Below are 61,872 nucleotides of genomic sequence, written 5' to 3' on the forward strand. Positions count from 1 at the left end.
AAAGACAGCATGCATACAAATTGTATGCCCAGAGTTGATTATCTAAGCCAATTGGTGAACTTAGAGTACATAGAATTTTCCAGAATAAAACTGTAATTTTTAAAACACATGGTCTTGTTTTTTAAAAAGACACTGGGCTTGTGTGTTCTGTTGTCATCCCTTCTATAAAATCTCAGCCTCGACCTTGCTCCCGTTAATTTATCAACCTCTTTCATGAAGCCTACCTTGTATAAGCTCTTTGTCTCTCCACAATACCTGTCTAGACTGGTTCTTCTGCTGGAATGCTCTTTCCCTTCACAAATGACTAATTCTGAAGCTTTCTTAATGCCTTGGCTTAATTGCCCCCTCCTTAGAGGGGTTTTCTAAGACCACCATGCCTAACATAAATACCTCCCCACAACCTTGTTATTTCTCTCTAAGGCAGGGACCAAATATATATCATTAACAATGTAGAATGTACTGCTTGGAAAAGAGTATGGTACTTAGTAAATGTAAAAAAGATTGTTTCACAGGCTGGGCACGGTGGCTCACACCTGTAATCTCAGCACTTTGGGAGGCTGAGGCGGGCGGATCATGAGGTCGGGAGTTTGAGACCAGCCTGGCTAACATAGTGAAACCCCGGCTCTACTAAAACTACAGAAATTAGCCGGGCATGGTGGTCAGCGTGCCTGTAGTCCCAGCTACTTGGGAGGCTGAGGCAGGAGAGTTTCTTGAACCTGGGAGGCAGAGGTTGTGCTGAGCTGAGATCGTGCCACTGCACTCCAACCTGGGCAACAGAACAAAACTCCGTCTAAAAAACACTGACAAATCCATGTTGTTTGGTATAGGAAGCTATAATAACACGCACATGGTTTTAATATTTCTTTTTCTTTCTTCTTTTCTTTTTTTTTTTTTTTTTTTTTTTTTTTTTGTTTTTTCTTTTGAGACAGAGTCTTGCTCTTGCTCTTTGCTCTGTTGCCCAGGGATCTCAGCTCACTGCAAGCTCCGCCTCCCTGGTTCATGCCATTCTCCTGCCTCAGCCTCCTGAGTAGCTGGGACTACAGACGCTCGACACCACGCCTGGCTAATTTTTTTGTGTTTTTAGTAGAGACGAGGTTTCACCATGTTAGCCAGGATGGTCTCGATCTCCTGACCTCGTGATCCGCCCACCTCGGCCTCCCAAAGTGCTGGGATTATAGGCGTGAGCCACCGTGCCCAGCCGGTTTTAATATTTCAATTGATGTCGAATTCTTACAAAACTATTTGGGTACCCAAAGAAATGTTTGAATTTTTTATTTCTGAACAAATGTTTATAGTCTAGTAAGAATTATTAGCCTATTGCGAACACAGAGTAAAAAGAATATTCTGAAAATCGTAATTCAATTTCTGACTCCATGGAGAAGCCTTCATAAGACAGACACATATTTATAGACATTTTTCACATACTTTAGGTTAAAAAAACTTAACAACTAAAAATTTATATTAAATACCATCTTGTGTGTTTTCTTACTAGCTTCTTATTTTACATCTTAATTCACTGGAACATTATAACATTTTTACAAGAAGACATTATGTTCATATATTTTGAAGATTCGAAGACAAGGAGGAGTATGACAAATGCATGTTGCTTTAGGCATTATATATGTGTTACAAACATTTTCCATTAGAAATCTTAAATTTAAAAAGTCTTAATAATTCCAGGATTTTAGAAGGGATAAAATTGATATTATTTAATATTTTTCTTTAAATTATTTGAATAAATATTTAGGACTTACACTCCCAGATAGCAGAAAACACACACACACAAAATCAGATATTAACAAACAATACTTAAGGATTCAGCCAAGAACCAATATGTTGTTTGTTTAGTCTCTTAATGGCTGCCTTCATTTCCTGATTCCTCAGAGTATAAATAATTGGATTAAGGAATGGGGTGATTATGGAATAAAACACAGAAAGAAACTTATCTACAGAAAAACTATTGAATGGAAAAGCATAGATGAAGATAGCTGGACCAAAAAACAGAGTTACTACAGTGATGTGAGCAGACAGTGTGGACACAGCCTTGGAGGATGCACTGGAGGAGTGCTGCCAGATGGTGACCAACATGATGATGTAGGAAATGAGCAGCAGAATAAAGCAGAACACGGACAGCAACCCACTGTCTGCAATCACCAAGAGCTCCAGAGTATAGGTCTCAGTGCAGGCAAGCTTGATGACCAGGGGGAGGTCACAGAAAATGCTGTCCACAACATTGGGACCACAGAAAGGTAAACCCACAGTAAAAGCCATTTGGCTTGTGGTATGTATGAAGCCAATTGTCCATGAGAATAACAGAAACACAGTGAGCACTCTGCGGTTCATGATGGTCTTGTAGTGCAAGGGTTTGCATATGGCAACATACCTGTCGATGGCCATAGCTATCAGGAGAGACATTTCTCCACCCCCAAAGAAGTGCATAAAAAACATTTGGGTCATGCAACCCCACAAGGAGATGGCCTTATGTTTTCTAAGGAAGTCTGCAATCACTTTGGGAGTCACCACAGAGGAAAAACATAAGTCAAAAAATGATAAATTTGCCAGAAGGAAATACATGGGGGAGTGAAGATGGCTATCAAATATCACAGTGATCACAATGAGGAGGTTTCCCACTACGATGGCTACATACATATGAAGGAATATTGCAAAGAAGAGTATTTGGATTTCTTGAGAACTAGAAAGCCCCAGCAGGATGAACTCAGAAACACTTGAGCTGTTATTGAGGGTATCCATTTATTCATTTGCACAAGTTTGTCACAGTTGTCTAAAAGAAAGGAAAACATAAAATCACAGAGACTAACCAGACAGTGAACCTAATCATTTTATGCATTTTATTGTTATTTACTCAGAGAGTCAATCCTTTTGGCAATGTGACTGTTTCATATACATTCCTTGATATTTTGTAGTTTGAGATACTTCACAGGGCCACAAAGCCAGTGGAAATTGTGGTGGATATGGAGCTGATCAGATCAAATTTCTCTCAGTTAATGTAAGGCAAGGTCAGCAGGAGATTTGTGTAAACTTGGTGCCCCTTCACTTTCTGCTCCAGATTAGACTATGAATGAACACAGTTTGTTAGAGTTATGAGAAAGACTTTTGAAAGGCATCATGGGAGTAGAATTTTATCTTATTGTAGCTCTCAGGAAACACGAAGACACACTTGTCACCTTCTCAGTATGCATTAAAAAGTCTGAGTACTATGTCACATTAAAAAATATTGCTTGTATAACAAAATGTACATTATGCTTCCCTTAAGGAAATTACAAAACACTAGTTAATTACCATGTCCATATTGTTGATATAAACTCGAATGTTGAGACAGTTATATGGTTAATTGAGATTAAACTCAAATGTCAAGGGCAAATGAAGCTTCTAGACTTGTACAACCCAGATTGTCTCTCAAAACTATACAGGATCATTCTGCATATTGCCTAATTCTTCATTTTAAGTAGCTGACAAGATAAGTATATTCCATCTGTCTGTTCTTATGTAATTGTCACAAAATTGAACCAAAAGACCATTTACATCTGATATTCCTGTTTCATATACATATTTTCACATGCAATGGGTACATAGAAATTCCAAGATCACTGTCATTAAGGGTAGGATGTAGTGAAGTTGACCCCTTTAGTCTTGTTCAGCTTTACTCCCTCAAAGAGGAGTAAAGAGTGAGGGGAATCCTTAACATCTGTTAAAGCAAACGACACCAACAAGAAAATATAGACATATTACTTGAACAGTATATTTAGAAAGTAACTATTCTCTTTGGATCTTTGTTTCCTACCAGTGATTTTTTCTAAGGTTCATTTAACCTTCACTTTTTTCAGGATGGATATAAGCCATAGATATAGAGTCACTGACTGAGGTTGACTCCGCTAAGCTAATTGAATTTAAAAAAAATAAATACTTACATTTAAACAGGTCAGCATATAATCTATGTTAACCCATTTAGTTTAGAGCTTCCCTTTAGGCTTGCTGTAGCTGTATTATCCAATTCTTTTGGATAATTTTTCTCGTCGACAGAGTGCTATATGCAGACCTTATGAAGGAATAAAATTAGATACATGTGGTTATTTAAAATATATTTTAACCTTTAAATCACATAGCTAAAATTTTAAAAAATACAGTGTATCCAACTAACCATAATGAAGTTCTTGATTTGTTCATCATCATGCTTGTAGTCTGAAAACAATCATGTTCAGCTGCGGCCTCTAAATCTCTTCTGTTTCTTCAGAGTATTCAAATCTGTAGATTTGCAGGAGCACATGGACCTGCAAAGACAGTCTCAAACTACTCAATTTCTCCATGAATTTTTAGCTAATGAGTGCTTAAATATATGGCTATTTTTAGACTGTCTTCCTAGGAATATTAAATTTCCTCAGATGTTCCTCCTCAAAAGTTTAACAAGTCTAATTATAGCATCAATATAACATGAATGGTAACATCCTATGATCTTCTATCATAGATGGAATGAAACTAAGGATGAGGCGTTTTATCCTTGCAGTCCTGTTATTTATCCCTCTTTAAAAATATTTCCACCCCTAAGCAACTATGTGAATTTCTTTGTATTATGCAATAATTGAAAGAATAAAATTCAATATGATCAGTGAAGCCAAAAAATTTAATCATACTAAGACCCTCGTTCTCTAAGAATGTCTTATTTGGCCTGGATTGCTAGATTATTTTCTTAACTCCAAAAACAAAATTACAAGTTTTCCTTTTTATAAACTGCAATAAAATATAATTCTTTCCAGTTAAATTTTCCCTTTTTAGCCCTTTCTTTAGTTATGATTTTGGGATTTGTGTTTTATTACTTATGGTCCTATATAATACTGTAAATGCAAATAGTGTTATAGGCATATTATGTATGTAGAGTAATCAATATATCAAGATTATGTAACCCACCAGTTTACACTTGCATTTAAGAAGTAACACCATTATGAAATCCTGGATACTTAATCTTCACCATCTAGTGATTTTATTTTCTGCTCTGGGTTTGAAAGACGGAGTATTTAAATGTACTCTTTGCAAAAAGGCATAAAGGAGAAAACTAATTTGATTGGTATTACATTCCTCAGAGACTGGCAGTACACAATCAATGGGGATTATTAAAACATCCCTTATGCCATTATGGAAAATGTAACACTATATTTTACCTCTCAAATTGGTGACATTTTAAAGGCAACCATCAGTACTCAGGAGGGTATAGAAAGAGAATTAGAGATGAATTATGAGATTTTTGTGTGATGGTCATGCATACTATTGCTGAAATTATTTTCCACAATAAACATTGATAACTATTCTATTCATGCAAAATATTAATATGTATTCTGGATTAGTAATCTTATTTTATATCAACAAATAAAATATATGCATTTATTATGTGCATATATTTTGATGTGTGTATACACTGTGGAATGGCTAAATCAAGCTAATCAACATATTTATTACCTCATATAATTATCATGTTTGGGGTGTGGTGAGAACACATAAAATTTACTCACTCATAAATTTTCAAGAATACAATATATTGTTGTTAACTATAGTCACCATAATGTACAGTGGAGCTCTTGAACTTATTCCTTCTATGTAACTGAAACTTTGTGCTCTTTGACCAAAATCTCCCAAATGATCCCACAACCCAGTCTCTGGTAACCACCATTCTACTTTCTGTTTCTATGAGTTAAAATTTTAAATTCCACATATAAATGAGATCATGTGATATTTGTCTTTCTGTGCCTGGCTTGTTTCACTTAACTTAATGTCTTTCAGGGTCATAGATGTTGTTACAAATTACAGGATTTCCTTCTTTTCTAAGCCTGAATATTGTTTTGCTGTGCATATATACCACATTTTCTTTATCCATTCATCACTTGATAGACATTTAGGTTGTTTCTGTATCTCTGATGCTGCAAATAATTCTGCAATAAACATGGGAGTGCATACATGTCTTTGACATACTTATTTCATATCCTTTGGATGTATGCCCAGTAATAAGATTGCTGGATCATATGGTAGTTCTAGTTTTAACATTTGTGGAACCTCCATAGTGTTTTCCATATGACTGAAACAACTTAAATCCCCAACAGCATATAAGGGTTCCCTTTTCTTCACAACCTGGCTAATACTTGTTAACTTTCATCTTTTTGATAATAGGCATTCCATCAAGCATGAGGTGGTATCTTGTGATTTTAATTTGAATTTCCTGGATGATTGATGAGTTATGTGGAGCATTTTTCATATTCCTTTTGACCATTTATATGTGTTCTTTTGAAAAATGCTTATTCAAGACCTCTGCTAATTTTTTAAACAATTATGTGTTTTCTTGCTATTGAGCTATGTGAGATTCTTACATATTTTGGATGTTAAATCCTTATTAGGTGTATACTTTGCAAATATTTTCTCCCATTTTGTAGGTTGTCTTTTTATTGTGTTACTTGTTTCCTTGGCTGTGTGGAAGCTTCTTATTTTGATGCAATCCATTTATGTATTTTTGCTTTTGTTGCATGTGTGTTTAGGGTCATATCCAAGAAATTGTTGCCCAGATCAATATCATGAAGATTTTCTCCTGCATTTTCTTCTAGATATTTTATAACTTCAGCTCTTATGTTTAAGTTTTTAAATTGAGTTGATTTTTGCATACAGTATGAAATGAGTGTAGAATTTCATTTTTTCTGCATTTGGATGTCCTGTCATTCCAGCACCATTTACTGAAGAGGTTTTCCTTCCCCTGTTGTGTGTTCTTGAAACCTTTGTCAAAAATCAATTTACCAGAAATGTGTGGATTTATTTCTGGCTCTTTATTCTATTCCATTTGTCTATGTGTTTGTTTTCATGCCAGTACCATGCTGTTTTGATAACTATAGCTTTGTAATATATTTTAAAATCAAGTATGCTAATACTTCCAGTGTTGTTCCATTTGTTCAAGATTGCTTTGGCTATTCAGGTTCTTTTGGGATTCATATAAATTTTATAGTGTTTTTTCTATTTCTGTGAAAAGTGTTTATTTCAAATTTGATAGTGATTACATTGAATCTATACATCCCTTTGGATTGTAAAATGTTCTAACATATTAATTTTTCCAATCCTTTAACACAAGATATCTTTTCATTTATCTGTCTTCTTCAATTTCTTTTATCAATGTTTAAAATGTTCACTGTGCAGATATATTACCTCTGATTAAATTCATTCCTAAGTATTTTTGTAGCTATTGTAAATAGAACTATTCTCTTGATATATTTTTACATTATTAGTGTATTACATTATTAGTGTATAGAAAAGCCACTGATTCTTGTGTGTCAATTTTGTATCCTGCAAGATTAATGAATTTGTTTATTAGCTCTAACAGTTTTGTCATTGAATCTTTACAGTTATATATGAGAAACACACACACACACAACACATACAGATGTCTATCTATCTATCTATCTATCTATCTATCTATCTATCTATCTATCTATCTATCTATCTTATTGCTCCCTTTAGGGCACATATAAGATTATGTCATCTACAAACAGAGACAATTTAACTTGTTTTTCTGATTAAGATACCTTTTATATTTTTTTTCCTTGCCAGTTGCTCAGGCTCAGATTTTCAGTCCTAAATGGCTAGAATGGGCATCCTTGTCTTGTTCCCAATCTTAGAGGAAAAATTTTCAACTTTCATCATTGATTATAATGTTAGCTGTGAGCTTGTCACATATGGCCTCTATTATGTTAATATACATTCCTTTTTTATTTAATTCGTGGAGAGATTTTAAACATGTTATAAATTATTGATAGTTGACAACCAATAAATGTGTATATTTATGGGGCGGGGGTATTTTAATGCATGTTTACAATGTAAATTGATTAAATCAGGATAATTACCAAATCTGTCGCCTCGTATACTTATTTTTTGTGATGAAAACATTTAAAATGTACTCTTAGCAATTTTGAAACATACAATGCAGTGTTATTATAGTTGGAAAGATGTTGAGAGAATTTTTTAGCATACAAAGACGATACATTTTGTCAAATACCTTTTCTGCATCTATTAAGATGATCATATGGTTTTTGTCCTTCATTCTTAATGTGGGGTACCATATTTATTTATTTATTTGCATATGTTGAATCATCCTTGCATCACTGGGATATATTCCATGTGATCATGGTGAATGATCTTTTTAATATGTTATTGAATTTGATTTGCAAATATTTTATTAAGAATGTGTGCATCAATGTTTATCAGGAATATTGGCCTGTATTTTACTTTTCGTATTTTTCAATTTTTATTTAGATTCATGAGGTACAGATTTGTTACAAACGTGCAGGTTTGTTACGTGAGTATATTATGTAATGTTGAGATTTGGGGTACAATTGATCCCGTCACCCAGGTAGTGAGTATGATACCTCACAGTTTTTCAATTCTTATCTTCCTTTCTCTCTCCTTTCCACCTCTAGTAGTCTGCATTGTCTATTGGCCCCATCTTTATGTCAATGAGTAACCAAAGGTTAACTCTCACTTACAAGTGAAAACATATGGTGTTTAGTTTTCTGTTCCTGAATTGCTTTGCTTAGGATAATGGCCTTCACCTACATTCATGTTGTTGCAAATTACATAATTTCATTCTTTTTATGGCTGTCTTTTATAGTATTTTTATAGTATTCCATGATGTATATGTACCACATTTTCTTTGTTCAGTCCACCATTAATGGGTGCCTAGGTTGGTTCCATGTCTTTGCTATTGTGAATGGTGCTGCAATGAACGTGCACGTGTGTGTCTTCTTAGCAGAATGATTTATTTTCTTTTAGATATATACCCAGTAATGAGATTAGATATATACCCAGTAATGAGATACCCAGTAATGAGTCAAATGGTAGTTCTGCTTTAAGTTCTTTGAGAAATCTCCAAACTGGTTTTCACAGTGGTTGCACTAATTTACATTCTCACCAACAGCTTATAAGCTTTCTCTTTTCTCTGCAGCCTCACCAGCATCTTTTATTTTGTGACTTTTTAATGTAAGAGTCATTCTGGCTGGTGTGAGATGGCATCTCATTGCAGTTTTGATTTACATTTCTCTGATGATTACCGCTGTTGAACACTGTTTCATTTGTTTCTTGGCCACTTTATGTCTTCTTTTGAGAAGTGTCTATTCGTGTTTTTTGTTTACTTTTTAATGGAATTATTTGTTTTTTGTTTGTTGCATTAAGTTTCTTACAGATTCTTGATATTACACTTTTTGGATGCATAGTTTGAAATTATTTTCTCCCATTCTGTAGGTTGTCTGTTTACATTGATAGTTTCTTTTGCTGTGCAGGGCTGTTTACTTCAATGAAGTTCTACTTGCCAATTTTTGTGTTTGTTGCAACTGATTTTGAGGACTTAGCCATAAATTCTTTTCCAAGGCCAATGTACAGAATGCTGTTTCCCAGGTTTTCTTCTATGATTCTTAAAGTTTGAGGTCTTATTTTACATCTTTTTGAGTTACATTTTGTATATAGTGAAAGATAGGGGTTCAGTTTCATTCTTCTGCATATGCCCAGCCAGTAATCCAAGCACCGTTTTTTGAATAGGGAATTCTTACATCATGGCTTATTTTTGTTGACTTTGTCAAAGATCAGATGGTTGTAGGTGTGCAACTTTATTTCTGGGTTCTCTATTCTGTTTCATTGGTCTATGTGTCTGTTTATGTACCATTATCATGATGTCCTTGTTACTGTAGCCTTATAGTGTAGTTTGAATTCAGGTAATGTGATGCCTAGGATTTTATTCCTTTTACTGATGATTGGTTTGGCTACTTGGCCTCTATTAAAATCTCTTATGGATTTTAAAATAATTTTTTTCTAATTCTGTGAAAAACGACATTGCTAGTTTGATAGGAATAGTTTTAAATCTGTAGATTTCTTTGCGCAGTATGGCAATATTAACGATATTGATCCTTCCAAGGAATATTAGCCTATAATTTTATTTCAGTATCCCTATCTAGCTTTGGTGTCAGAGTAATGGTGGCCTTATAAAATGAGTTTGGGGGCTGGGGCACGTGGCTGACACCTGTAATCTCAGCACTTCTTGAGGCTGAGGCAGGCGGATCATGAGGTCAAGAGATCGAGACCATCCTGGCCAATATAGTGAAACCCTATCTCTACTAAAAATACAAAAATTAGCTGGGCATGGTGGCACGGCCTGTAGTTCCAGCTACTCAGGAGGCTGAGGCAGGAGAATCTCTTGAACTGGGGAGGCGGAGGTTGCAGTGAGCCGAGATCACACCATTGCACTCCAGCCTGGGCAACAAGAGCGAAACTGTCTCAAAAAAAAAAAAAAAAAAAAAAAAAGGAATTTGGGACCGTGCACAGTGGCTCACGCCTGTAATCCCAGCACTTTGGGAAGCTAAGGTGGGCAGATCACCTGAAGTCAGGAGTTCAAGTTCAGCCTGGCCAGTATGGTGAAACCCCGTCTCTACTAAAAACACAAAAATTACCTGGGCGTGGTGGCAGGCGCCTGTAATCCCAGCTACTCGGGAGGCTGAGGCGGAAGAATCTCTTGAACCCGGGAGGCCGAGGTTGCAGTGAGCCGAGATTGCGCGTTTGCACTCCAGTCAGCCTGGGCAACAAGAGCGAAACTCTGTCTAAACAAGCAAACAAACAGAAAAATAGTTTGGAAGTATTCCTTTTTCTTCAATTTTTGGATGTGTTTGAAAGGGATTGATACTAGTTCTGTAAGTATTTGATAAAACTTAGCAATTAAACAATCAAGTTCTGGACTTTTCTCTGATCAGAAACTTTTTATTACTGACTCAATCCCCTTATTCTTTACTGATTTTTTCATGTTTTCTGTTTTTTCATGATTCAATGTTGATAGGTGGTGTGCATCTTGGAATTTATCTATTTTTCTGGGTTTTCCAATTCGATGGCAAGTAATTGTCCGTAATGGACTCATAATCTTTTGTACTTCCGTGGTATCAGAGGTGATGTTCATTCTCCTTTTTATTTATTTGACTCTGTCCTTCATTGTTCTCATTTAGCTAAGTGAAAAGATTTGCCAGATTTGTTTGTATTTTCAAAAAAAAACCCGCTTTTCATTCTGTTGAACTTTTCTATTGTTTTCTAGTCTCTGGTTTATTTATAGCTAGTCTGTTATTTATTATTTCCTTCCTTCCAGTAAATTTTGGCTTAGTTTGTTGTTCTTACTCTAGTTCCTCAAGATGTAACATTACGTTGTTTATTTGTGATCTTTCTTCTTTTTTGATGTGTTTATTGCTACATTCTTCTCTCTTAGAACTGCTTTTCCTATACATTTTATATTTTTCAATTTTTATTTGTTTCAAGATTTCTTTAAAATTTCCATTTTATTACTTCTTTGACCTTTTGTCTGTTTATAAGCTTGTGGTTTATATTCCATATATTTGTGAATTTTCTGAAATTCATCCTATTATTGATTTCTAGATTTACAATATTGTGTTAGAAAAAGATACTTAATATGATTTCAAAATTTAAAGATTTTTTTCAGACTTATTTTGTGGGCTAACATATCATCTATCTTGGATAATGTTCTGGGCATGCTTGAGAAAATGTATATTCTGTTGCTGTATATTCTGTTGTTGCTATATACCCTTGCAACTTTGGCAGCAGCCCGATGTAGTCTACTTACCAGCCGGTCAAGGTCACTCGCCCTATTGTCACTTGTGTAACAGTGGGCAGCGGCCTCCATTTAGGGTATGACTGAGCACATGCTGGGCATTTCTGACGAGTCTCTGAGACACATAGACTATTCTGTATTTTCTTTAAGGTATAGCTCAACCCTAATGTTTTCTTATTGATTTTCTGTCTGAATGATTTAGCCATTGTTCAAAGTGGGGTACTAAATTTCCCTGTTATTATTGCATTGCACTCTAGCCTGGGTAACAGAGTGAAACTCTGTCCAAAAAAAGAAAAAGAATAGAAATATGACTGCTTTTTCTACTAGGAGAGCAGGAGCCATGAACTTGGCAATGTGCTGGGTGCAGTGAGAGGTTGAGGGGTGAAGTAGGCGTCTGTATCCCTTCCTATTAATTTACCAATGACTCTCCATTAATCTACCTATCACTTCTATTTGTGACTATCAGGAATATAGGTGACATAGAAACTTGGAAATGCATTCTTAATAGCCCTCTGTATAACACAGAGCAAAGCTAAAAAAATGAAAACAATGCATTGGAAGAAAAATGAGCTCACGATGGTATACATCCTTTTAGTTTTTCTTTATGTCTAGAATGTAAATGTAACATGTAGAGCTTCTACAGATAGTTTGTGACATTGAGGTCAGAATATTAATCTAAAGCAAAAAATAAACAGGAAGGTTTGTGCTTCCTGATTTTGTGAAGCTGCCATACCAAGAGCGAAGTAATGTTCTATCAATTGGTTTCACAAGGAAAACAAACCTTCGTCTAATTTATTTGTAACACTATAGTCTAGTTGATCACCATCAGACTGACAGAAACAAATATAATTCTGACCAGACATCTGCGAGGTAGAGTTACCCAAAGAGCATGCAAGTGAAACTTTCAATATTCCTAAGACGGAACATTAGAAAAATATTTTCTCTTCGAACATTTGTTCACCGTGAAGATCAAGTGTGAGGACAAATCCTCATTATTTAAGAAGGTAATTCTAATATTTCAGTGAAGATTTTAGGGTTTTTATTTGTTATGGTCATGAAAAAAGAGCACCTTAAAAGTAAAGGACAAATATTGCACCTTGTACTTTAATCACCAAACTTTTAAGGAGATTGCATATTGTCTGGTGATCCTATTTCAGTTTTGGAGGCACTATATTCCAACACTTACAGGATTCTTTTTTTATTATTATTATACTTTAAGTTCTAGGGTACACTTGGGGTGACTGCTTTGACTCATTTTTTATTGACATACAGACTTCTAGTTTTTGGTGGAGTCCAGCATAAGAAAGGAATATTAGCACATCTAGTATACAGTGTGTATACTACATCTAGTATCAAGTAGTCATACTACTTGAACCACATATCCAGGTAAAGTCTATGGCAGTACAATTGTCTGTGCTGGAAAAATACAGCATTTGTAGGTTTTGGCAAACCATAATAGAAGGATAACAATATAGATTCCTAAGGTCATGTAGCTTGAACCATAGCATCTGTAGCATAACTGGAAATACATGAATTTTAAATCAGTTCCTAGATTTCACTCTGTTCTGATAAGGATGAAACATCTGATTATGGAACTTATGTTGACTATAGAAACACAGCTATCTACAAAAAAAACTTGATTATTTGATATTATATATTCACTAGAGAGCATCAAAAAAGGCATGAAATAAGATGACATAATGGCTCATCCAGTTGATTTAAACTACTCACTAATATTGAAGTAGTCATAATAGTAGAAAAGGAGGTTGTGTATGGACCCACTGCCTGGCTTCTTAGTCACCAAGGTGACGCTTGCTATGGTGCAATAAATGTCATCAACAAAACCAACCTGAACCCTCTAATCTAGTACCATCTTGTAAACAGAATAACCAGGCACTGGGACAAGTTGATGATATTACCCATTTTTTTCTAGATGAGACAATGACTTGTCTTCATGGGAAGATATATACAGTGGGCATAGGCTTGCATTCTACATTTACAGGGTGCTATCTGAAGGTATATGCAGGTGCTATCTGAAGGTACTAGCTGAAGGTATAATATATCTGAATCCAAGTTGTAAGTGTTGACCAATAATCATGGCTCTATTGGACCTATCATTTACAGGTTATTTTAAACAGATAACTTTGATCACATTAAAAAAAACTGTATGTGCTAATTCTTCTTCCTTCCATATTAAAAATTTTTGATGTCAAAATTTACACCTTTATACATTGCATATCCCTAACAGATTATTGCAGTTATTATTATTTCTATTTTTCTAATCTAATATACTTGTAATTAGAGAAAAATATCTGTATATTTTTATTTTTTTTCAACTTTTATTTTAGGCTCAGTGGGTACATGTGCAGATTTGTAACATAGGTGAATTGCTTGTCACTGGGATTTGGTGTACAAATGATTTCATCACGCAGGTAGTGAGTGGAGTATCCAATAGGTGGTTTTTTGACCCTCATTCTCTTCCCACCTTACACTATCAAGTAGGCTCCAGTATTTATAGTTTCCCTCTTTATGTCCATGTGTACTCAGTGTTTATCTTCCACTTATAAATGAGAATGTGCAGTATTTGGTTTTCTCTTTCTGTATTAGTTCATTTAGGTAATGGCCTCCAGCTACATCCATGTTGCTGCAAAGGAAAAGATTTCATTCTTTTTATGGCTGCATTGTATTCCATAGTGTATATGTACCACTTTTTCTTTCTTAATTCAGTCCACTGCTAATGGGCATCTAGGTTGATTCCATGTCTTTGCTATTGTGAACAGTGCTTCAATGAATATACAAACTGGAGTGTCTTTTGGTAGAATTCTCTATATTCATTTGGATGGTATACCCTAGTAATGAGATTGCTGGGTCAAATGGTACTTTTGTTTTAAGTTCTTTGAGAAATCTTTAAAGTGCATTCCACAGTGGCTGAAATAATTTATATTCTCACCAGCAGTGTATAAGAGTTCCCTTTTCTCTGCAACCTCACCAATATCTGCTATTTTAATTTTTTTTTTGTAATAGCCATTCTGACTTTTGTGAGATATGGTATTTCATTGTGGTTTTGATTTGTATTTCTCTAATGACTAGTGATGTGGAACATTTTTTCATGTTTGTTGGTCACATATGTGTCTTCTTTTGAGAAGTATCTGTTCTTGTCTTTTGGTCACTTTTTAATAAGGTTGTTTGTTTTTTTCTTGTTTACTTGTTTAAGTTCATTATGGATTCTGGATATTAGAATTTTTTGAGATGCATACTTTACAAATATTTTCTCCCATTCTGTAGGATGTCTGTTTATGCCGTCAATTGTTTCTTTTGCTGTCCGGAAGTAATTAGGTCTGATTTGTTTTTGTTACCATTAATTTCAGAGATCTAGTCATAAAATTTTTGCTAATGCCTAAGTCCTGAATGGTATGTCCTATGTTTGTTTCTAGGGTTTTTATAATTTTAGGTCTTACATTTAAGTCTTTAATCCACATTGAGTTGATTTTTGTATAAGATGAAAGGAAGAGATCCAGTTTCATTCTACTGCATATGGCTAGACAATTATTGCAACACCATTTATTGAATACGTAGTCTTTTTTCCATTGCATGTTATTGTCAACTTTGTCGATGATCAGATGGTTGTAAGAGTATGGCTTTATTTTTGGGGTCTCTGTTATCTTTCATTGACCTATGTGTCTGTTTTTGTAAAAGTACCATGCTGTTTTGTTTACTGTAGCCTCATATATAGCTTGTAGTTGGGTAGTGTGATGCTTCTTGCTTTGTTCTTTTTTATCAGAATTGATTTAGCTATTTGGGCTTCTTTTGGGGTTTCATTTGAATTGTAGAATACTTTTTTTCTAATTCTGTGAAACATAAAATTGATAGTTTGATAGAAATAATATTTAATCTGTAAATTGCTTTGGGCAGCTATTTAATGGCTATTTTAATGATATTGATTCTTCTAATCTATGAGCATAGAATTTCTTTCCATTTGTTTGTGTCATCTCTGATATATTTCAGCAATATTTTGTAATTCTCATTGCAGAGATCTTTCACCTCCCTGGTTTGCCATATTTCTAGGTATTTTATTATTTTTGTGGCTGCTGTGAATGAAACTGCATTCTTGATTTGGGTCTCAGCTTGGACATTACTAATGTGTAGAAATACTAATAATTTTTGTACGTTGATTTTGTATCCTGAAACTTTGCTGAAGCTGATTTTGAGATATAGAAGTCTTTAGGCAGAGACTCTGCAGGTTTGCTAGGTATAGAATCATATTATTTATGAGGAGAAATAATTTGACTTTCTCTTTTGCTATATTTATTTCTCTCTCTCTCTTGCCTGATTACTCTGGCTAGGACTTCCAGTACTGTGTTGAATATAAGTGGTGAGAGTGAGCATTCTTATCTTGTTCCATTTCTCAGAAGGAATGCTTCCAGCTTTTTCCCATTAAATATGATGTTGGCTGTCAGTTTGCATATATGGCTCTTATTATTTTGAGGTATGTTTCTTTGATGGCTTGTTTGTTGCATATTTTTTTTTAGCATTAAAGGGTGTTGAATTTTATCAAAATCTTTTTCCGTGTCTGTTGATATGATCATGTGGGTTTTGTTTTTAGTTCTATTTATGTGATGAATCACATTTATTGATCTGCATATGTTGAGCCAGCCTTGCATTGCAGAAATAAAACCTACTTGATTGTGGTGTATTAGCTTTTAGATATTCCACTAGATTTGATTTCCTCATATTTTGTTGACGATTTGTGTATCTATGTTCATCAAGGATATTGGCCTGAAATTTTCTTTCTTTCTTGTGTCTCTGCCAGGTTTTGGAATAATGCTGTCCTCATAGATTAAGTTAGGGAGGAGTCTCTTCTTTGTGATATTTTGGAATAATTTCAGTAGGACTGGCACTAGCTCTTCTTTTTAAAACTGCTAGAATTTGGCTGCGAAACCATCTGTTCCAGGGCTTTTTCTGATTGGTAGATTTTTTTATTACCAATTCAATTTTAGAACTTGTGAATTACTTTTTTGTAAGACAAGGTCTTATTCTGTTGTCCAGGATGGAGTGCAGTGGCATAATGATAGCTCGCCAAAGCCTCAAAATCCTGAGTTCAAGCAACCCTTGTATTCAGCCTCCTGAGAGTTCTATTTTTTAATGGTCATGCTAATATATAGGTAGTTTATACAGCTTGATTATTCAAATATATTGAGTTTGACTGTATATTTATTTTTATCAGTGAGTTTTATACCTTCGAGTTTTTTATACTACTTAGTATAAGTAGTATACTTTGAAGAGTTCCTTTTAGCATTTGTAAGATAGGTCTGGTAGTAATAAACTCTCTCAGCTTTCATTTGTCTGGGAAAATCTTTATGTATCCTTCAACACTCAAGTGTTGCTTTGCTGGTTACAGAATTCTTGGCTGCTAGACTTTTTTCTTTACTATTTAAATATGTCATCCTAACTCTTCCTTGCCTATAAGACTTTTTTTGTTTTTGTTTTGAGAAGCCTGCTGCCAGGCATATTGGAACTCTCTTGTATGTTATTTGTTTCTTTTCTCTTGTTTCTTTCAGGATCCCCTCTTTGTCTTTCATCTTATACAGTTTAATTATACTATATCTTTTGATACTATTATTGGGATTGCATCTGACTTCGTGTCTTTTGTGCCTGAGTATTTATATCTTTCTCTAGGTTTGGTAAGTTTTCTGTTATTTTTTAAATAAATTTTCTAACTCTTTGTCTTTTTCTCCTCCCTTCTAAAACCCAATAACCCATATATCAGCTCTTTTAATGTTGTCCCATAAATCCTACAAACTTTCTTTGTTCCTTTTAATTCTGTTTTGCTTTTTCTTCTCAGATTGTATATTTTAAAATAGCCTGTCTTCCTAACTCACTGATTCTTTTTTCTGCTTGACCAATTTTTGCTACTGATGCTTTCAATTGCATTTTTTATTTCATTCCATGTATTTCTCAGCTCCAAAGTTACTGTTTGATTTTTTATCATTTTAATATCTATGCTAAATTTCTCTAAAAAATTTAAAATCTGTCTCTGAATTTTCTTTAAGTTAACTGAGTTTCCTTAAAAACAGGTTGTTTGAGTTATTTGTCACGCAGATCATAGATCTCCATCTCTTTAGGGTCAGCAGTTTGCATCTTATTTTATGCCAGTGATGTCAGTTTCTCTGGTTGTTCTTTGTCCTTGTGGTCATGTTTCAATGTCTGTGCATTGGATGACATAGGAATGTATTGCAGTCTTTGCAGTCTTGCTTTTCTGTGATTGCCCTTCTACAGTAGGCATGTTCAGGAATATTGAGAAGACTGCTGTGGTTCCTATGCCTGTGACTGTTGAAGTCATTGTCAGCACTGCAATGACTTCAGCTGTTTGAGGCTTAGAAACCACAAGGTCATAGTGGCTGGTGTTGCCCAGGCTGGAATCCCATGAAGAGTCAGAGCTAAGGTGAGGATTTGCTTCTGGATTCTCACACAGGAGGCCTGTTATCTGGAATGCTGGCAGGTTTGGCCTTCTCCAAGTTTCTAAGAGGCCTTTCACTACCTTATTTGATGAGTCTCTGGGTTGGCCGTACTACTCAGAACCATGGCTACAATGAGCTAGAAATAAACACAGGATTTTTTCAAGCCTAGAGTTGAGACTGAGATTTTTAGACCTGTCTTTGTAGTCACAGACAGCCATGTCTCCCAGGGAGTTACAGGATGAGCAGGTCTGCTCTCAGACTGCAGTTAAGAAGAAATGAAATCAATTTATAGGGCTCTTTGAAGATTCACAATGTGATCAAAATCAGGGCATAAAACTGCAAAACACTATTGAACTTTCCTCTCTCCGAGTCTTCAGGCAGGCAGAGGTGTTGTTCATCTATAGACAAGAGGATCTTAACCAGGGCTAAGATCTAGGGATGTTTGAGGACCCATGGAAGGAAGAGGCTGGCAAGCTCAGGGTCTCAGCTTAGTGTATCTCTTGGCAGGACCTTGACTGAGTAGAACTTCTCACAGACCACAGCTGGGAGGGGTTAAAACTAACCTTCAGGGTAATTAAGAATCTGCTGTGAGACTGTTGTTGGCAAACCCAATCCAGTAACAACAATGAGCAAGATTCTCAGAAGTGCCCTATGTGGGCAGTATTGCTTGCATAGTACAGTTGAGAAGGGCTGGAACTGGCATTCATGGTTCTTTCTGAAACTTCTGTGGCATGGAGGCTGGCAAACCTGCCCAGGTATGTCTCCCACGAGTTATCTGCACAAGCAGAATAATTCTGGTGCTGCAGCAGAGAAGGGCTGAGGCCAAGAAAAGGCCCCTTCAGGATCTTCTGTGGGTGGGAAGCCAGTAAACCTGTCCAAATGGCTGAGATAGGTGTGTCTCCCAGTAATTCCCTGCATGGGTAGGATAGTTCTCTGACTATGGCAAAAAAAAAAAAAAAAAAAAAGTGAAGCTGGGACAGGGCCCCTTCACGATCTGTTGTGGGTTAAAGGCTGGCAAGGCTGTACCAATGGCTCAGATGACTGTGTCACAGGTGGGCCACAGAGAAAGGCTGAAGACAAGCCAAGGCTCCTGCAGAATCCACCGTTGGACAGAGGCAAGTAAACCCACCCTGGTAGTTCATAGTGTATGTCTGTGGGAGGGTATTCCCAGGCTGTAGCAGAGAGGTACCGGAACCCTACATCCCTTTTAGTGTGTTTGCTGTGGGACAGAAGCCAGCAAGCTTGTCTATCCCAGTGGTTCAATAGGGTGTGCCTCCCTCTGGGTCTTTATGTGAGTTGCACTATGCTAGGACCAGCACTAATGGGGCTGGAACTGAGTTACAGGTTAACCTTCAGGTCTACTGCTGACACTGATTTCAGTGATAAGAGCCTATCCACTGAGGCACATTAGTGCTTGTGATTCCTCCTGGCCCCTTTGGCAGATAGTTTTGGTTGCGGGCTCAAAGCCATTTGGGGCTGTAGCCAATCCCTTCGGAAAATGTGGCCATTTCCAGGTTTAAACCCAGGAAAATGATTAGCAGGTCTGCCACCTGGATGTGGGTCTGCTCCCTCAAAATGGCCATCCTAGGTTTTGGGATCTATTGGTGTTACACAACCTTCTGCCTGAATCCAAAAGTTTCTTCTAAGAGACTTTTTTTCTGTAAATGGGTTCAGAATTCTTATTATGGGAGGATATGAGTGGGTTGCCATTCTGTTATCTGGCTAAGGTCACTCCAAGTTAGATTCTTGAGTTATGTGACTGAGGCTCAAAGATCAATCTCTATGAAGGTACTTTATTTTCGTGAGGATTTGTCTTTACTTCTGCCATACCCTTCTTAGAAAAGCATTTACTTTAATCTTCATGAATCAAGGTTGAGACAGACTTTTTTTCTTGAAGTCTGCTTTTGGTAGGGTGGCTTTCTTACACTTTTTTTTCAGAGTCTGAGCCCTCAGCATTGCCTCCAATCTATTTCCCTCCCTGTTCAGTCCCAAAGTCCAATGCACAGTGCTTTCCCAATTTCAAACTTCTATTTGTAGAAGCTCTAGGCAATGGATCTGTAGATGTCCTCAGAGAAGGCAATGGTTCAGTGCTGCTTTACCTTCCTGGAATGAAATTCAAGCTTTATACTGGGCCTCAGGTGTGATTTACTTTAATTTTTTTCAATAGCTTTAAGTGATTTAAAAGACATTTTAAATAATTTTAGCAAACATATATGTTTTGTAACTAAAAAGTTTTAGGATCCTGAGCGTGCTATATTGACAGATACAAAAATCTTACGCAGTATTTTATCAACTAGAATATAATCTTATCTACCAGTGGATGCATATTTTACCTTTTAAATTATTGAAATCTCCTTAATATGGGGTGCTCTATAATGTATGACTGTGAAGTTTCTTGTTGTTGCTTTTACTATGTAACAAAGAGTCCAGTATAATTTGTAATAGCAAGTATTCTAAATTGCAGTATTTCTTCTCCCACTTGCTTTAAATTTGTTATGTATTTACTCTTTGGATTTAGTTACAGAGCTCTAATCCCTGTAGTTCCATTATTGAAGTATACGAGCACCATTGCCTTGTGTACTTCTAATCTTTTTAACACATCACATCTCACAGTAAGAATACATGTTCTCCATAGTAGTAGGTTAAATTGAATACTATTATTCTAGAATATGGTTATTTCATCTTTTCTTTATTCAATATGTATGAACTACTATGTATTAATATCTGTGCTAGATACTAGAGATCTAAAGAATTCATAGGCTAAGACAAAGCAGATATTAATGTATAATTACACAAGCAATTATTACCATAATATATGAGAAGGTTGGAAATTGTAGCATACCATAAATGAATAAAATAAATCTAAATTGGCCAAGAACATGCAGGAAAAGTAATCTAAAATATAATATTTCATCTAGGTCTTCTGAGAAGTTGTTACCTCTCAGATGGTAAGAGGAGGTGAAGTAAGTAAGGTGAAGAGGAGATGAAAGATTCTTTTAGGCAAAGGGAAGAGTTTAGAAAAAGTCAGTTAACAAGATGTCTGGTGTTTTGGAGAACTTGAAAGAAGGCCAATGTAACTCTACTATTATGGAAAAGAATAGATTGGAGCAAAATTCCAGAGGCAAGCCATATTATGAAGGCCAGTGGAGAATTTGAATCTAAGTCTTCATGCCGTAAAAGAGTTTTAATCCAGAAAATGACATTGAGAATTGCATTTTTATGACCTAACTCTGGCTGCTTGTAGAGAATGCATTGAATAGAAGAAAGGATTTATGTAACTGATTTAGGATTAATTACAAAGTTCTATCACCTAGCACAAGCAAGAAATGATGGTATCTTTAATTAAGAGAAAATATGTAAGCTTAACTATCAATGCATACTATTTCAAATTTTGAATGCACTTCTCACTTCCCTCTCCAACATGCACAAACATCAGATTTAGCTTATAATTACAATAAGGGTTAGAATCCTACCAGAGGAAAATTTAGCTGTAATTTTATGTAAAGCCCTTATAAAGGTAAAGCTACGTGGTATATTACACAAAATTAAAAGGATTTTTGTTTTTGTTTTTATTTATTGAAGTTTGAAAGTCAGCTATGTTTACTTATATTCCTCAGAGCATTTGGTTTCAAGGGCTCTTCTTTGTAGTTCTACTGAAATTGTTCTTCCATTGGCTTTTTTCTCTGGCATCTTATAGTCACTGTGCTGTTGAATTTGTGGACTCATTCTTACTTTTTGCTTCCATTGATTCAAGAAATTAGAATTCTGTTTTTCCCATTACATTATTTAATTCATGACTTGTTCATGATACCTCATTTGATAATAGTATAAATTTATGAATAACATTAATTATCAATATATATTAAAATAATCTCTAATAATATTCATATATTCATTTACAGTTGTTTATTAATGAATATATTGAATGTATATGATAAAAATCCTCAATAACCTTTTTAGGTCTATTTATGTCTATTTTTATGTCTAGTTTCCTGCAGATCTCTAATTATCCTTATGTTTATAAAAGTCTTAAATGTAAAATTTAAAGTAATTTAGTATTGTTTTTATGCATGAATTATTATTATAACATAAGAAAAGTGAAATGATGCATTATATATAATCTATTCAAACTATCTTATCATAGTATTTAAAAGTTAGTTATATAGTGCTAACATCTAGAAATTCTATGCAGAACTAACATATTGGAACCGCAATTTTCTCATGGCCTCTTGCATTTTCTTATTTCTCAGGGTGTAAATAATCGGATTCAGTAAGGGTGTGATAACTGTATAAAATACAGCTAGAGTTTTATTGCTTGCCAAACTACTGAATGGCCAAGCATAGATAAAAATACAAGGTCCAAAGAACAGAGTGACCACAATGATGTGGGCAGACAATGTGGACAGTGCCTTGGAGAGCCCAACTGATGATTTTTTTGGTACACTGACCAGGATGACAATGTAAGAAACAAGCAAGAGGATGAAACAAGTAAAAGAGAGCAGCCCACTGTCAGCAATGACAAATAATTCCAGGGTATATGTTTCAATGCAAGCAAGCTTGATCACAAGGGGAAGATCACAAAATATGTTGTTTATGACATTGTGACCACAGAAAGGCAAGTTCACTGTTAAAACTATCTGGCTCATGGTATGCATGAAACCAGTTATCCATGAAAGTGTCACAAACCCATGTAGCAGCCTGTGGCTCATGAGTGTCCTATAGTGCAGGGGTTTACATATGGCTACATACCTGTCAAAGGCCATGATTATCAGAAGAGTCATCTCAGCACCCCCAAAGAAGTGCATAAAGAACATTTGGGTCATGCAGCCCCACACAGAGATGGTCTTGTGTTCAGTGAGCAAATCTATGATCATCTTGGGTGTCGTGGCAGTGGAAAGACACATGTCCAAAAAAGAGAGATTTCCAAGGAGAAAGTACATGGGAGAATGAAGGGTCGAACTACATGTCACTGTGACCATAATGAGAATGTTTCCCGCCACAGTAGCACCGTAGATTAAGGAAAATGTCACAAAGAAGAAAATTTGTAGTTCCCATTGTCCAGAAAATCCTTGTAAAATAAACTCGGTCACCAGAGATCCATTTTTAAGATCCATTTACTCAACTCAGAAAGGTTCCAGAAGTTCTTTATATACAAAGAGAATTAAAAAATAAGTCACAGTTAACACCAATATTTTTCTGTTTCTATTAGTTGGTGATAATAGTTGATGATATGAGATCATATAATTTTAAATATATCAACACAGCAATGTTTATACTTTGAGATTAGATTATATATCACTTTGAAACAATATTCTTATAGATATGCAGTAATTACAAATCATTTGAAGAATTAGAAGTTCCATTACTATTGTTTATTCCATAAAATGATACTCTTATCAATGGATCTTGGCTTTCTTACTCATTTGTTCACATATAAAGATTAGATACTAGTCAATTCCTTTTTATTTTGCCTTTTATTATTATAGTATTTGGTACCTGCACGTATTGAGATTATGTTATCCCAGTATATAAGGAATACAAGATTTAGAAAATGAAGAATTACATTGTTCTGCATCTGTGAAGTAATTTGTGAAGGTTTTTCTATGGTTCTAAACTAAATAAGCAAACAAACAAAAAAGCACACACACAAATCAGGAGCTAATTATACATGGAAGAAAGTATATAAATTTATTAAAAATAAGTTTTCTTTTTAATATACAGGTATACTTCTTTTACTGTGTTTCACTTTATTGTACTTTGCAGTTATTTAATGTTTTATAAACTGAGGGTTTGTGACAACCCTGGGTCCAGCAAGTCTATTGGCACCGTTTTTCCAACAACTTGTGCTCACTTTATGTCTCTGTGTCACATTTTGCTAATTCCCAAAATATTTATTTCAAACTGTATTATTATTATTATATATGTTATTTGATCTGTGACCAGTAATCTTTTATGTTACTATTTTAATTATTTTGGGGCACCACAAGCCGTGCCCATGTAGAATGGCAGACAATTGATAAATGTTGTTTCTAACTTCTCCACCAACCTATTCTTCCCTCATCTCTCTCCTTGTCTTCAGGCCTGGCTAGTCTTTGAGGCACAGCAATATTGGATTTAGGCCAATTAGTAGCCTTGCAATAGCCTCTAAGTGTTCAAGTAAAAGGAAGAGTTGCGTGTCTTTTACTTGAAATAAACTAAGAAAAAAAACTGGAGACAGTAAAAGGATCAGTGGTTTCTAGGGGTTAGAATGAAAAAGGGAGAAATGAAGAAATAGGAGAAGTACAGAGGATTTGTAGGATAGTGAAACAATTCTGTATCTACTATACTTGGAAATACGTAACACATTTGTCAAAACCCATAGCATGTATAACATCAAGAGTAAATCCTAACGTAAACTGCAAATATGGGGAGATAATGATGTGCAATGTAGGTTCACCAGTGGTAAAGAATTTACCACTCTGGTTCAGGTTGTTAATGGTGGGGGAGACTGTATGTGGCATCAGAGGGAATATGGGAACTCTTGTACTTCCTGCTCAATTTTGCTATGAACTTAAAACTGCTCCAAACAACAAAGTCTGTAAAACAGTTTTTTAAGCCAGAAGTGATTAAGCTTTGTGAGGAAAGTATGTCTAAAGCTGAGACGGGTTGAAAGCTAGGCCTCTTGCACCAAACAATTAGTCAATTGTAAATGCAAAGAAAAAGTTCTGAAAGGAAATTAAAAGTGCTACTCCAGTGACCTCATGAATAATAACAAAGTGAACCATCTTTATTGCTGATATGGAGAAAGTTTTAGTGATCTGGATAAAAGTTCAGATCAACTACAACATTCCCTTAAGCCAAAGCCTAATCCAGAGCAAGATCTTAAACACTCTTCAATTCTATGACATCTGGGAGAGTAGAGGAAGTTGCAGAATAAAAGTTTGAAGCTAGCAGAGGTTAGTTCATGAGGTTTAAAGAAAGAACCCATTCTTATTACATACAACTACAAGGTGAAGCAGCAAGTGCTGATATAGAAGCTGCAGAAAGTTATCCAGAATATCTGACTAAGATCATTGATAAAGATGGCTATGTTAAACAACAGATTTTCAATATAGATGAAACGGCTTTCTATTGGAAGAAGACGCTGTCTAGGGTTTTCATAGCTAGAGAGGAGAAACCAATGCCTGATTTCAAAACTTCAAAAAACAGGCTGATTCTTCTGTTAAAAGCTAATGTAGCTGGTGATTTTAAGTTGAGGCTAATGCTCATTTACCATTCCAAAAATCCAAGGCCTTTGTGAATTATGATAAATCTACCCTGCCTGTGCTCTGTAAATGGAACAGCAAAGCCTGAATGATAGCACATTTGTCTACAGCATGGTTTACTTGATATTTGAAGAGCACTGCTGAGAACTGCTCAGAAAAAAAAGATTCCTTTGAAAAGATTACTGCTCATTGACAGTGCACCTAGTTATTCAAGAGCTCTGCTGGAGATGTGCAGCAGATTAATGTTGTTTTTGTGCCTGCTGATTTAACATCCATTCTGCAGCCCATGGAGCAAGGAGTAATTTTCATTTTCAATCTTATTATTTAAGAAATTTTGTAAGGCTATAGCTGCCATAGACAATGACTTCTCTGACGGATTTGGGCAAAGTAAACTTAAAACTTTCAGGAAATAATTCGCCATTTTAGATGCTGTTAAGAACATTTATGATTCATGGAAGGAGATCAAAATATCAACATTAACAGGAGCTTGGAAGAAGCTGATTCCGATCCTCATGAATTACTTTGAAGAGTTCAAGACTTCCATGGAGAAGACTTTCCATGAAGAAGACTTTCCACAGAGAAAGTAATTGCAAATGTAGTAGAAGTAGCAAGAGATCTAGAGTTAGAAGAGAGTCCTGAAGATGTGACTGAATTGCTGCAATATCATGACAAAACTTTAAAACATAAGAAGTTGCTTCTTGTGAATGGGCAAATAGTGTTTTTTTGCGGGGGAGATGGGGGGAATGGAACCTACTCCTGGTGAAGATGCTGTGAACATTGTTAAAATGACAACAAAAAATTCAGAATATTCCATAAATGTCGGTGATAAAGTAGCAGTAAGGTTTAAGAGGATTGATCCATTTTGAAATAAGTTCTAATTTGGGTTAAATGCTATCAAATAGCATCATATACTACAAATAAATAGTTTGTGAAATGAAGAGTCAATTGATGTGGCAAATTTTATTATTGTCTTATTTTAAGAAATTGACACATCCATTGCAACTGTCGGCAATTAATTCCCTGATCAGTCAGCACTCATCAACATTGAGGCAAGACTGTCCACTGGCAAAAAGATTACTTCTTATTAAAGGCTCAGATAATCATTAACACTTTTAAAAACTAGAGTATATATGTTTAGCCATAATGCTATTACATACTTAATAGACCACAGTAAAGTGTAAACATAACTTTTATATGTACTAGGAAACCGAAAAAATTGTGACTCACTTTATTGTGAAATTCACTTTATTGTAGTGGTCTGGAACCAAACCAGCAATATCTCTCAGGTATCCCTGTACTGAGAATAACAGGAAACATGGACTCAGCTTCAAATCTTTTTGAGCTTGTTTTTTCAAATCCTGTGTTACCGTTGTTCACGGTGAGGAGCTTGTGCATTGTGTATATGTGTACAGATGTGGTGGTTTAGAAGTAAATACTAAAGTGATTTAGTCCTAATGTATTGCTTCTATTTGGGTGTAAAGTTTAACACTAAATCATCGTTACTCAGTTTTTTAGACAGTGTTCATAGGATCTAGAGTGATCGAAAGTGGTCTACCACAATTAAGTGATTAGTATGTGCCAGGCTCCATCCTAATTGTTTCATATACGTTAATTTGTTTAATGCTCATAACAATACCATGATGTAAGTACTATTTTTGTCTTCATGCTGCATGTAAGGAAACTGTGGCATTCAAATAGTTAATGACTTATTCATGGTCACACAGCTAACATGGATGAGAGCTAGTATTCAAGCTGAGCTAGTTTGACACCAGAATCTGGGCTTATACCAAAACACCATATTGTCTCAAAAATTAAATTGCTGTACATTACAGCCAAAGTTTTAATTATTGATTGAATATGTATGTTCCATATGAGTGGGTTTGGGGATATGATTCAACAAGTATTTTGGGATCCATCTGTTCTACAATTAACTGTATTATTTTCTCATACAGAATGAATCAATCCCCCATATCTAGAGATTTTACAATCTAGAGAGACATGATTATCAAACAAAAAATAGCAAATGAGCCCTGTGAGAAAACATGTAATTTGGTACAAGGTATATGCAAAATGTCATAAGAGGTTTAGAAAAGTGGAGATCAATTTCAAGTGACACTTTTAGGTATGACTTCAGGCTTGGTCGTATTATCTTCAAAACACTTTTAAAAACCAATTTTTTATGGTAAGTAAACAAAAAAGGATGAGGAGTAGAAAATGTGTGAGCATCTATAAAATGAAAAGATTGAAGAGCAGTGCAAAGAAAGAGTGATATACTTAGAAAGGAGACTGGATTAAGATATTTAGATGAATAGGAAATGCCTGGTTTCTTTTCTCCAATGACCTGTAATTCTCTCCTTGTTTGCATTCTTCCTCAGTTTTCTGCCAAAATATTGTATTATCATCATCCAAGTGTAACTACCTCTATTGTTTTCCTATCTTAGAGATTTTTAAGAAATGGATAATGGTTACAAATTAGAGAAAATAAAGATGAAGATGATGTAATGTAGTTCCTGTAGGTCAACCTGTAGGAACACACTGAATGGGTACTCAATGACAGGCTGTGGCCCTGGAGGACACTGCATCGGTGGCCACATCTTCGTTACAGGGTTGTGTTGAATGCTTGTCATGTAAAGGAGCAATAATTTTGCTTTTGAGACTCCTGTAACAGCAGTAACAATAACTAGATACATTTGGGAAAGCAGCAAGAGTTGACAATTGCTAGACAGAATGAAGATACCAGCTGTAATCTGAGGGTAAATAGCTTTGCTACCTGGGATTTTATGCCCTGAGATACAGTGACAACAGAAAAACTTAGGTAAGAAATCAATACAATTTAGCATAAGTTGATTAAGAAAGCTTTATTTTGCCTTTTATTTCAGAGGAAAAGCTGGCATTTATTTATGTTGATGGCTTTCGCAGCATTTGCTTCTCTTTTTACTCTTCTCCCTTTCTAAGCAAGCTTTCTAAAACTATTTCTCTAGTCTACACTTAATACAGTATGCCTATTCTTATAATTGAGTGTACAAAAGCTACATAGATTAATGAAAATAAATTATCATAAAGCTTACATAATTCTATTAATGAGAACAATTTGCTTTCCATTGATAATCAATTATACAGTTTATAATAATTACTTTTACTAAATAATTTATTATATTCTCTGAAGGAAATTGAAAGTAGGACAATATATTAGGGTTAAGAGAGAAGTTTGTAATGTATTATTCTACACATCTTGTTTAGTAAATGAAAAATCAAGATCCACATAATTAAATAAATCTTCCCAGGTCATAGAGGCAGAACCACCCCCCAAGATGTCATGAGTATTAGGTGAGATGATGTGGGTATAAGCTCCTGGCAAGGCAGAGGATGGGCACTGAGGGGGTATGTGTTTAATCTATGTCATTTGTGTAAATCCAAGATTACAATCCTGGGAATTTTTCGTATAAATCCCTCTTATGAAAGGAATTGACCGAGACTCATTTTATTAAGTAGTTGAATATAAACATTTCTCCTCTTGTCCATGCATATATAATACATATTACTTAATATTAAAATAATTTGTTAAACTAAATATTTGCTTTTCTTTTTCTTTTAGCCATTTGAAGAAAATAATTTCAATTTTGACTGATTTTATGATTTTCAAAAAAAGGTATACCTAATTAGGCTAAAACAGAGATGAATCTCAAAAACATTATGCTTAGTAAAATAAGTCTGACACAAAAGACCACAGGCTATATAATTCTACTTACAGAAAATGTCCAATAAAGGCAACTCTATAGAGACAGAAAGGATATTAGTGCTTGCTTTTGGCCAAAGCTTGCTGTAAATGGGCGTGATGTTTCTTTTTGTGGTAATGAAAATGGATTGATAAGATTGTAGTGATGGTTGCACAACTATGCAAATATAATAATAATAATTGAAATGTGTACTTAAAATGAGTGAATTTTTAGTATATGAATTACATGCAATAAAATTTCAACTGTTTTACATTTTTTTGTTTTCTCTCTACAGTTAAAATTATCTTAAATAATTTAATTTAGTATTTTTAAATAGTTTTCTATTACTATCCAGCTTCTTGAACTCAAATATATTTCACTCTGAAATAATCAAGGACATACAGCAAATCCAATTTAATCTAGTTTTAAAATTTCTTAAACTCCTGTATTTGAATTTGTATTTTTAGCTGCCATCTGGATTTGGAAACTTGCTATTCTGCTTTCTCTACTATTTAGAATACTCATATTGAGATTTCTAAATTATTTACATTTTCTTTATTCCCTTGACTATGGACATCTTCTAAGGACTTCTTCCTCATTATTTCTGTAAGATCTCCTTTGTATTTATTGTTTAATGGTAAGTTTTACTTGGAGATTTTCCAAATATCTAATTATGGTCACTAATTCTATCTCTCTCCAGTTCCTTCTTCAACTGTCAAGATGGTATGTTTATTTACATGTTCTGTCAACACCTGAAAGTTTACGAAAAGAAATAATATTCCCTATTTGCCAAAAAGAGTTGCTAGCTTTTCTATTATTTTCAATGATAGTACGAGTTTTTCATAATGATCAGAATTTACCCTTTTTTTTGTTTATTCATCATACTTAATCACTTACCATCTACGAGCGAATTTTACTCTCCAATATAATTTTGATGGCATATTTTCTTTCAATTTTCATATAAATTGTTGATTTCAGCTTTGTGAGATACTATTACGTGATCTCCCAATTAAAGAGGATCTAATACCTTATATGCCAAAGGCTTTTCCTTCCAGCCAAAACAAATTAAAATATCATCCTCAGTATATTGAAGTTCTAATAAGTCAGCTTGCTACAATATTTTTACTTACCTGTTCTAAAGGCACAGTATGAGTTGAACAAGTTGTTCAAGAGGTTATTCAAAATTAAAAATCTTTTTATTCTCTATGATGCCCCATATATGATTCTGCATTCTGCTTTCTGTCTTTTTAGAAAAGATGTGAACCACTTTGGGGGCAGATTTGCTGGAGTTCTGGGAATCCAAATTTCAGTGGGACTTGTGAAACCACTGAGGCTTCTGCCCTAGTATGACCAGGAGAGATGTTTACGTCTAATTTCTGGCCCTGTAATATGCTGTGGCTCTCTCTGAATGGTAGCTTGACTAAAATAGCCATAGGAGTGTTGGTTGATTGGCTGTGATACAGTAAGTGTAGAGTAGATAGCTTTGATTTAATGGAGCTTCCTTTCCCTCACATTACTCTCAAGCTCTCCTCTTATCTTCCCTCTAGCAACTTTGTGAGTAATTCTCAAGAAGAATAATCTTCAAACTTTTCTGCATGTAGTTCTTCCATATAAATAGTTTACATGTATATGTTATAAATGTACTATTAAAAGTGAACAATATGTATAAAGAAAACACACTAAAGAAGTAGAAATTTTTTAAGTCAGTTGTGTTGAATAATTTAAAGTTTGACATTAGAAATGATACAATCGTTTTGTGTTCACTATAATATAAACAGTTATTTTTTGATTTAGGTACCTTGCTTTGAGATATTCAGAGAATATCTATAGCAAAAAAGAGTTTCATAATTATTGCCATTTTACTATAAAACATGACAATAAATATTTATTTTACAAGGTATTGCTTTTACAAAATTAATCGTATTGATGATTCTGGTATTCCATAAATCTCAGGCTTCATAGTTTATTTGAATGACTTGCTAACAAAGGATGTTGTGAATAAATTCAAATTAATTGACATTTGTCACTATTTTGAAGTCTTTGCTTAGTCCCTATTAAATTCACCACTTAACCCATAGCTTAATCTAGATTTTTCTCATAGACTTTTATTGAAGGAGTCATAACAGTTGATTAAATTTTTTTTTATTATGAATGTTGGAATCATCCATACTTTTTTTTTTTTTTTTTTTTTTTGAGATGGAGTTTTGCTCTTATCACCCACACTGGGGTGCAGTTGCATGATCTCAGCTCAAAGCAACCTCTGCCTCCCGGGTTCAAGCAATTCTCCTGCTTCAGCCTCCCAAGTAGCTGGGATTACAGGCACATGCCACCACACCTGGCTAATTTTTATTTTTAGTAGAGATGGGGTTTCACCACGTTGGCCAGGCTGGTCTCGAACTTGTGACCTCGGGTGATCCACCTACCTTGGCCTCCTAAAGTGCTGGGATTACAGGTGTGAGCCACCGCACCCGGCCACCCATACTTTTACTGTGTTTGATAGCATTTGCTAACAAGGAGTGCATTTATTTATATCATGTTGCTCATTATAACCATTTATACCATGGCAGAGAGTGTAAGTATTTTCTCAGTGAAATATTACTTTGGTTATTTTGCTATTTGGTAAGAAAAATTTAAACACTGTTTATTACAAATAGCTAAAAATGTAAAGCCCTCCATAACTAGAGATATTACAAAGAAAATTATATAAATTTATTTTGTTGTACATATTTACTTTTTAAATGTTTTGTTGGTCATGATGACTTCACTAGATAATAAATCAAGGCACAGTACAGATTGTCAAGTTCAATATTAACAACAAAAGTAAATCCATATTGTAAGATAATATTTCTTAATAACTTAGAATGTTTTAGCTTGCTTACTATCAGTTCAGATAGTTAATTGTTCTTTTACTTTGTAATGTAGCTGACAGAGTGAATTCCTACTATATGTAGAATTCTTACGGCCATTTTATAATTGTTCATGTGAGTTTTAATAATTAGAATCATCTTCAATCCAAAGTTAAAGTGGAAAAATATTTTATAAGCCCCTTATAAATTTTGGAGAACAAAATGGAGCTAAAATAATATAATGACATCTTTAATCTCTCTCTTCCCCTTAATTGGGCACACCAAAGTTGAAAGACATAACAATATGTTCAAAGCAAATGATTAAGAAGCAAACTGCTTTCAACTGCTCTTTTGGTTAACTCACACTTTCCTCAGAAAACTTTAAACATCATGTATAACATATGACCAGATAACATACAGATTCAACTAGGGCACCAAAAATTATCTGTCTATTAAATATTAATAAAGCTTTCTAAAAATTTATCTCTTCAAATTGAAATAGAGATAACAACAGATGTTGTTATTTTTCTTTTGTTACCTGCTTGTCTGCAGCTGGCTTTAAAGTATTCACTGTGCCTTGGGAAAAAAAATGGGTTTAAGTAACTGGCTAACTCAACCTTCATTTTTGGATCAAATATGGATTCTGACCCAATTAAATATTCCTCCAGTTTCTGTACTTCCCAGACTAATAGTTTTCTTTTCTTTTTTTTTTTTTATTGGTTGATTAAATCTTTATCCTAACTTATTGGCTAGAATAAAACTCTGAGATTCTTAAATTATTCCTTCCCCGTCTCAAGTACTTAATATTTTAAATTTATATTCCCTTTATCATATATTCAGTGGTAGCAGGGATTGTATCTATCAAACATCTCTACCCCTAGTTTAATGTCTTACTTTTGGTAGATTTAATAAATTTGCTTCTTCTTCCCTGATGTCCTTCAACTCTCTGATGTTGTATATATTCTCTTTTGATTTTCTTTGAACATTTTACTGGGTGACAAATTAAGCTGTTCTAACTTCAAATTTGTTTTCTGGCAGCATATATACTTATAGTGTAGCTCTTGTTCCAAGAAATAAGGAAATTATCCACAAGTAGTTCACAAGGGACTAAAATAAGGCCTTGAAGTTAAGTACTGAACTCAGCAAAACTGAAAGCTTTATTGAGCCTAAACTGGATGTCAGGAACTTGTCCTCAGGAAGCTTTATCATTGGAGACTGACCCCAAATGATAAAATGCTGAGAGTAATAATATAGATATGGCATGAGTCAAACTGTTTTGTGGAGTTTGCAAATTTTCTCATAAAAGAGATCACCTCTTTCAAAAGAAACAGTTGTGCCTTTAATAAGTAGAGACTTTAAAGGCAATAGAAACTGCTAAGAGAAACCCTACTGGAATCACAGATAATCCTGGGAATAAGAGACACTGTGGATATGTACCAGCTACATCCACTTAGAAGAAAATCAGAGAAAGGTATGTGGCAGAAATGAAAACATTCTTCAAGCCACACACAGTTCCACTGACAAAGGGTTGAAGCCTTACTGGCACAAGAAGCTTAAGCAAAACCTCTAAGCAAACGCTAGCTAAAAAACAAACAACACTGAACCAAGAGCAACTTCTTAGGAAATCGGGCTTACAAATACAATTACACAAATTCCTGGCAGCCTGGAGGACTGAGTGAATGTCCACATGTGTGTGCTTTTCAGGAGTGATTGGAGGGGGAACATTCTAGTCCCTAAACAAATGTGGGGCAAAAGCGTAAACTTCCTGAATTGTGATAGAAGCCTCCTAGCCACACCCACATCTAGTGATAAAGGATAAAAATCTAATTTGTCAAGAAGGATACTTAAGCAAAATCTTTGTTCCATAAGTTGCTTGTGCTGTCTTTGAGATAATCCACAAATAGCAGGCTAGGAGAATTTTAAAAAGGGATGTATTTGGAGTAAAGACATCAGACAGTACACACTGCAGGGGAAATCGACTTCACAGGATTAAGCCAAGTCATTAAATAAACAATTAAACAAGCAATAACAAGAAAATCATCAGTGGATGGGAGTGGTGGTCAGTAATCAGTTACTACAATAAAATGTCCAATGTTCAAGTGAAAAATGATGAGAAATGCAAAGAAACACAAAAGTGTGATGTATACATGAAAAAAGGCAATAGAAACTGCTTTTATGGGAACCAAGATATTACACTTAGTAGAGAACAACTTCAAAACAGTTATTATAAATATATCTTGAGAACTAAAGAAAACCATGTCTAAAGAATTAAAGGAATGTATAAAGTCCATGTCTTAGCAAATAAAAAATATCAATAAAGATATAGAAATTATAAAAAAGGACCAAATGGAAATTCAGAAGTTGAAAAATATAATAACTCAAATGAAGAAATCAATAGAGGAGCTCACCAGTAGATCTGAGCTGGCACCAGTGGACCTGGAAACATATCTATAGCAATTATGCCATCTCAACAGAGAGGGATAAAAATAAGGAAAAATAAATAGAGCCTCAGAGAATGTGGAGCACTAGTGAGAGCACCCATCTATGTGTTACGAAATGTCAGCTTTGGCTTCTGGATTGGACATTAGCCTGATAATGATCATATTACTTCAAATAGGGAGTACAGAAAAAATAACAGTCTTTGGAAGTTAGGTAATTTAATTTTTTTTGCATTTCGGCCTACAGATACCTTCAAGATAGCTGGGGAAGAGTAAGTAGGAAGTCGAAAATAAAAATGTGTGAGTAGCTCAGAAATGAGGAACAAAAAAGGTTAGATGATATTATCAACATTTAGGTACCTGCAGAAAGCAACTACCACTCTAAAGGCTAGATTAGAAAAAAAAGAGGAAGCAATATTATACAGAGCCCACAATTCCTGATGGCAGAGTGCTATCATTGCTGCTGTTGGAACCTCTATCCTGTATTAAAAATTAAGAGCTCACATACTTAAGGAAGCTTCAAGAGCCTTCAATCTTGCTGATGCTGCTGGTCCCAGCAAGACTTCTACAGCCCACAGTTGCCTGCTACTGCTACTGAGAAAGACAGAAGAAAGATCGAAGGCTTCTCCATTTTTTCCTTTTTTTTTTTTTTTTTCACCTTTTATTGTCATGAATGTCTTCCACTGGCAGAAACTCACAGGAATACATTTACAAGAGAGTCTAGGAAATGCAATTCTCAGGCTTGTAACTCCCTACTGTAGAGAGAAGACTATAGGGCTGACATGGGGCTGAAAGTCAACAGACAAACATTCAGAATGCTCCACTTTGGTTACTCAGTATCAATACACATCATTCTACATTTATTTAAACTTCCAAAGAATGACAATAGCTTCAGTCTAAAGATGCATCTATCCTGCAAACAAATTAAGACACTCTGGCCTCCTTTCTCTAACTGAAAACCAAAAATCTTCATTGGTTACTATATCCATTTCTGTATGGTGATGCCATCTTTTCAAATTCAGTCATAATCCCACATTAATATTCTGTAAACCAGAGACTAAATTGTAAATTAGTCTCCTTGATAAGGAAAAATTAAAAGGAAAAAAGGAATCAGGAATTTATGAACAAATGCAATTTATATATAAAAAATATTGTAGCTTCTAGAATCATCATTTTACTAACAAGTTGTGAGACAATATTCATGGCTGCCTTCTTTTATTGCCTATTTTATTCCTCTTTGTATGCATTCAGATCTCCAATGACGGTGATTCTTTACATGGTGGAATGAATAAAAATTTTATTTTTCCTAGGCGATGTAATTTTCACTTATTTTTATTACTTGATATGCAAATAATATGAAGTACCACAGCAAATCACTTGGGTTTCAGACATGGTCTTCCCTACCCCACCATACAACAGCAATTCTAGTATGCATTGATAATTGGAGTGAATCAACTTAGCTGGTTTAATAAGCTCTTCTCATTTTAATTAGAGATGAAAGATGACTGAAACGTCTGAGATGGGTGTGGTGAGTCACGCCTGTAATCCCAGCACTTTGGGATGCCAAAGCGAGATCGATTGCTTGAGCTCAGGAGTTCAGGACCGGCCTGGGCAGCATGGTGAAACCTCATCTCTACAAGAAATACAAAAATTAGCTGGGCATTGGTGGCTTGTGCCTGTAGTCCCAGCTACTTGGGAGGCTGAAGCTGGAGAAGTGCTTAAACCTGGGAGGCAGAGGCTGCAGTGAGCTGATATAGGGGCACTGCACTCTAGCCTGGGTGACAGAGCGAGACCCTGCCTCAAAACAAATTACCAAACACACACAAACAAAGAGAAAAAAAACGTGGAGGGGAAGAAGATTCAAATGTCTTGGTCTTGGTGACAGTTTTTACTTTCAGGTTAATAAAATACTACTTATTTTCTTTTTGCAAAGACTTATTTATTGAGGACTATGATCTGTAAAGAAGGGTACGGAACACAAAAAATTTATGTTATTAAAATGTAGATAGGAAAATATTTTTAGTTAGAAAAACATATATTTTGTAGTTAGGTATAGAATCTGATACTGGATCTAGTACTTACATTTCTGTGGCAAGTTCATTACATTTTATAATGCTCAGTTTTGTTACCTATTGACAATATGTAAATAATATTCTCTATTTTCCTTGTTGTGAAATAGGAGAAAATTTATGGAAAGTGCCTCATACATGAATAGCACTCAATAAATTACATTTAAAAATATCATTTAATCAATAAGCAGCATAAAATTACAACATAAGCAAATAACATATTGGAATAGTTTGTACTTGGAGGAAAAACCATAATGTTTTATTGCATATACACTTACATAGGGATCGATTATTGTATTCCAAAATATGGCTTATGTTTGGTACAAAAATCATCCACTTCAGTGTCTTTGGATCATCATGATGACAGCAATACTGGTGATGCTTTTAGTGATTATAATATTTTAGTTATAAAGTGGATCTAGAACTCACAAAGTTAATCTTTATTTTTCTTAATGCTTTCTTCATGTCGTTATTCCTGAATGTGTAGATGATTGGATTTAAAAGGGGAGCAAAAATTGTTTAAAACACAGACATCAATGGAGACAGTGCTGAATGGCCTTTCATAGATAAAGACGCAAGCTCTGAAGAACTGTACCACCACTGTAATGTGGGCTGAAAGAGTGGACAAAGTTTTGGAAGACCCCCCTGGAGGAATGATGTCAAATAGTAATCAGGACAATGCTTTAGGAGATTAACAGAAAGATGAAACACAGCAAAGAAAGTAGTCCACTGTCTGCAATGACTCATAGCTCCAAGATGTAAGGGTCTGCACAGGCAAGTTTGATCACAAGGCAGATCACACACGCAAAAAATATCCACAACACTGAGACCACAGAATGGCAAAGTCACTGTGAAAACATTTTGACTCATGTTGTGCATGAAATCCGTGGTCCAGGAGCGAGGAGCAAGTCTGATGCAATGGACTTGTAATGGAGGAGTTTGCATACGGCAAAGTATCTATCGATTGCCATGGCTAAAAGTAACATCATCTCACTTCCACCTAAAAAGTGAAGGGAAAACCTCTAGGTCATGCAGCCTTCATAGGAGATGGTCCTCTGTTCACTACTTATATTATAGATTATCTTAGGAGTAGCAAAGGAGGCCAGGGGTATATCAATAAAAGACAGGTTGGCCAGTAGGAAGTACATGGGAGAATGCAATTGAGGATCCAGTTTCACTACAAAGATAATGATTAGGTTACCTAATTATGGATATATAGATAATGGAAAAAAATAAGAAAAAGAAAATCTGTAGCTCATGAGATTTTTGAATCCCAGCAAAATAAACTCAGCCATCATGGACTGATTTTGTTTTTCCATTTGTTTGTCTGTTGGCATATATGACCTAAAACAAAATAAAAACAGATTAAATTCTGAGAGATATGAGAAATGAAATACATATGCACTTAACACGGCTTTCTAAAATTCACTGAAATGTGCAAAAAGATTCAAAAGTATTGAACAACAATAAATCCAATATCTTTTAAAGAGTAGACATAATTTCTCAGCAAAGATTATTAATAACTGCCAATATGTTTGAATAAATTTGAAGCCATCAATATGTAACTCATATCTACATCAATCTTGAGAAAAATGAATAACCCAGTTGGGAAGGAAGTATGAAAGTTTCCTGCCACCTCTTTAGAATTTGAGGAACAGATTTATTGATCCTCCATAGGCAAAGAAGAGGGCCTGTCCATCTCCAAATCTCTTTCTACACTCAAAAATAATGAGGAACATGCAAGTGAAGGAGGAAGCAAATGGTTTTTTAATTGAGAAGGATCAAGAAAAATGAAATTGATAAGATGGAATATAGAACATTAACATACTATGAGTCACTTCTGTAGTTGCTGCTGAAAGTAAGATAAGCAGAGATGATAAACAGAATGAATCTTTGATACACATCAGTCTATGGTTGTGCAAATTGAAGTAGCCTCTCACCTTTTTCCTGAGATTGAAAGAAAGGTCCAATATTTGAGTTTCCTCCTATGGGCATATGAATTTAGTATATTGGGAAGTATAGCGCGCCGAGATAGCATAATGAGCATTTATTACTGGCTTCCCTGCTTCACTTAACTTACTTTCTCTGAAAGTCCAAACAGATTTCTTACCTATCCATGCTATTTATAATGCTATTATAAAGTGCAGAACTCTGGTTAAAATAAAAAGTGGGGGGATTGACAGGGAACACCTCCATATTGTTCTAGATAGGTAAAGCAGACCCATGTGAAACGACACCCATTTAAATATAAATAACGGTAACCAAAATTTTTGAAACAAGCTAGCTAAGACATAATAACACAGTATTTTTTAAATGAGAGCTAAAATAAACAGAAAACGATGAAATAGTTTATATATAACTGGAAATCTTTTATCTATTTATTTATTTATTTATTTATTTGAGACACAGTCTCGCTCTGTCACCCAGACTGAAGTGCAGTGGTGTGATCATAGCTCACTACAGCCTTGGAATGGTGGGCTCAAGAAATTCTCCCACCTCAGCCTCCAGAGTAGCTGGGACTAAGGTGCACGCCACCACTTTTGGCTAACGTTTTTTTTTTAATAGAGACAGGGGGTCTCATTTTGTTGCCAAGGCTTGTTTTGAACTTCCGACTTCAAGAGAGCCTCCCAACTTGGCCTCCGAAAGTGTTGGGATTACAGGTGTGAGCCACGGTGCTCTGCCAAAGAGACCTTACTAATAGAAAAGACATAATGTAGTTTTTAAATATTTTTAAATGTTTTAAGGAGTCAGAAAATATAATAAAAGAAAAATATAATAAAGAAAAATATAATAAAGATCTACATACTACTATTCGGAATTAATAAACATATTTTTATCACATTGCTTCACAGTTTTTCAATAAAATAACGAATACTGGCAAAAGAACAGTTTTTCATCTTAGTATTTTGTGTGTGATTTATTAAAAATTGAATAAGTGGTATCCTGTCATACCATTCTACAAATAAAAATTTTAGTTTTATTAACTAATTGCTATTATAAAAATTAGGCAATATATATATTTACATGTCAAAGACTTTTTCGAGCTTAGATTACAAGAAGTAGATTAGTAGGCCATTTTCAACTAATCAAATATTGTCAAAATTCTCAACAAGGGGTTATACATAATTATCCTGCTGATTCCCTACATATCTGGGTATTTTATTAGCTCTCATTCATTGTAGGAATGCAAGAATGCCTCAATATTAGGGAATCTAAATATGTCAAGTATCTTTAAATTCATCTGTATATTCAACACAATCTCAACCTGAATTCCAGAAGAAGTTTTTTTCTGAAAATTGACAAGTTAATTCTAACATGTATATGGAGATGCAAAAGGCAAAGTAAACAAAGGCAATCCAACAGAACAAAGATGGAGAATTTATGCTATTGTGTAGCAAGACCTACTATTGAACTACATAATAAAACAATTTGGTGTTGACTCAAGGATACAAAAGTAAACCAAATGAAACTGAAAACGTAAGCAAAGTTCTAAATTTTCTACATGATAAGAACAAAAACATTCTACAACATTTGGGAGACACTAACAGCACGGTTCACTAGTCTCCAGGAAGGTTGCAGTATGATGTTTTAGCTGCTGCTCATGGCTCTTCCTTAGGAAAGGGGGCTCTTCCTGATGTCAGATGTCCACAGTATCAATAAACACCAGCAGTTGGCTTTGTTATGTTCTCTTAATGAAGCTGACTTCAAAATTCATATTGCCTAGCTTCTACGGCTTGGTAATTTAATCCTTTCTTCTAAGTTTGCTTTCAAGTTTTCCTAATTAAAAAAAGTAGTCATTAGCGGATGAGATGGCTTTCCTAGGACACATTACAATGCTGCACACAGCAGTAACTTGGCCCCTGCATGCTTCTCCATGAGATGACAGGATAAGGAGATGCTTTTCTAAATGTTTACTTATAAGCTTCCCTAATAAATCCTGCCTTTCTTACGCGTGACTATGCTATATGACATAGCAGCATGTTCCTTCATGCTCTACTCACTCTACATTATAGAGTTACAACATTTCAAGAATAAGGGTCTAGAATAGGAAGAGTGAGACAGTGAAATACAACAGAAAACTATTATCCAGATCTAGACACAAATATTTATATACATGTAACATATGATAGGAATAGATTTTTTATCAATAAGGAAAATATTGAGTATATGATGACAGGGTAATTTGCTAATGCCTGGAGAGCGGTATCAGATTCTAATCTCATATGAAAACAAATTTCAGAGAGGTAAAATATTTACATCTGTAAAAATAAAATTATAATATTAGTGAAAGAAAAATGGGTGAATATTATTTTAACATAATGGAATGGATAAAAACATTCTAGACATAAAATTTGAATCCATGAAAACAAAGATATACATTTGACAATGAAAGTGAAAAAGTAAAAAAAGAGTAAACACAAGAAAAGAGATGATAATATATTTTCGAAACACAAAATAAAGAGCTGTTATCGCTGATTTATGAATAACTTGTAGCATTTAGAAAGGAAAGATTAAAGAAGCAATGAAAAGTGAAGAGATTATATGGATTGTCAGTCCACAGAAGAAGTACAAATATCTTTAAAAACAAAAGTATTCTCGAGACCATCCTGGCTAACGCGGTGAAACCCCATCTCTACTAGAACTTAAAGTATAATAATAATTAAAAAATGTAATTTAGCAATTTTTTGTAATTTGGAGGTACTGCCAACCAAAGCAGAAATCATGAAGCAAAATATTGGCAGATTTTACTACACACAGAAAAACCTTAGTATCCCAAACATGTTGTATATAAAAATAAAAATAAACACATAGCATACAAATGTTAAAACATTTGAAAATATGTATTACATATATGCAATAAAGGGTCAATATCTTTAAAAGATTAAGACCAACTCTTTGAAATTAGCAAGAAAAACACACAAACACTGCAATGGGCAAATGACCATCAGACTAGAAAAATCCTCAGAGGAAGAAATAAAAATTGTCAATAAATATTTTTTAAATTGCAAAAAAAAAAAAAATACAAAAAATTAGCTGGGCATGGTGGTGGGTGCCTATAGTCCCAGCTACTCGGGAGGCTGAGGCAGGAGAATGGCGTGAACCCAGAAGGTGCAGCTTGCAGTGAGCCAAGATTGCGCCATTGCACTCCAGCCTGGGCGACAGAGCGAGACTCCCTCAAAAAAAAAAAAAAAAAAAAAAGTATTCAACCTTATCTATAATTAAAGACATTCAAGTTAAAATAACAAAATGCACATTTTTTATCTATCATATTAAAATATAAATTCAATTTTGGTCAAGATGTGTGATGATGCTATAAAAAGTCTCATATACTACTTTTTTATATATCAACACAATATTTTTGGAGGAAACGACACTTTTTCTTATACGTAAAAGTTTTTCAACAATTGAACAGAGAACCTTTACTTCTAGGATTTATAGTTTATAAAATTTATACCTAAGTTTTCAAATAAATATAATCAATAATGCTTATTGTAGCATTGTCTTTAATAAGAAAATATTAGCACCCGAGAAACCCATCCTTAATAGAGTGATTTAAAAATAGAAATCTCTATGTGTTGATATGAAAAATGTATATTACTAAAATTTTAAATGTCATGCTTTACATTGTGATAGTATATTAATGAAAAATTATGCATATATGCATATTAGCATCATAAAAATCTAGGTGAACCATAAATTCATCATACTAGCAACAGTGCTTATCTCTGATATATTGGCTTATAGGATTTAACTCAGATTCTAGTTTTTACAAGTTCAAAATCTATGAAATTTTATAAGGTACAATTAGACTCTAGCCCTGTCTCTAAAAATGTAGTTGGCATTTCACTACCGAAGATTTCAAATCAGAGATTCACTTATTTTATATATAACTGTAAAAAATAACCTGTAAATAATTTGAGGTTTGTGATGGTAACTGGCTGTGCTGATTCACCATCTACTATCTAAAACATGGAGAGTTGCCGCAGCACTGAAAATTGAGGTTGACGACTATTGATTAGGCAACCTACTACAGATAGTATAGATTGGAAATATATTCTAAATCATTTATCATCTTAAAATTTTTGTGTATTTACTACTGACCTATAATAATTGTACAAGTTTATGGAATGCAGTGTGATATTTTGATTATGTGTACATTGTATTGTGATCAATCACAGTAGTTACCATGTCCATCACTTCATACCTTTATTACTTCTTTGTGGTGATAAAGAAGTAGAATTAGTAGATTAATTTATTACTTCTTTGTGGTGTCATCATAACTCAATATTTTCCCTGTTGATAAAAAAATCTGTTCCTATCATATGTCACTTTTATAAAAATATTTGTATCTATATCTGGATAATAATTTTCTGTTGTAGTTCACTGTCTCACTCTTCCTATTCTGAACCCTTATTCTTGCAATGTGGTAACTCTGTAACATAGAGTGAGTAGATAATTTTGAGATCCTTTATTCTAGCTATCCTGAAATATAAAATACATTGCTATTAGCTATAGTCACCCTACTCCATAATAGGACACCAGAACTTGTTCTTTCTAACTATAATTTTGTACCCATTGACCAACTTCTCCCTCTGTCTCCTACTTCCCACCCCAGCCTCTGGCAACCACTATTCTACTTGCTAGTTCTATGAGCTCTACTTTATGGATTCCACATATAAATGAGATTGTGTGGTATTTGTTTTTCTGAGCCTAGCTTATTTCACATAACCTTATGTCCACCAGGTTCATCTATGTTGCTGAAAATAATAGAATCTCATTCTTTTTTACAGCTGAATAGCATTCCATTTTGTATATATACTACATTTTATTTATCCATTCACTTGTTGATGGACACAGATTGATTCCATTTCTTGGCTATTGTAAATAATGCTTCAATAAACATGAGAGTACAGGTATATCTTTGAAATATATTATCAACTGAGGAAATATAAAAAATATTTAAGAAAATATATAAATGATGTTTAAACAACTGAAAAAAATAGTTTAATTTCAGTAGAAAAATAGATTGAGATCATGCACATCAAAGTGCTTTAGTGATTTGCTTTGGAGGTAAAATTACATCTCATTATATTTTTCTTATATCTCTTGATATTTCACAAATAGTCTGTAATGAACATGGTTTACTTTTAAAATTTGAAAAAAAATTAATAAAATACTAACATAAAAATGTCTTCAACATTACTTTTCCAGCATACCTCTTGCTAGCTTTGGAAGTTGTGACCGGAAGTTACTGCAACTTTTAGGATTTTTTCGCTTGTCCCCACTTTGTTTAGTCTTCTTTCTCATGTTCCAATTCTCATAAAGTAGAAATTCCTTTTATTTTAAAGTTGTATAAGACAGCATGAACAATGTGTCGATTAATGACCCTGAGAAAACCTTGCGTCTTATAAATGAATTCCCCCAGCAATTAAAGGCCATGGAATTGGGAAGTTAGACTGTTTGGAATCTCTCAATAGTGTGTGGCTTTTCACCATAAAGAAGACACAAAAATAAGACATTACTAACCAAAAAATATAGCCATAATTCCATGCACAGACATAGATATAAAAGGTATCTATTTAGAAAATAGATAAAAATGAATTTTCAAGGCTCCAAAGTAAGAAGAATTTAGAAACACAATGTAGAGAAGATTAATAATATTATATTTCACTTTATTATGGAAAATTTCTTAGACAACTTTGGTGGCCATAAATCTCTTTCTTTACTCATATTATCTAAATGAAGATCAAGTGTACCAATTTAATTGGAAATATTGGAAATAACTATTTCCTAAGAGTCACATCTCTCTGATACCTTTGTTTACCTTTGTAATTTTCCATTATAATTAATTCCTCTTGGATTTGGGAGCTGTGTTGGAACTGCATTGTGCCAAAACAGTTAACAGTTAAAATAAAAGAAATTCACTATTTTTAATTGTTTGATCTCTCCCATCGCAAATAATAGCTGACTAATTTCTTGTCTCTTGCATTTGATGACCTGCATTTATCATGTCAGCAAACGGACTATACAGCCAACTGCTTTGTCAAATTACACTGTGATTTCAGTGAAAAGCCTGGTCAACAGGGTTCAAAATAATTTTATTGTTGTTGTCTCTGAATTAGTAACTTCATTTGTTGATTACTTACACACTCACAGCTTAGATCCTTTTAAGGAAATAGCATGGCTATTAAAGGTGTTGATGAAATGGATTCATTTTTCATTTCCTAGTTCTGTTTTTCTCCTATAGCGACTGGATATAAATATGTGTTTTCATTTTCTCTCCCTATATCAGTAGATAAAAACCATCTCAATTCCAAATACAAATTTGTCTTTATTACGTATTAAAAATATACAAAACGATTTTTATAAAATATCTAGAGGGTAACAGATAAATGACAGTATCAGTATACATTAACCCGCCACTCATATAAAGGAAAAGATTATTTTATTTCTTTCTTCTCTTTGTTTGATTTATTTTTTCTTTTTCAAAATAAACTATTGAGTTTGTTACATAATTCAAATGTGTGCTTATTTGAAAGATTTCCTACAAACTGCTGTATCAATATGGTTGTGTTTACATTTCTTCACAAATTTTGCTCTTTTTAATATAGCCAGTTAAAGCTTTAATCTCTTTTTGTGTCCCCAAATAAAATTCCTTCTGAAAGATCCTTTAGGCAACTGCAATATACTTATACCCAAGGCTTTCATTCTGCTTCACTATTCCAGACACAAATAAAATACCTTGTCTTTTCAGACATTATAATCTTGATAACAGATTATTAAAAATACTATATGAAAGAATGTACTTAATTTATTCCTATCTTAAACATTTGTGTGTTTATTTCTTCAGAGGTGTAACACATACACGACAAATTGTGCAAAATGGTTTTACATAAAGTATGCAAAGATTCAAAAATTCATGTTTACAGTTACATAATTTATTTTTATGTATGTATCTTCCAGTGTAAACACAGCTCAGATCAAGACACAGAAGTCAGACTAACTTTACATAGGTTGCGAGGGAGTAGAACCAGGAAAGAAGCACAGCACAACTTTATGGGTAGCTGTAACTGTTCTATCGTCATTTATTAGTTTTGCCTTTTCTTTGCCTGAACTTTATATAAATCAAATTAAATAGTATGTACTACTTTGTGACTGTAATTTTCACTCATTGTAATATCTGTGAGATTCATCCATGTCATATCAGAAGTTTCTTCTTTTTAAATGTGGAGTGATATGCCAGTGTGTGATCTTCCAATGTTTTTATCCACTTACCTCTTACTCTTATCCACTTACCTCTTATAGAAACAGTTACTTTGTTTCTATAAAAGTTGGATATTTGTTATGAATATAATCACTCATTTCTCTTATTATGTAACTCGGAGTGGAATTACTGAACCATGGGATAGCCATGTCTATTAGAAACTGCCAATGGGTTTCCAATGTGATTGCACCACTTTACACTCCCACTAGCAATGCAGGAGAATTTTAGTTGTTCCACATGCTTAACAGACTTTGGTATTCTCAAGACTTTTTAATTTTAGCTATTTTTTGTGCGTACCTACCAATAGTAATTATGGTTATAATTTGCATTTTCCTGATTTTTAATGATGTAGAACATCTTTTCATATTGTTACTAACCATTTGAATATTCCCCTTTGTGAAGTACCTATTTAGCTTTTTGCCCCATTTTCATGAATGGCTGACAACTTGGATATAATAAGCAAATTCCTTGAAAGCACAATTACATGACCAACGAAAGAAGAAAAAGTTGGCTATTACATATTTGTTAAAGAACTGAAAACCATAATGCTAAATTATGAGAACACATGGATACATAGAAGGGAACATCACACACTGGGGACTCTCAGAGGGTGGAGACTGGGAGGAGGGAGAGGATCAGGAAAAATAACTAGTGGGTACTAGGCTTAATACCTGGGTGATGAAATAATCTGTACAACAAACCCCCATGACACAAGTTTACCTATGTAACAAACCTACACAGGCACCCCAGAACTTAAAATAAGAGTTAAAAATTAAAATTAAATAGTCTTTCTAAAAAACAGAGGAACCAGTTGTCTTCATTGATGATCTTTTCCAAACATTTAAGAATGAGATAATGCAAATCCAGAGAAAGAAGGAACACTTCACAAATATTTGTATTAGTCTAGAATAAAATTGATATCAAGTTTACTAAAGATATGAAACCTAACAAGATACAAAAAATACAAAATTATAGAGAAAAATATAAAGAAAATCTTTAAAAATCAAATACATAAAATGTATGATAACCAAGTTGACAGCGTCTGAAAAATTAATCAATATAATTCATCACATTAACAGAATAAAGGATAACTGAATATGGTCATAACAATTGATGCCCCAAAACAATTTGATAAAATTCAGCCACTCATTTATAATTTAAAAAATAAAATTATCAGTAACGTAGAAATAGAAGAAAACCTCAACAATTTGATTAAAGATAGTAGCAATAGTTGTCGGTCAGTTATATTCAGGATTGAAAAACATAAAGACCAGAAAAACAGTCTTCACTATTACTACTTCTATGCATATTTTATTAGAGGTCCTAGCAAATGTATAATACAAAAATGAGAAATAATAAGCATAAATACTGGAAAAGAATAAACAGGACTATTTTCATGCAGAAACAACATGATTATCTAATAAAAATTCCAAAAGAATAAAGTAATCTCTATTAAAATTAGTAAGTAGCCGAGTGCAGTGGCTCATGCCTGTAATCCCAGCACTCTGGGAGGCCAAAGCGGGTGGATCACCTGAGGTCAGGAGTTCCAGACCAACCTGGACAACATGCTGAAACCCCGTCTCTACCAAAAAATACAAAAACTAGCTGGGCGCAGTGGCGTTCCTGCAGTCCCAGCTACTCCAGAGGCTGAGGCAGGAGAATCCTTTGAACCTGGGTGGCAGAAGTTGCAGTGAGCCAAGAGGGCGCCACTGCATTCCACCCTGGGAGACAGAATGAGACTCTGTCTCAATAAATAAATGAAGTCAAGAAGGTTTCTGAATTTAAGATCAATATACTAAAATTAATTGTAACAGTATGCAAGACATCTCCACTGAAAATTACAAAATACTGCTGAATAAAATTTTTAAACTTAAGAAAAATAAGAAATATATTACATTTAAGAAGTAGAAGACTCATTATTATTCAGACATCCAATCCCCTCCCACCATTCCTCTATATATTTAGTACAATTCCCTTAAAGATCTTAGCAAGCTTTTTCGTGAAAATGCACAAGAAAATTTAAAAATATATATGTGAAACTTTTACACTGTTGGTGGGACTGTAAACTGGTTCAACCATTATGGAAGACAGTGTGGCGGTTCCTCAAGGATCTAGAACTAAAAATACCATTTGACCCAGCCATCCCATTACTGGGGATATACCCAAAGGATTATAAATCATGCTGCCATAAAGACACATGCACATGTATGTTTATTGCAGCACTATTCACAATAGCAAAGACTTGGAACCAACCCAAATATCCATCAGTGATAGACTGGATTAAGAAAATGTGGCACATATACACCATGGAATACTATGCAGCCATAAAAAAGGATGAGTATGTGTCCTTTGTAGGGACATGGATGCAGCTGGAAACCGTCATTCTCAGCAAACTATCTCAAGGACAGAAAGCCAAATGCCACATGTTCTCACTCATAGGTGGGAAATGAACAATGAGAACACTTGGACACAGGAAGGGGAACATCACACACAGTGGCTTGTTGTGGGGTTGGGGGAGGGGGAGGGATAGCATTAGGAGATATACCTACTGTAAATGATGAGTTAATGGGTGCAGCACACCAACATGGCACGTGTATACATATGTAACAAACCTGCACATTGTGCACACGTACCCTAGAACTTAAAGTATAATAATAATAATAATAAAGAAAATTAAAAAAAAGAAAATACTCTGTGTGATACTATAATGATGTATACATGTCATTATACATTTATCCAAACCCACAGAATGTGCAACACCGAGAGTGAACTAGAATGTAAACTATGGACTCTGGGTGATTATGACATGTCAATGTGGGCTCATCAATTGTAACAACTGTACCACTGTGATGTGTGATGTTGATAACGGGGGAATCTATGCATGTGAGGGGCAGGGGTTATTTGGGAAATCTCTGTACCTTCTCAGTTTTGCCATGAATCTAAAGCTGCTCTAAAAACAGTAAAGTCTCAAAAACACAACAATAAAAATATATATGTGAAAATGCAAAAGGCTTTAAATAGCCAACACTGAAGAAGAAGAACAAAGCTGGAAGGTTTATGCTACTAGATTTGAATGCTTTTTAAGACCTTATAGTAACTTAGACATTGTGGTTATGGTGTAAGGATATACAAGTAAGATTAATGAAATAGCGTTCATGAGCCAGAAGTTGACTAGCATACATACAACCATTTGATACAGAACAAAACGCTGCTGTAATTCAGCGGGGAAAAATATAGCCTTTTAAATAAATTGTGTGGGAGCAATTAGATATTCACTTAGAAAAATAAATGTTCCTTTTCCTTACCTCATATCATACACAAAATATTAATATGAGATGGAATATATGTCTAATTACAGGAAGTAAAATAACAACATATTACAATGTCATGAACATAATGAATTATCTTCATATTTTTTATTCCTTAAGCAGTACAAACAACAAGTAGGTGTTCAATTATAATTTGTCTTTTTCTCTTCATATTTTGATGAATATAGTCTCCTGTAATTAAATTTTAGCTTCTAATACTCATTGGATTATAGTTATTGCTCATGAGTCCATGCATTGGAATTAAAATATTGATTTCCAAATTCATGTATCTTTATCCCCAGTTTTTTTTGTTATACTTTAAGTTCTGGGATACATGTGCAGAACGTGCAGGTTTGTTACATAGGTATACACAAGACATGGTGGTTTGCTGCACCCATCAACCCGCCATCTACATTAGGTATTTCTCCTAATGCTATTCCCCCTAGATCCCCAACCTGTGACAGGCCCCAGTGTGTGATGTTCCGCTCCTTGTGTTCATGTGTTCTCATTGTTCAACTCCTACTTATGAGTGAGAACATGAGAACATGCAGTGTTTGGTTTTCTGTTCCTGTGTTAGTTTTCTGAGAATGATGATTTCCAGCTTCATCCATGTCCCTACAAAGGACATGAACTCATTCTTTTTTGTGGCTGCATAGTATTTGATGGTGTATATGTGCCACATTTTCTTTATCCAGTCTATCATTGATGGGCATTTGGGTTGGTTCCAAGTCTTTGCTATTGTGAATAGTGCTGCAATAAATATATGTGTGCATGTGTCTTTATAGTAGAACGATTTATAATCCTTTGGGTATATACCCAGTAATGAGATTGCTGGGTCAAATGGTGTTTCTAGTTCTAGATCCTTGAGGAATCACCACACTGTCTTCCATAATGGTTGCACTAATGTACACTCCCACCAACAGTGTAAAATCGTTCATATTTCTCCATAGCCTCACCAGCATCTGTTGTTTCCTGACTTTTTAATGATCGCCATTCTAACTGGTATGAAATGGTATCTCATTGTGGTTTTGATTTTCATTTCTCTAATGACCAGTGATAATGAGCTTTTTTTCATATGTTTGTTGGCTTCATAAATGTCTTCTTTTGAGAAGTGGCTGTTCATGTCTTTTACCTGCTTTTTGATTGAGTTGTTTGTTACTTTTCTTGTAAATTTGTTTAAGTTCCTTTGTAGATTCTGGATATCAGCCCTTTGTCAGATGGATAGATTGCAAAATTTTTCTCCCATTCTGTAGGTTGCCTGTTCACTCTGATGATAGTTTTTTGCCATGCAGAAGCTCTTTAGTTTAATTAGATCCCATTTGTCAATATTGGCTTCTGTTGCCATGGCCTTTGGTGTTTTAGTCATGAAGTCTTTGCCGATGCCTAAGTCCTGAATGGTATTGCCTAGGTTTTCTTCTAGGGTTTTTATGGTTTTAGATCTTACATTTAAGTCTTTATTCCATCTTGCATTAATTGTTGTATAAAGGGTAAAGAAGAGGTCCAGTTTCAGTTTTCCGTTCCCAGCACCATTTATTAAAAAGGGAATCCTTTCCCCATTGCTTGTTTTTGTCAGGGTTGTCAAAGATCAGATGGTTGTAGATGTGCGGTGTTATTTCTGAGGCCTCTGTTCTATTCCATTGGTCTATATGTCTGTTTTGGTACCACTACCATGCTGTTTTGGTTACTGTAGCCTTGTAGTATTGTTTGAAGTTAGGTAGCATGAATCATTTTAGAATATACTTTAAGTGTTTCACAGTAAAAAGAAAGCTAAGGATCTTTGTTTCTGCAGGAAGGAGGGATGCCAGAAAGATTAAAATGATCCTTTTGAAAGCAAACATTTTCTCTTTTCTCTCTCTGTCTCCCCCTGCTTCCTCAACACCATTTGAAAGTGTGCAGGCAGGCCAGGCGCGGTGGCTCAAGCCTGTAATCCCAGCACTTTGGGAGGCTGAGAGGGGCGGATCATGAGGTCAGGAGATCAAGACCATTCTGGCTAATATGGTGAAACCCTGTCTCTACTAAAAAATACAAAAAACTAGCCGGGTGAGATGGCGGGCGCCTGTAGTCCCAGCTACTTGGGAGGCTGAGGCAGGAGAATGGCGTAAACCCGGGAGGCAGAGCTTGCAATGAGCTGAGATCTGGCCACTGCACTCCAGCCTGGGTGACAGAGTGAGACTCTGTCTCAAAAAAAAAAAAAAAAAAAAAAAAAAGTGTGCATGCATATGTGTGTGTGTAAGGTTTATAATTACAAACTCTTCTGTAAAGGAAAATTATTGATTAGTTTAAGTTGCAGAAAAGACTGAAAAGTTGAAAAATTATTTGGCGTGCAATCCATCTATTCCATAGTTAAATATCATTAGTTGCATAATGCCCAGCAAAATATTTTCAAAGGTTTTCTTTTTAGATATATGTCTGCTTCTAGTCAGACACTCTATTGACAAATCTATTGACAACCTACATAACATGTATTATGAGGAAGATAAGAGTAATTTGTCTGTATTCAAGGAACTTAAAATTAACTTGAAGAAAAAAGAATGAAAAATGAAGGGATCTAGGCTTAGAACAAATTTGTATAACTCTTGTTCAAGTGTCCCTTCTGTTTCAGAATATCAGCACAAATGATATAACTGGAAAGTAATTAAGTGGCAGAGTAAGTGAAATGAACCACAGATATAGTGGAGATTGATATGAGTTCCATGTCTAGAAAAGTTTTTACTACTTAGGAGAGAAGGCTTGAGATATACTGAATAATGTGGTTACATATAGACAGAGGAACTTGTTTAGCTAAAAATAATAAAACAAGTAGGAATAGGACAAAAAAGTATCAATAATGCAGAAAACCACGAGGCTGTTTTTACTGAAATATTAGAAAACAAAATTGGATTTTTAGGGTGAGTGAGGAGTTGATTGTGACTATCCAGGAGAATTTTGGGATTGATAAGGCAGTTACCACAGGTTTATAAAGAAGAAAGTGATATGATGAAAAAGAATTTTTATAAGTAATGTGAATTTCCTAAGAATAAACTATATTTGTGGGGAGATTACATTATACAACATCTACAAAATGGAATTCTATATACCTATTAAAAAGTTATGTTTCTGTATATTAATATCAACATATTTTAATGTAATAAGTTAAAAACTCAAGAAAAATAACTATACATATAATATAAAATTTGCAGTCTTAATAAAAATGATATAAATGTAAATATTAATACCCGTAACACTAACACACACACTGTACTGAAGTGTGTATTGTTTTTCTGGAAAGCTATCTAAGAAACTCTTAAAATGTTCACAGTCAGTTATCTTTCTGTTATTTGTGATGTGCTTTTTCATAATAGCATAAACTACTTTTTTAAAAGATAATTAAAAGAAAAAAAAACGTATTTTAACCAGCTTTTTAAAAATGGCTGTTATATTTCTGATTTTAAAAATACTTCAGCATTCAATTTGACATTTAAAAATAAATGTTGTTAAAATCCCCGATTTTGTGGATTTTTCTGTGGATTGAGTCAACTGACTTAATCTAGATGATGAATATGTACTACATAGTTTATTCATTCAACAGATATTCACTTAGTGCTTTTGATGTGTACTATTCCAGATGCTGGAGCATTTATAAACTGCTTTGTATGTATTTGAAAATTGTTCTGTTCTGTTTAAATGCAGCTTCAAAAATTAGGTTTCAAAAAGAAGCATTAGTAGGAATTCTTAAATATGAGACATAAAACTGAAGGGAGCTATAACCTTTTTAGACATATAAGTGAATGGCTCTAATTACATATTTGATGCAATTTAATATTTTGCATCATTTTTCTCAGAGCGGGAAATTGGCCAACAGATATGTTTACATAGGAAAAAAAATAAATCCCTAGTTGGATAAATGTTCCTATGGGATTATCTCAAAGAAACATATAGCAGTGCGGTCTCTCTTTTTCCTGTTTCTGATGATTGGGAGAGTAAATTGCAGATAACTGTTAGGGATACAGGAAAAGGAGATAGAAGGCCATTCCTGGGATTCACGTAAGGCGCCATCACAAAAGTATTCTTCCCTTGTCTTGTAAGTAATAACAGCACAAAAAGATGACTACACATACTTTATTTACTGAAGGTGTTTTGTAAAAACCTAGATTAATTTAAAACTATTAGCAATGAAGGTAATTTTTTAAAAAGCTGAACCAATAGACCCACTTTGTAATAAGCACGGGCTGATGACAAATTTTGTCATAAATTTAGATGATTATACTGAAAGAACTGTATTTGTTTTACCAACATAAATGTTACGTCAAGCTAAGTCATTCTGAAACCTATGACAAATAACCATGCACAGGCCAACCAGCTAACTACTACATAGCAATAACCAGGTAAATGAATGAATAAATACAAGCTGAAAATGAAATTAGTTGTTACATTTGACTGTGGGCTGTTTGTACACATTGTCTAACCATATAGAGGATGTATTTGATGTGAAAAATATGAAATGTTGAATGAACAAATTATGTAAATAATTATATACAAATATGTGAAATGTATATAATAGACATGTTATAAATAATATATATACTATACATATATTTGACACTTCAAAAGTATGTAGTGGCTATTACTAATACTGATCTGTGAGGGATTAATGCAAGAATGGAGCATGGAGGAAATAAGGTAAGTTTCTCAGGACCTAATTCATGTATCTTTACCAGAGTCCATTTCAAAACATGGTTCTTGAGAATGCTGGATGTATTTTCTATATCATTTTCATGTTAATAAAACTCAATATTATTATGTGACTATAAAACTCACCAGAATCATTATCTTATTCATAGAGATTTTTATAGCACAAAGAGGCATTAGATACCATAGAGTCCAATTTTTTTTTAACTGAGAAGAAAATCCTCAAAAGGAGAGTTACTTGTCCTATGTCACCCAGTGGGCAGCTTACCCAGGTGTCCTGTAGAGGTCTTCTGATTCTAATTCACGACCTATATATTTGTGGTTTCATGTACTATTAATGTTTTTATTTTTGTCTTCCAGAAACTTATATTCTGAATTCTACTGACTATTTGGTATACTTCTCTGGGCCATTAGTAAAATCACTGACCGACAAAATTCCACAAAAGTAAGGGTCCTTGTAAGTTCAAGTGCCTTGACTGAGTGCCAAATGTGGACACCAACGTGAACATTTCTTTCCAATATGCATCATTTCCCTACCCCTTATTCTCACTTATTTTGATCATTATGGGATAAAGTTGACAATATGGAAAGAACAAACCATTCAGTGGTATTTGAATTTATTTTGTTGGGACTTTGCAAATCTCAAAATCTTCAGATTTTATTCTTCTTGGGATTCTCTGTGGTCTTCGTGGGGATTGTCTTAGGAAACCTTCTCATCTTGGTGACTGTGACCTTTGATGCACGCCTTCACACACCAATGTATTTTCTGCTTATCAACCTCTCCTGCATTGATATGATCCTGGCTTCTTTTGCTACCCCTAAGATGATCGTAGATTTCCTCCGAGAACGTAAGACCATCTCATGGTGGGGATGTTATTCTCAGATGTTCTTTATGCACCTCCTGGGTGGGAGTGAGATGATGTTGCTTGTAACCATGGCAATAGACAGGTATGTTGCTATATGCAAACCCCTCCATTACATGACCATCATGAGCCCACGGGTGCTCACTGGGCTATTGTTATCCTCCTATGCAGTTGGATTTGTGCACTCATCTAGTCAAATGGCTTTCATGTTGAATTTGCCCTTCTGTGGTCCCAGTGTTATAGACAGCTTTTTCTGTGACCTTCCCCTTGTGATTAAACTTGCCTGCAAGGACACCTACATCCTACAGCTCCTGGTCATTGCTGACAGTGGGCTCCTGTCACTGGTCTGCTTCCTCCTCTTGCTTCTCTCCTATGGAGTCATAATATTCTCAGTTAGGCACCGTGCTGCTAGTCGATCCTCTAAGGCTTTCTCCACTCTCTCAGCTCACATCACAGTTGTGACTCTGTTCTTTGCTCCATGTGTCTTTATCTATGTATGGCCTTTCAGCAGATACTCTGTAGATAAAATTCTTTCTGTGTTTTACACAATTTTCACACCTCTCTTAAATCCTATTATTTATACATTAAGAAATCAAGAGGTAAAAGCAGCCATTAAAAAAATACTCTGCATATAAATGTAAAACATACTTTTTAGTTGACACTTTTGAAGAGACACTGTCTTGTTTGTTTGAACATTTAAGAAACTCATTTTTAATGTATCAGGTTCGTGCAAAAGTAATTGTGGTTTTTGCCATTAAAGTAAATGACAAAATTAAAGTGCTGGCAAAAACCGCTATAACTTGTGTACCAGCTAATAGTTCAAGTCTGTATGAGGAAACAGTAGATGTAATTGTTAAAAAGCAAACACCTTTTCGTGATCTTTTGTGGTCAAACACATAACATCTACAGTTTGGCTTGTATACATTTAACTCCCACCTTTATCTGTTTCTCTGATGCAAATTTGAACAAAATAAATAAGTTACCTGTGATTTAGTTTTTTCATCTATACAACTTTGTTTATATGCATCTTTCGTTATTATTTTAGCATACTCTTAAACCTCAGAAAACACATTATTATTGTTACGATTTTTGTTGGTGGTGGTGGTAATCTATGTTTAGAGAAAGCACACAGATGACATCTCATCACAGTAATTTATCCAAGTGCCTTACAGACTAGAAAACTGCATGTTCTGGGTAATCCATGATTAGTGTGTATTAAATTATACCAACTTGCTTGCCGTAAGCACAGTGTGTTCAACCATTCTTCACATATTTTGTGAGCCTACAGAATGCCAGAAGATATAGCCAGGGCTTCAAGAAACTTATACCTATGGATGGATAGAGAGAACTAAATTAGTAATTGTTCTGTGGCACGAACAGCACTGTTACATGATGCACAGGGTGCTTTGAGAGTGCAGAGGAATGACGTCTCAATCAGGGCAGGGCAGGAAGGTTTCCACTCATAGTTAGCATCAGCTAGATGGAGAAGAAAGACATTCCATGAGAAAGAAATAGTATGTTGAGAATGCGTAGAAGCATGACACAGAGGAGAACCTACACATAATTTCACTGAGCTGGGTCGTGGGCTATGATGTCAAGAGATGAGATAGAGAGGTATGTCAAATGTAGTCTGATCATATAATAGAAAATATAGGACACTCTTTGGAATTCAAAGCCATGTCATGCTGAAATTTAAAAGACAGACAGGAAGGGAAAAAAAGTAAGTATAGACCATTCCTGTCCATACTTGTACATTGTACTGCTTCTGTTCCAAGTTTACCTCCTCCTTCTTAGCTCTGTTCATATTTCTCTTTGCCATCTAGGCAACTAGGCCTGTAACTCAATAGAAGGCAAAAGCAAATTTAAGGCAACTGGTATGGGAGATGGCTCCTGTCTTTCAACTTCAGCATAAATCCAAAAAGAACTTTATGCCTTTTATTGGATACCTAGTATCCAGAAAAGCCATTCCAGAGACTGCAGATAAAACATTGAATATTAGGTCTCTAACATGCCATTAGATCATTTGTTACATAAAGGGCATCTAACATCAGCCTTAGTTGTTTTATACTGAACAACCAATTTTATGGAGAAAACATTTTATATACAAGTTGAATTATTGTAGCCAACGATCCCAGCCTCAAAATGCATTTTCAAACATTTTTTTTCTTTCTTTCTGAATCTCAGAATGTAGCCTTGTGTTGTAAGACTTTATCTCCCTTTCCCACCAGGTACATTCATACACAGTGTTTCTTATCTAGTTAAGTGCTTGCTTAGAAATCTTAGGGGCCGATTTTGAAACAAACAAGGCAGGGAAACCTGGCTGCAGAATCCTCTCTTGAGAGGGGAATTACTTACAGTTAAACCACCGCTACCAGGCCACAGTCAGCAAAAGGCAAATCAGACCTCAGGACAGGCCATTACTCAAGATAACCTTCAGAACAAGACACGCAGACCTGCACCTTCCTGCACTATTCTCACATATTTCCCATATCTTTTCCGTCTTAAACTCATTTACTCAGCCCCCAAACGGGGAATGATCTGTTAAAGGCATGAGCCTGGCCATTTCCCATCTGCTCACATTCGAATAAAATTGTTTGTCTTTTACTACTCCTGGCTTCACTTGTTTTCAGCCTCTGAGCGGGGTGGTAGACATGGATGGGTGTGTTGGGGGCTCGGTGGGCAGCGGGGAGGGGAGATATTTAAGCTGGTTGTATTTTAAGCTGGTTATATTAGATCTGTCCACCTTGGTCTCCCAAAGTTCTGGGATATAGGCATAAGCCACCACACCCGGCCAAGACAATCTCTTAATAAATGATGTTGGAAAAACTGTATATCCATATGCAGAAGAATAAAATTGACCATTATCTTATATTATACACAAGAATAAACTCAAAATGGATAAAATACTTAAATATAAAACCTGAAACTGTAAAGCTAAGAGAAGAAAACAGGGAAAATCTCCACAATATTGATCTTGGCAATGTTTTCTTATATAGAACTCCAAAAGCACAGACAACAAAAGCAAAAATAGACAATTGGATTGCGTCAAACTGAAAAGCTTCTGCACAACAGAGTAAACAACTAACACAGAGAAGAGACAACTCACATATTGAAATATATATATATTTGCAAACCATATATATAATAAAGGGCTAATATCCAAAACATGTAAGGAACTCAAAAACAAACAATTTAAAATGGGCAAAAAGATCTAAAAAGACATTTCTCAAAAGAGGACTTATGAATGATACAACAGATATATGAAAAAATGTTCAACATCACTAATCATCAGAGAAATGCAAGTTACAAACACATCAGATATCCTGTTGACCCAGTTAAAATGGCTAGTATCAAAAAACAAACAAACAAAATAAACGCTAGTAAAGATACAGAGAAAAGGGAGCTTTTATACACTTTTGGTGGGAGTGTAAATTAGTAAAGCAATTATGAAAAACAGTACAGAAGTTCCTCAAAAAAATAAAACTAGAACTACTATATGATCCAGCAATCCCATTTCTTCACATATACCCAAAGGAAATGAAAACAGTTCATCTGCACCCCTATATTTATTGCAGTGCCATTCACAAAGGCCAAGATATGGAATTAAATTAGATATCCATCTACAGATGAATGGATAAAGAAATGCAGCATATATAAGTACATATATATGTATAAACACACATGCATACATACACACACATACAGTGAAATACTACTCAGCTATAAAACAGAATCAAATCCTGTCATTTGCAACAACATGAATGAGCCCAAAAGACATGTTAAGTGACATAAACTAGGCACAGAAGGATAAATGCTCTATAATCTCTCATATCTGGAACCCAAAAAAGCTGATTTTATAGACACAGGGAGTAGAAACTGGTAACCAGAGCCTGGGAAAGTCAAGGAGAGGAAGAGTACTGGGAGAGGTTGGTCAATAGGTACAAAGTTACATTTAGTCAGAAACAATAAGGCTTGGTGTTCTGTTAAGCAGTAGGATGATTATGACAATGTAGTATATATTTCAAGGTAGCTAGAAGAGAAGATTATGAATGTTGTCATCACGAAGAAATAACTGTTTAAATTAATGGATATAGTAATTACCCAAAATTGATTATTATACTACACATACATACATTGAAACATTATATTATACCTCATTAACATGTACAATTATTATGTGTCACTTATATATTTAAAGGCAAAGAGAATAAAATACCTAGGAATCCAACTTACAAGGGAAGTGAAGGACCTCTTCAAGGAGAACTACAAACAACTGCTCAACGAAATAAAAGAGGACACAAACGAATGGAAGAACATTCCACGCTCATGGATAGGAAGAATCAATATTGCGAAAATGGCCATACTGCCCAAGGTAATTTATAGATTCAATGCCATCCCCATCAAGCTACCAATGACTTTCTTCACAGAATTGGAAGAAAAATACTCTAAAGTTCATATGGAACCAAAAAAGAGCCCACATAGCCAAGAAATTCCTAAGCAAAAACAACAAAGCTGGAGGCATCATGCTACCTGACTTCAAACTATACTACAAGGCTACAGTAACCAAAACAGCATGGTACTGGTACGAAAACAGATATGTATAGACCAATGGAACAGAACAGAGCCCTCAGAAAAAACACATCTACAGCCATCTGATCTTTGACAAACCTGACAAAAACAAGAAATTGGGAAAAGATTCCGTATTTAATAAATGGTGCTGAGAAAACTGGCTAGCCATATGTAGAAAGCTGAAACTGGATGCCTTCCTTACAGCTTATACAAAAATTAACTCAAGATGGATTGAAGACTTAAGTGTAAAACCTAGAACCATAAAAACCCTAGGAGAAAACCTAGGCAGTACCATTCAGGACATAGGCATGGGCAAAGACTTCATGACTAAAACACCAAAAGTAATGGCAACAAAAGCCAAAATTGACAAATGGGATCTAATTAAACTAAAGAGCTTCTTTTGCACAGCAAAAGAAACTATCATCAGAGTGAACAGGCAACCTACAGAATGGGAGAAAATTTTTGCAATCTACCCATCTGACAAAGGGCTAATATCCAGAATCTACAAAGAACTTAAACAAATTCACAAGAAAAGAACAGACAACCCCATCAAAAAGTGGGCAAAGGATATGAACAGATACTTCTCAGAAGAAGACATTTATGCAGCTAACAGACACAGGAAAAAATGCTCATCATCACTGGTCGTCAAAAACACAATGAGATACCATCTCATGCCAGATAGAATGGTGATCATTAAAAAGTCAGGAAACAACAGATGCTGGAGAGGATATGGAGAAATAGGAATGCTTTTACACTGTTGGTGGAAGTGTACATTAGTTCAACCATTGTGGAAGACAGTGTGGGGATTCCTCAAGGATCTAGAACTAGAATACCATTTGACCCAGCAATCCCATTACAGGGTATACACCCAAAGGATTATAAATCATTCTACTATAAATCATTCTACTATAAAAAACATACACACATATGTTTATTGCACTATTTACAATAGCAAAGACTTTGAACCAACCCAAATGCCCATCAGTGATAGACTGGATTAAGAAAATGTGGCATATATACACCATGGAATACTATGCAGTCATAAAAAAGGATAAGTTCATGTCCTTTGCAGGGACATGGATAAAGTTGGAAACCATCATTCTCAGCAAACTATCACAAGGACAGAAAACCAAACACCACATGTTCTCACTCATAGGTGGGAACTGAACAATGAGAACACATGGACACAGGGCGGGGAACATCACACCGCGGCCTATCAGGGGGTGGGGGTCTAGGGGAGGGATAGCGTTAGGAGAGATACCTAATGTAAATGATGAGTTGATAGGTGCAGCAAGCCAACATGGCACTTGTATACCTATGTCACAACCCTGCACGTTGTGCACGTGTACCCTAGAACTTAAATTATAATTTAAATAAATAAATAAATAACATTTTTTAAAGGCTGAGAAGGGAATAGCGAAGCGATAATGAAGAGGAAAGGGTACAAAATCTCAGACTGGAGGAACAACTTTTAATGATCTATTGCACTGCATGATGACCACATTTAATAATAATGTTCTGAAGATATATACACATCTCTAGATATATGTATCTAGAGAGAGAGGAGAGAGAGAGAGAAAGGAAGAGATGGGATCTTGCTCTGTCCTGGAACTCTTGGCCCTAAGCAATTCTCCTACTTCAGCCTCCTGAGGAGCTGGGACTATAGGTGTGCACCACTGCAACTGCTTGATTAGAAAAAACATTTTAGAGACTCCTTGTCCAGGCTGGCCTCAAGCTCCTGACATTAAGCTATCCTCCTGCCTCAGTCTCCCAGGTAGCTGATTACAGGTATAAGCCACCACACCTGGCTCTGTTTTCTATGTTTTAAATTGCTAAAAGAATAGACTTTTAATGTCTCATCACAAAAAAAAAGGATAAGTCTGTGAGGTGGTACATATATTAATTAACTTGATTGGCTCTTCACACAATGTATAGATTAAGTCTCATAAATAGACATAATTATTTGTCAATTAAAAATAAAATTTAAAAAAATGTATTGAACAAACATTTCACCAAAGAAAACACATAAGTTAGCACATGAAAAGATTTTCAACATCATTATTTATTAGGAAAAAAACAAATTAAAACCACAATAAGATACCGTTTCATACTTTCTACAATGACTGTTCAAAATAAGATAGACAATAACAAATGCTGGTGAGAATATAGGGAAGTTGCAATTCTCATAAATTGCTGCTGGGAATGTAAAATGATACAGTCACTTTGGAAAACAATTTGTCACTTTCTCAAAAAGTTAAACCTAAAACTGTCATATGAACAAGCAATATTCACAGAAGATAAATGAAAATATATTTCAACATAAATACTTGGACACATATGCTCATAGCATCATTATTCATAATAGCCCCAACCTGGAAACAACCTAAATGTCCATCATTTGCTTAATGGATAGATAAAATGTGATATTCAGCAACACAAAGAAAGAAAGTATTGACACTGACACATGCTACATCATGGATGAGCCTCTGATACACTATTCTAAGTGAAGAAAGCCACCAAGAGATCTGACATTATATAATTTATATTATATTAAATATCTAAAAATTGCAAATTTATAGAGACAGAATGTAAACTGGTGGTTGTTTTGAGCCAGGTAGGGAGTAGGCATTAACTATTATGAGCTTGAAGGATCTTACTGGAGAGATGAAAATATTCTAAAACTGAGGTTTGGAGATGGTGGCATCACTCAGTACAGTTACTAATAATCATTGAATTGTATACTTGAAATGAATGATTTTGTGACAGGTTAAATATATCTCAACAAAGTTGTTT

General features: G+C 34.6%; 3 protein-coding genes across 3 annotated transcripts; 1 reads left to right on the forward strand and 2 right to left on the reverse strand.

The window, feature by feature from the left end:
* Positions 1-1,809: 1,809 nt before the first annotated feature.
* On the reverse strand, positions 1,810-2,751 carry LOC700782 (olfactory receptor 4K13-like). Its single transcript, XM_001089120.3, has one exon. It carries the CDS (start codon positions 2,749-2,751, stop codon positions 1,810-1,812), a length of 942 nt encoding a protein of 313 aa, XP_001089120.3.
* A 19,526-nt stretch (positions 2,752-22,277) lies between these two features.
* LOC100430845 (olfactory receptor 4L1) lies at positions 22,278-23,207 on the reverse strand. The gene has a single exon (XM_015143149.2). It carries the CDS (start codon positions 23,205-23,207, stop codon positions 22,278-22,280), a length of 930 nt encoding a protein of 309 aa, XP_014998635.1.
* Positions 23,208-54,230: 31,023 nt separating this feature from the next.
* On the forward strand, positions 54,231-55,145 carry OR4K13 (olfactory receptor family 4 subfamily K member 13). The gene is given in 1 exon segment (NM_001193841.2): positions 54,231-55,145. A coding segment is annotated over 1 exon segment (915 nt).
* Positions 55,146-61,872: the final 6,727 nt, after the last annotated feature.

This window comes from Macaca mulatta, chromosome 7, assembly GCF_049350105.2.
Source record: "Macaca mulatta isolate MMU2019108-1 chromosome 7, T2T-MMU8v2.0, whole genome shotgun sequence".
In the NCBI taxonomy this organism is placed as follows: Eukaryota; Metazoa; Chordata; class Mammalia; order Primates; family Cercopithecidae; genus Macaca; species Macaca mulatta.

Bases quoted from the DNA above. Each gene is read 5' to 3' on its own strand.
- LOC100430845 (XM_015143149.2), bottom strand. From the start codon at position 23,207: ATGGATCTTAAAAATGGATCTCTGGTGACCGAGTTTATTTTACAAGGA.
- LOC700782 (XM_001089120.3), bottom strand. From the start codon at position 2,751: ATGGATACCCTCAATAACAGCTCAAGTGTTTCTGAGTTCATCCTGCTG.